At 43.7% G+C, this 72089-nt stretch overlaps 2 protein-coding genes across 2 annotated transcripts in view; both read right to left on the bottom strand.

Annotated features, from left to right (window-relative positions):
• The window catches only part of lgi3 (leucine-rich repeat LGI family, member 3), a 6949-nt gene extending 6723 nt beyond the window's left edge, over positions 1-226 (bottom strand). The window contains exon 1 of the mRNA XM_039012936.1: positions 18-226. Within this exon, the coding sequence (XP_038868864.1) occupies positions 18-226 (209 nt within the window). The remainder of the gene's footprint in view (positions 1-17) is intronic.
• Positions 227-28676: 28450 nt separating this feature from the next.
• Positions 28677-71229, bottom strand: fgfr1a (fibroblast growth factor receptor 1a). Its single transcript, XM_039013440.1, has 17 exons — positions 70662-71229; positions 52768-52948; positions 41814-42062; positions 40781-40953; positions 38776-38899; positions 37442-37632; positions 35637-35781; positions 33706-33896; positions 33123-33268; positions 32872-32993; positions 32108-32218; positions 30950-31140; positions 30710-30832; positions 30521-30591; positions 30256-30393; positions 29958-30063; positions 28677-29714 (listed from the first exon to the last, which is right to left on the bottom strand). The coding sequence occupies exons 2-17, from the start codon at positions 52853-52855 to the stop codon at positions 29538-29540; spliced, it is 2346 nt and encodes a 781-aa protein (XP_038869368.1). The 5' UTR covers positions 52856-52948; positions 70662-71229; the 3' UTR covers positions 28677-29537.
• Between the last annotated feature and the right edge of the window lie 860 nt (positions 71230-72089).

Here is a 72089-nt window from a genome sequence, read left to right as displayed (position 1 = left end):
ATCAGTGTTGTACTCACAGGGAGATGATCCCAGGGGGAAAGCTCTTGGGGATAGTCTTGGTATCCACACAGAAGGCACTGTCTTTGGTGCAGGAGCAGGTGGTAGGACAGCGGGGGATTTTGGGTACCCTCTTGGCCCCGGTCTCCCCCACCAGGCAGAGAAGCAGACATAGGCCGGCCAACAGCTTCAGCCATCCCGGGACCCTTCTCGATCCGGTATTCAGCATATTTCGTCTACGGATGGACAGAGGCAAAGGGACTGGTGACAAAGACTGCTGAGCCTCAAGAAGTTGTATTTCCCCTTCAAAAAAGAACAAGACAAAATCTCTGTTTACCTTGAAGCAGCAGCAGCCGCAGCAGTAGAAGTGATGTTGCTGAGCTATCGAAAGACTGTGAAGAGTTTGGGAGAGAGAGAGAGAGAGAGAGAGAGAGAGAGAGAGAGGGCAGTCGGATGGTATCTTCACTGAATGTGTGTGTGTGCGCTGCAGCTTCCCTGGATGTGTGTGTTCTCCCTAGAGCTGCTGTCAGAGTGCAGAATGCGGGAGCGAGGCTGCAATTCCCCGCACTAGGACATGTACGCAGCACCACTGACTCTGAATTATTTACTATCGTACACAGAAGACTTAAAAATATGACCAGGGAGGCAGCCTGACAGGGGAGAGGAGGAACAAGGCAGTGTCAGGCCTGGCAGGCTGGGAGGGAATGGAAGGGTGAGGGGGTTCTGGGGTCTTTACACTGCCTCAGACTCTCTCTCTCTCTCTCCCTCTCTCTCTCTCTCTCTCTCTCTCTCTCTCTCTCTCTCTCTCTCTCTCTCTCTGAGCCTGTTATCATCCTGTTATCGGGAGTGGAGTTATGGAGACAATGAGGGAAATACCACTTTTAACATTTAAATGAGAGGAGATAGGCAAGGAAGAAAGCCTCACAAAAAAATAAAGGAAAGAGGAGGCAAAGGAAAGGATAATAGATATTAGGATAGGAGAGAAGAGAACAATCTCTTAGATAACATCCACAAGGACAGCAGAGTACTGAGAATCACTGCAGTAGCTACCGCATATCAGAGCTAAGCTGCTGGCCTCATTTCAAACTTTACAGTATACAGACACCAATGTATCAATATGTTCTGGTACTCAACTAGTAATAGTAATACACTTTTTGAAACAATAATATACCAAGTTCTATTTTTATATTAAACATTGTATTTGTATAAGTAATTTACTACATATCCCATGAATCAGTAATTGCCAGTAACAACATATATTACCTCTTCTTTTTTATTTACATTTAGGCCAATGGTGTACACATAGGCAGATCTGGAGGATGATTCAGAGCATGAACAACCCAGATTAGAACCTATAGAATTCCATTGAATCCTATATACAGTGCCTTCATAAAGTATTCAGACCCCTTGACTCTTTCCACATTTTGTTACATTACAGCCTTATTCTAAAATATATATTTTTTTAATCCTCAGCAATATACACACAATACCCCATAATGACAAAGTGAGAACAGGTATTCAGAAAGTTTTGCTAAATTATGAAAAAAAAATATATATATATACTTATTTACATAAGTTTTCAGACCCTTTACTATGATAATCTAAATTGAGCTTAGGTGGATCCTGTTTCCATTGATCATCCTTTAGATGTTTCTACAACTTGATTGGAGTCCACCTGTGGTAAATTCAATTGAAAGTATATGATTTAGGAAGGCACAAAACCGTCTATATAAGGTCCCACAGTTGACAGTACATGTCAGAGCAAAAACCAAACCATGAGTTCGAAGGAATTGTCAGTAGAGCTCCGAGACATGATTGTGTCGAGGCACAGATCTGGGGAAAGGTACCAAAAAACTTCTGCAACATTGAAGGTCCCCAAGAACACAGTGGCTTCCATCATTCTTAAATGGAAGAAGTTTGGAACCACCAAGACTCTTCCTTTAGCTGGCCGCCCAGCAAAACTGAGCAATCGGGGTAGAAGATGGGAAAACCTTCCAGAAGGACAACCATCTCTGCAGCACTCCACCAATCAGGCCTTTATGATAGAGTGGCCAGACGGAAGCCACTCCTCAGTAAAAGGCACATGACAGCCCGCTTGGAGTTTGCCAAAAGGCACCTAAAGACTCTGAGACCATGAGAAACAATATTCTCTGTTCTGATGAAAGATTGAACTCTTTGGCCTGAATTTCAAACGTCACGTCTGGAGGAAACCTGGCACCATCCCTACGGTGAAGCATGGTGGTGGCAGCATCATGCTGTGGGATGTTTTTCAGCGGCAGGGTCTGGGAGATTAGTCAGGATCGAGGCAAAGATTAACAGAGCAAAGTACAAAGAGATTCTTGATGAAAACCTACTCCAGAGCGCTCAGGACCTCAGACTTGGGGCAAAGGTTCACCTTCCTACAGGACAAAGACCCTAAGCACACAGCCAAGACAATGCAGGAGTGGCTTCGGGACAGGTCTTTGAATGTCCTTGAGTGGCCCAGCCAGAGCCCGGACTTGAACCCGATTCGAACATCTCTGGAGAGACCTGAAAATAGCTGTGCAGCAACGCTCCCCACTCAACCTGACAGAGCTTGAGAAGATTTGAATAGAAGAATGGGAGAAACTCCCCAAAGTGTGGCAATTTAGTAGCGTCATACCCAAGAAGACTCAAGGCTGTAATTGCTGCCAAAGGTGCTTCAACGAAGTACTGAGTAAGGGTCTGAATACTTATGTAAATGGGATATTTAATTTCATATAACATTTCTATAAACCTGTTTTTGCTTTGTCATTATGGGTTACTGCGTGAGGGATGAGGGGAAAAAACTATTTGATCCATTTTAGAATAGTAAAACCTAACAAAATGTGAAAAAAGTCAAGGGGTCTGAATACTTTCCGAAGGCACTGTAATCTATAGGATATGGAAATAAAAATATGGAAAACTGATCTATAGGATATGGAAATAAAAATATGGAAAACTGAGTCGAATCCCCACAAGGAGGAGCTGTTGGCCATATAGTGGAGCTGTGTGGATCCAGAAGACAGTAGTTTGATGGCAGCCAGAGGAGGGGACATGACAAGATTAGAGCTGCAGTGTCAGGCACAGACAGCTTTCCCACACAACAACAATGTTGTCATGAGCAGAGAGCAAGCACTTTCAGTCTGCTGCCTACTGTCTACCATTATCATGTAGCCTAGGACCCAACACTGTTTTAGTAAAAACAATGGTTTACCTTAATTTAAACAAGGAGTCACCATTGACCATTGGGTCTCTTTCACAAGAGAGCCTCGCATATAAAATTCATGAGACAAAATCTAATCAAAATCATAACAATTGTAAAACGAACTAAAATACAGCACAACACAAATATTCAAGAAAAACAGTTACATTCCTCAGTACGAAGGTCCCCAATCAATATTTTAAATCACCAGAGCGGCACCAGAAAATCCAACTCAAATGTATTTTGTAGTTGGTTCCAGCAATGAGGTGCATTAAAACTAAAAGTGGATTTACCTAGTTCAGTGTAGACCCGAGGAACCTCAAGATTTAGCCAACCCTGTGAAAGGGTTTGTATCATGTTTTTATACCTGGAAGCTTGTGTAGTAAAGTTTTGTAAACAAAAAGGGAGTAATGAAGTGATCTACAGGACTTTAATGAGGACCAGCCAACCTTTTGATACAGAATGCAGTGCATTAAAACTGTAACCTGTGATAAAACGAATAGTGCTATGGTAGACGGCAACCAAAGATTTATGACTAGTGGCTGCCGCAATCTGGTCAATGGTGTCACCATAGTCAAGAACTGGTAGGAAAGTTGACTGTACAATCTGCTTCCTGCTGTTTAGGGAGAGGCAAGATCTATTTCTAAAAAAGAAGCCCACTTTAAATCTTAGCTTTCTAACTAGCTCATCCGTATATATATTTATTTACATTGAATCCAAATGCCCAGATATTTATAGGCAGGAACCCGATAGATTGGGAGAACCATCCAATGAATAAATATGTAGTCCATCTGAAACATTTTTGCGATAATTAGAGAACAACATGTATTTAGTCTTGCCTACATTAAGTACAAGTTTTAAACCAACCAGGGCTTTCTGTAAGGCAACAAGGTCAGATTGCAGCTCTAAGATAGCTTGGTCAACAGTTGGGCAAGGGCATACATAACAGTGTTGTCTGCATGCAGATTAATATTAAGTACAAATTAGACTACATTGATTGGAGTAGAGCAATGGGACATGCCATAGCCCTCCTGGGAGAAAAGTTAACAGATAGACTAATATTATTTATATAAATAGCAAAGAGAGCAGGTCCCAAAACTGACCCCTGCGGTACACCTTTTGTAATATACAGGAAACAAGGCTTAACCATGAGAAATCACACATTGTGTCCTGTCTGACAAATAATTCTCAAACTACTTGCAAGAAGCCTGATCCAGGCCTATTTCAGTCAACCTTTGAATGTGATGGCCAACAGTATCGGAGGCCTTGGAAAGGTCTATAAATAAGACAGCACAATGATGTTATGATCTAAGCAATTTAACAAATAATCTAAAACAAGTATAGCAGCTGAAACAGTCCTATGTCCAGGTCTAAAACTGGAGTGATGCACATTAAGAACAGAGTGAGCAATGTTATTTTCTGAAAGTTGGTCAGAGATTCTTAAACTTTGGAAAGGCAAGATCATTTGGAAATTGAACAGTAGTTATCTAAATCAGAGGGGTCTTCTACTTTATGTAGGGGGAAGACGTTACACTTTCCATATATTAGGGATAACACCAGAAACGATTGTCAAGTAAAACATATAGGTAAATGATTCTGCAATAAGTGGGGCAGAGAGCTGCAATAAGAAGGGTCAAATGAATCAGCCCCTATGGATTTGTTTACATTATTCTTTAGCAAAGCACTTGGTACATCATAGACATCAAATGGTTGAAATGAAAATAAAGTATGTGAGTCTGCTAGTGCATCATTCTCTACAATCTGTTCGGAGGTGACTAAAGGACTCCCTCTAGTGGAATGAGATGAATTTTCAGAGACTATCCTTCGAACAGGTGGCCCACCTGAAGCAAAATAGTTATTATTTAAAAGCACTACAAATGTTAATTTTGTCACGCCCTGATCTGTTTCACCTGTCCTTGTGATTGTCTCCACCCCCTCCAGGTGTCGCTTATTTTTCCTGGTGTATTCATCCCTCTGTTTCCTGTCTCTCTGTGCCAGTTCGTCTTGTATGTTCAAGTCAACCAGCATGTATTTCCCGTGCTCCTGCTTTTCTATTCTCTTTTACTAGTCCTCCTGGTTTTGACCTTTGCCTGTTTTTCTGGACTCCATTCCCGCCTGCCTGACCATTCTGCCTTCCCTGACCTCGAGCCTGCCTGCCATTCTGTACCTCTGGAACTCTGAACTTGTTTTGACCTTTTGCCTGTCCACGACCATTCTCTTGCCTTCCCCTTTTGGATTGTTAATAAACATCTTGGACTCTAACCATCTACCTCCTGTGTCTGCATCTGGGTCTCACCTTGTGCCCTTATCAATTTAGTCTAGTATGGAACCAGAGGCTGTGAAAACCTGCATGGGCAACCTGGGGGTGGAGTTTTGTTTCAAAGATTTGACCACTTTCCAGAAGTTGGTTGGATTACCACAGACTTCAAGAAATACAGTATGTTGATTTTGCTTTTATAACCAGGGATAAACATCTATTTCTCGAATGTCTGAAGGACTGCTAATCAGACATAGAATCAGTCAGTCTAGCCTTAGCCCAAGCTACATTTATTTCCTGTAATTTCTCAGAATTAATTCCAGGCAATAATAGAGGGAGAGACTCCATGTGGTGCTCAACAGTGCTCCATTCTATCCCCTTCCCACTCCAGGGACAATATAACTAAAGCGCATCAATATTCAGAGTACATATCAGGGAACATTTACATTGGTAGAAAGAAGACGAGAACCACTGCCATGTCAACTAGCTACAACTGCAGCTAAAACGGCAACTGATCTATATACAGTACATAAGATAGTATACTACCTTAGCTTTCAATGGTATTGTTTGTACGTGTGCTCTCAATTATAGCTTTACAAAAAATTCCCGTTTATACCTGGTGCTAACATGCATCCTTTGTCCTGATCTTGTCCACATTCTGACTGTGCACACATTTTTAGACAGGACGATTAAAAAATGCATTGTGATCTGATTGTGATCAGATCTACTGATCACCTCAGGAGGTAGTCAGGTACGCACTGTATGCGGATCTGGAAAGTGAAACTATTTAAATCATAACTATCCCACCTTCTAAAATCATTGACAGCTGGCACTATGGACTTATGGCATTGATATGTGTGTTAAAATAAATAAATAATATTATTTTGAAAGAATATCATATTTTAATACATGTTTCAGACGCATGTCTGAAAAAATGGGCACAATAAGAATGTGGACAAGATCAGGACAAAGGATCCATGTTAGAGCCAGGTATAAACGCTTAAAAGAAAGAACTCTTTGAGAACTTTCTAATAACATTTTGTTGGAGTCTTACTCTATAAGCAGTTATTACTTTTCAACCAAGGACGATGTGCTCTACTCATTTGAGTGTAAATAGTGCAATACTTTAGACAAAACAAGGGGCTGCATACAGAAGTGAGGAGAAAACTTGGAGATTAGCACAGCAGCTTCCTCTGTCCAGTCAGCACGTCTCCCACAGGTATAGCATAAACAGCTGTGCTTTTGGAATGGACTTGATTCATTTCAACATTTCGGCTTTCCTGCAAATGAGATCCAAGCCAAAAAGTAGCAACCCCCTCCACCCATTTGAAAAACTTTGGATTAGAAGCAGTTGACTATGTAAAGCCCTCTTTTCTCCTCTACCAGCCTGTGCTCCTCCCCCCACCATTCCCTCTCCTGTGTATCACATGTGTATTCTGAATTAAAGCTAAATTAGAGCCTTTTCAGTTACCTCATTGCCCCGGCCTGTTACCTGTGGCGATCCGACATGTTTGGATAACTGCTACTGTGCGTCACTGGCATGACTCTTACAGTGTTCACAACATTTACTTTTTAAATTCTGATTCTAACCCACATCCCATATCCTGAGCCAGGGTCAAGCAGCCTGAAAAGGGAGCTCTCTGTTTGGCCTATGTGTTCTCAGGGCAATTCATATTATTCTTTATGTAAATCTGTGACACTCCATTTAGTATGATATGTTACGTTATGTTAGGTTACATTATGAATGAAATAGAGGTCGTACAAATTCATACAAATTAGAGGACATATAGTATCATACATCTTACCTGGTCGTACAAGAGCATACGAATTGGATGAAGTACTTTCATGCTCGCTTCGTGGCAAGCAACACTGAAGCATGCACGAGAGCACCAGCTGTTCTGGATGACTGTGTGATAACGCTCTCAGTAGCCGATGTGAACAAAACCTTTAACCTGTTTGGGCTGCAGGGGCAGTATTGAGTAGCCAGATAAAAGGTGCCCATTTCAAACGGCCTCGTACTCAATTCTTGCTCGTACAATATGCATATTATTATTACTATTGGATAGAAAACACTCTCTAGTTTCTAAAACCGTTTGAATTATATCTGTGAGTCAAACAGAACTCATTTGGCACAAACTTCCTGACCAGGAAGTGGAAAGTCTGAAATCGATGCTCTGTTCTACTTCCTGCCTATAAATGGGCATGATACGTATGAGTATACATGCACGTCATACACCTTCCCCTGGATGTCAAGAGGCGGTGAGAGAAGAAATTTAGTGTTTATCTTGGTCTGAAGTGGAATACAAGCTCTTTGTATGACGTGTCCCCCATTTCCGGTTTTCTGGAGAGCGCGAGGTGGTTCCTGGATTTGCCTTCTGTTTAGCTGCCGTTATAGGCGACTACTATCTCCGGCTTTGATTTTATTTGATACATGTGACCATATCATCGTAAAGTATGTTTTTTCAATATAGTTTAATCAGATTATTGAAATTTTTTCGGGAGTTTTGCCGTGTTCCGTTCTCTGACTTTGTTGACGATGGAGCGATTCGTGCCACTTGGCTAGTGCGCTTGCTAAATCGAGAGGGAAAGTGGCCGTTCTAAATCCAAACAACGACTGTTCTGGACAAAGGACCCCTTGTCCAACATTCTGATGAAAGATCAGCAAAAGTAAGAAACATTTTATGATGCTATTTCATATATCTGTCGTGCATGTGAACTAGTCGTCGGCGCCCAACATTTGGGTACTCTAGCTAAGCTGGATGTCGTATTGAAGTTATTTTTTAGAATTCTAACACTGCGATTTCATTAAGAACTAATAGATCTATCATTTCCTATACAACATGTATTTTTTAGTTATGTTTATGAATAGCTATTTGGTCAGAATATGTGTGTCATAAAAAGTGTCAGAAAAATATCCGAACGTTGTGGGAAATAGTAGCTACGTTAGCAGAATGTATAACCACTGATTTCAGCTCTAAATATGCACATTTTCGAACAAAACATAAGTGTATGTATAACCTGATGTTATAGGACTGTCATCTGATGAAGAATATCAAGGTTAGTCAAAAATTATATATCTTTTGCTTGTTTGTTACGATCGCTAACCTTTTGCTACTGGGAAATGGCATGTGTTTCTGGCTATTGTGGTAAGCTAATATAACGCTATATTGTGTTTTCGCTGTAAAACACTTAATAAATCGGAAATATTGGCTGGAATCACAAGATGCCTGTCTTTCATTTGCTGTACACTATGTATTTTTCAGAAATGTTTTATGATGAGTAATTAGGTATTTGACGTTGGTGTCTGTAATTATTATGGCTGCTTTCAGTGCAATTTCTGATTGTAGCTGCAATGTAAACTATGATTTATACCTGAAATATGCACATTTTTCGAACAAAACATAGATTTATTGAATAACATGTTATAAGACTGTCATCTGATGAAGTTGTTTGTTGGTTAGTTTGGTTGGTTCTTGGTTAGTTAGGTTGGCTTTGTGCATGCTACCTGTGCTGTGAAAAATGTCTGTCCTTTTTTGTATTTGGTGGTGAGCTAACATAAATATACGTGCTGTTTTCGCTGTAAAACATTTTAAAAATCGGACATGTTGGCTGGATTCACAAGATGTGTACCTTTCATTTGCTGTATTGGACTTGTTAATGTGTGAAAGTTAAATATTTAAAAAAAATATCTTTTGAATTTCGCGCCCTGCACTTGAAGTGGCTGTTGTCATAAGTGTACCGACGCCGGGCTGCAGCCATAAGAAGTTAAACAGGTCAACATTCACAAAGCCGCTGGGCCAGACGGATTACCAGGACGTGTACACAACGCATGTGTGGACCAACTGTCAAGTGTCTTCACTGACATTTTCAACCTCTCCCTGACCGAGTCTGTAATACCTACATGTTTCAAGCAGACCACCATAGTCCCTGTGCCCAAGGAAGCAAAGGTAACCTGCCTAAATTATTACCGCCCCGTGGCACTAATGTCGGTAGCCATGAAGTACTTTGAAAGGCTGGTCATGGCTCATATCAACAGCATCCTCCCGGACACCCTAGACCCACTCCAAATTGCATACCGCCCCAACAGATCCACAGATGACGCAATCTCAATCGCACTCCACACTGCCCTTTGTCACCTGGACAAAAGCAACACCTATGTGAGAATGCTGTTCATTGACTTCAGCTCAGCATTCAACACCATAGTGCCCACGAAGCTCATCACTAAGCCAAGGACTCTGGGACTAAACACCTCCCTCTGCAACTGGATCCTGGACTTCCTGACGGGCCACCCCCAGGTGGGAAGAGTAGTCAACAACCTCTCCCTCCATGTGAGCAAGACAAAGGGACTGATCGTGGATTACAGGAAAAGTCGGGCCGAACAGGCCCCCATTAACATTGACGGGGCTGTAGTGGAGCGGGTCGAGAGCTTCAAGTTCCTTGGTGTCCACATCACCAACAAACTATCATGGTCCAAACATACCAAGACAGTCGTGAAGAGGGCACGACAAAAACTTTTCCCCCCCAGGAGACTGAAACGATTTGGCATGGGTCCCCAGATCCTCAAAAGGTTCTACAGCTGCACCATCGAGAGCATCCTGATCGGTTGTATCACCGCCTGGTATGGCAACTGCTCGGCATCTGACTGTAAGGTGCTATAGAGGGTAGTGCGAACAGCCCAATACATAACTGGGGCCAAGCTTCCTGCCATCCAGGACCTATATAATAGGCGTGTCAGAGGAAAGCCAATAAAATTGTCAGAGACTCCAGTCACCCAAGTTATAGACTGTTTTCTCTGCTACCGCACGGCAAGCGGAACCGGAGCGCCAAGTCTAGGACCAAAAGGCTCCTCAACAGCTTTTACCCCCAAGCCATAAGACTGCTGAACAATTCATAAAATCGCCACCGGACAATTTGCATTGACCCCTCCCTTTTATACACTCGCTGTTTGTTTGTTACCTATGCATAGTCACTTCATCCCTACCTACATGTACAGATTACCTCAACTAGCCTGTACCCCCGCACACTGACTCGCTACCGGTGCCCCCTGTATATAGCCTCGTTATTCTTATTGTGTTACTTTTGTTATTACTTTTTATTTTAGTCTACTTGGTAAACATTTTCTTCTTCTTAAACTGCACTGTTGGTTAAGGGCTTGTAAATAAGCATTTCATGGTAAAGTCTACACTTGTTGTATTCGGCGCATGTGACAAATAAAATTTGATTTGATTTTGATTTGATTTGAAGTAAGTTATCATATGTCTTGAGGACTTATAGCCAGGCCGGTGTTATGGGCGGGCCAATCCTACCAAACCTCCATGCTCGTCCAAATAAAATATTGATAATTTATTTGACAGAGATGCACACCGATAGAAAGATGCAACAATCTCTGATAAAGCATCCGAGCGAGCGAAATTGCGCTCCTTTGTCTCAGTATGCGTATACCATGTATCTGTTTCTGTCTAGACAAAAAGAGTATGGCATGTCATACTCTTTTTGTCCAGACAGCATCAGATACATGGGCTACATTTCGTAAGAGAGAGGGGCACTGTTTCGCTCGCTGAGATGATTTCTCCGGTAGAGTAGAAAAGATCAAACCAGAGTGTTCACTCTCACCAAAATCTGTCCAGAATGAGCCCAATGTGTTTCTATGGGCTTAATAAGCAGACCTTTGTTCTTTTTTTCCTTTTTTCCCCCCCTTCAGTTTATTTAGTAAATACTTTTTTAACACTTATTTTTCTTAAAAATGCATTGTTGGTTAAGGGCTTGTAAGTAAGCATTTCAGTGTAAGGTTGTATTCGGCGCATGTGACAAATACAATTTGACTTGATTTAAGACAACAAATCTCATTGTTAGGTTGGAGACATGAGCATCTCGTCATTATATACAGATCTCAAGTATCAGCCAATTCCGAATTGGAAAGAAAAGTTTGTGGGTGCACAGTACACTGTTCGGATGCTGGCTTCACCTAAAATGTATATACACAACCAGTCAAACGTTTTAGAACACCTACTCATTGAAGGGTTTTCTTATTTTTTAAAACTATTTTCGACATTATAGAATAATAGTGAAGACATCAAAACTATGAAATAACACATATGGAATCATGTAGCAACCAAAAAAGTGTTAAACAAATCAAAATATATTTGATATTTGATATTCTTCAAATAGCAACCCTTTGCCTTGATGACAGCTTTGCACACTCTTGGCATTCTCTCGACCAGCGTCATGAGGTAGTCACCTGGAATGCATTTCAATTAACAGGTGTGCCTTCTTAAAAGTTAATTTATGGAATTTCTTTCTTTCTTAATGCATTTGAGCCAATCAATTGTGTTGTGACAAGGTAGGGTGTGTATACAGAAGAAAGCCCTATTTGGTAAAAGACCAAATCCATATTATGGCAAGAACAGCTCAAATAAGCAAAGAGAAACGACAGTCCATCATTACTTCAAGAACTTTGAAAGTTTCTTCAAGTGCATTCGCATAAATCACCAAGCGCTATGATGAAACTGGCTCTCATGAGGACCGCCACAGGAATGGAATTTACCTCTGCTGCAGAGGATAAGTTCATTACAGTTACCAGCCTCAGAAATTGCAGCTCAAGTAAATTCGTCACAGAGTTCAAGTAACAGACACATCTTGACAACAACAGAGGAGACTGTCTGAATCAGGCCTTCATCGTCGAATTGCTGCAAAGAAACCACTGCTAAAGGACACCAATAATAATAAGAGACTTGCTTGGGCCAAGAAACATGTGCAATGGACATTAGACCAGTGGCAATGTGTCCTTTGGTCTGGAGTCCAAATTGGAGATTTTTGGTTCCAACTGCCGTGTCTTTGTGAGATGTGGTGTGGGTGAACGGATGATCTCTGCATGTGTATTTCCCACCGTAAAGCATGGAGGAGGAGGTTTTATGGTGTGGGGGTGCTTTGCTGGTGACACTGTCTGTGATTTATTAGAATTCAAGGCACACTTAACCACCATGGATACCACAGCATTCTGCAGCGATACGCCATCCCATCTGGTTTGGGTTTAGTGGGACTATCATTCGTTTTTCAACAGGACAATGACCCAACACACTTCCATGCTGTGTAAGGGCTATTTCACCAAGAAGGAGAGTGATGGAGTGCTGCATCAGATGACCTGGGCTCCACAATCCCCCGACCTCAACCAAATTGAGATGGTTTGGGAGGAGTCGGACCGCAGAGCGAAGGAAAAGCAGCCAACAAGTGCTCAGCATATGTGGGAAATCCTTCAAGACTGTTGGAAAAGCATTTCAGAGGAAGCTGGTTTAGAGAATGCCAAGGGTGTTTAAAGCTGTCATCAAGGCAAAGGGTCGCTATTTGAAGAATCTCAAATACAAAATATATTTATATATAACACTTTTTTGGTTACGACATGATTCCATATGTATTATTTCATAGTTTTGATGCCTTCACTATTATTAACCCTTGAATGAGTAGGTGGTCTAAAACTTTTGACCGGTAGTGTAATTACTTGTGTCTAAATAAAATGATTCAAAATACTTCACCAGAGAGCATAGGCCTATGCGTAGCTGATTATTGAGTTGCAGTTGTCAGTGAAAAGCAACTAAAATAGGTGTGAAGATAATGTGTCTTGAGTATGATTTAAAATGTTGAGACAAGAAGGAGGGATGTGTGGCTAAGATGGCACATCTCCCTCCAGAATGTATGTACTCTGCTCTCCAGAATGGCTCATCTGTTTCCCGCCAATTCTTGCGCAGTCGTTGTTTCATTGTGTGAATTGTTTGCCCTTTGATTGTTTATTTTTCATCAATTCCTCATTACATACAGTTGAAGTCAGAAGTTTACATACACTTTAGCCAAATACATTTAAACTCAGTTTTCACAATTCCTGACATTTTATCCTAGTAAAAATTGCCAGTCTTAGGTCAGTTAGGATCACCACATTATTTAAAGAATGTGAAATGTCAGAATAATATTAGAGAGAATGATTTATTTCACCTTTTATTTCTTTCATCGCATTCCCAGTGGGTCAGAAGTTTACATACTGTAACGGCTTTCTTCCTGGGATGAAGGAGAGGACCAAAATGCAGCGCAGTTAGTGTTCAACATGTTTAATTAAACAATAAACAATGAACATTAACAAATAACAAAATAACAAACGTGAAAGCCGAGACAGTCCTATCTGGTGCAGAACACAAACACAGAGACAGGAAACAACCACCCACAATCCCCAACACAAAACAAGCCACCTATATATGATTCTCAATCAGGGACAACGATTGACAGCTGTCTCTGATTGAGAACCATATCAGGCTGAACATAGAAACAGACGAACTAGACACACAACATAGAATACCCACCCCAACTCACGCCCTGACCAACTAAACACATACAAAACAACAGAAAACAGGTCAGGAACGTGACAGAACCCCCCCCTCAAGGTGCGAACTCCGGGCGCACCCCTAAAACTCAAGGGGAGGGTCTGGGTGGGCATCTGTCCGCGGTGGCGGCTCCGGCGGTGGACGAGGACACCACTCCACCACTGTCTTTGTCCCCCTCCTTAGCGTCCTTTGAGTGGCGACCCTCGCCCCCGACCATGGTCCAGGAACCTTCACCAAGGCCCCTCCTAAATAGAGGAGACAACTCAGGACCGAGAGGTAGCTCAGGACAGAGAGGTAGCTCAGGACAGAGAAATCGCTCCGGACAGAGAGGTAGCTTAGGACAGAGGGACAACTCTGGACTAATGGCAGCTCCGGACTGAGTGGCAGCTCCGGACTGAGTGGCAGCTCCGGACTGAGTGGCAGCTCCGGACTGGGTGGCAGCTCCGGACTGGGTGGCAGCTCCGGACTGGGTGGCAGCTCATGACTGGAGGGCAGCTCATGACTGGAGGGCAGCTCATGACTGGAGGGCAGCTCATGACTGGAGGGCAGCTCATGACTGGAGGGCAGCTCATGACTGAAGGGCAGCTCATGACTGGAGGGCAGCTCATGACTGGAGGGCAGCTCATGACTGTAGGGCAGCTCATGACTGGAAGGCAGCTCATGACTGGAAGGCAGCTCATGACTGGAGTGCAGCTCATGACTGGAGTGCAGCTCATGACTGGAGTGCAGCTCATGACTGGAGTGCAGCTCTGGCAGCTCCTGACTGGCTGGCGGCTCTGGCGGCTCCTGACTGGCTGGTGGCTCTGGCGGCTCCTGACTGGCTGGTGGCTCTGGCGGCTCCTGACTGGCTGGCGGCTCTGGCGGCTCCTGACTGGCTGGCGGCTCTGGCGGCTCCTGACTGGCTGGCGGCTCTGGCGGCTCCTGACTGGCTGGCGGCTCTGGCGGCTCCTGACTGGCTGGCGGCTCTGGCGGCTCCTGACTGGCTGGCGGCTCTGGCGGCTCCTGACTGGCTGGCGGCTCTGGCGGCTCCTGACTGGCGGACGGCTCTAGCGGCTCGTGGCAGACGGGCGGCTCTGAAGGCTCGTGGCAGACGGGCGGCTCTGAAGGCTCGTGGCAGACGGATGGCTCAGATGGCGCTGGGCAGACGGATGGCTCAGACGGCGCTGGGCAGACGGATGGCTCAGATGGCGCTGGGCAGACGGATGGCTCAGATGGCGCTGGGCAGACGGATGGCTCAGATGGCGCTGGGCAGACGGATGGCTCAGATGGCGCTGGGCAGGCAAGCATTGCAGGCGGCGTTGAGCAGACGAGCAGTGCAGGCAGTTCAGACGGCGCTGGGCAGGCAGGCAGCTCAGACGGCGCTGGACAGACGAGCAGTGCAGGCGGCGTTGAGCAGACGAGCAGTGCAGGCAGTTCAGACGGCGCTGGGCAGGCAGGCAGCTCAGACGGCGCTGGACAGACGAGCAGTGCAGGCGGCGTTGAGCAGACGAGCAGTGCAGGCGGCGTTGAGCAGACGAGCAGTGCAGGCAGTTCAGACGGCGCTGGGCAGGCAGGCAGCTCAGACGGCGCTGGACAGACGAGCAGTGCAGGCGGCGTTGGGCAGACGGCCGACTCTGACCTGCTGAGGCGCACAGTAGGCCTGGTGCGTGGTACCGGCACTGGTGGTACCGGGCTGAGGGCACGCACCTCAGGGCGAGTGCGGGGAGAAGGAACAGTGCGTACAGGGCTCTGGAGACGCACAGGAGGCTTGGTGCGTGGTGGAGGTACTGGGCTGGAGACACGCACCACAGGGAGAGTGCGTGGAGGAGGAACAGGGCTCTGGAGACGCACTGGAAGCCTGGTGCGTGGTGTAGGCACTGGTGGTACTGGGCTGGGGCGGGAAGGTAGCGCCGGATATACCGGACCGTGCAGGCGTACTGGCTCCCTTGAGCACTGAGCCTGCCCAACCTTACCTGGTTGTATGCTCCCCGTAGCCCGTCCAGTGTGGGGAGGTGGAATAACCCGCACTGGGCTGTGTTGGCGAACCGGGGACACCATGCGTAAGGCTGGTGCCATGTACACCGGCCCGAGGAGACGTACTGGAGGCCAGATATGTAGAGCCGGCTTCATGGCACTTGGCTCAATGCTCACTCTAGCCCGCCCAGTGCGGGGAGGTGGAATAACCCGCACCGGGCTATGCACCCGTACAGGAGACACCGTGCGCTCTTCCGCATAACACGGTGTCTGCCCGTACTCCTGCTCTCCACGGTAAGCATGGGAAGTGAGCGCAGATTTCCTACCTGCCCTCGCCACACTACCCTTTAGCCCCCCCCCCCAAGACATTTTTGGGGTTTCTTCACGGGCTTCCAGCCCCGCTTCCGTGCTGCCTCCTCAGACCACCGCTCCTGGGCTTTAGCTGCCTCCATCTCTTCCCGAGAGCGGCGATCTTCTCCAACCTTAGCCCAGGGTCCTTCTCCGTTAAATATTTGCTCCCATGACCATTCCTCCTGGTACCGCTGCTGCTGTCGCTGCTGCCCGTTGCCACGCTGCTTGATCCTTGTTTGGTGGGTGGTTCTGTAACGGCTTTCTTCCTGGGATGAAGGAGAGGACCAAAATGCAGCGCAGTTAGTGTTCAACATGTTTAATTAAACAATAAACAATGAACATTAACAAATAACAAAATAACAAACGTGAAAGCCGAGACAGTCCTATCTGGTGCAGAACACAAACACAGAGACAGGAAACAACCACCCACAATCCCCAACACAAAACAAGCCACCTATATATGATTCTCAATCAGGGACAACGATTGACAGCTGTCTCTGATTGAGAACCATATCAGGCTGAACATAGAAACAGACGAACTAGACACACAACATAGAATACCCACCCCAACTCACGCCCTGACCAACTAAACACATACAAAACAACAGAAAACAGGTCAGGAACGTGACACATACACTCAATTAATATTTGGTAGTATTGCCTTTAAATTGTTTAACTTGGGTCAAACGCTTCAGGTAGCCTTCCACACGCTTCCCACAATAAGTTGGGTGAATTTTGGCCCATTCCTCCTGACAGAGCTGGTGTAACTGAGTCAGGTTTGTAGGCCCCCTTGCACACACTTTTTCACAAATTTTCTATAGGATTGATGTCAGGGCTTTGTGATGGCCACCCCAATACCTTGACTTTGTTGTCCTTAAGCCATTTTACCACAACTTTGGAAGTATGCTTGGGGACATTGTCCATTTGGAAGACCCATTTGCGACCAAGCTTTAACTTCCTGACTGATGTCTTGAGATGTTGCTTCAATATATCAACATAATTTTCCTACCTCATGATGCCATCTATTTTGTGAAGTGCACCAGTCTCTCCAGCAGCAAAGCACCCCCACAGCATGATGCTGCCACCCCCATTCTTCACGGTTGGGATGGTGTTCTTCGGCTTGCAAGCCTCCCCTTTTTCCTCCAAACATAACGATGGTCATTATGGTCATCCAGCATCTTCACAAGGTCCTTTGCTGTTGTTCTGGGATTGATTTGCACTTTTCACACCTAAGTACGTTCATCTCTAGGAGACAGAACGCGCCTCCTTCCTGAGCGGTATGACAGCTGCGTGGTCCCATGGTGTTTATACTTGCTTGTTTGTACAGATGAACGTGGTACCTTCAGGCGTTTGGAAATTGCTCCCAAGAATGAACCAGACTCTAAAAAAAAAATTCTGAGGTCTTGGCTGATTTCTTTTGATTTTCCCATGATGTCAAGCAAAGAGGCTGAGTTTGAAGGTAGGCCTTGAAATACATCCACAGGTACACCTCCAATTGACTCAAATTATGTCAATTAGCCTGTCAGAAGCTTCCAAAGCCATGACATCATTTTCTGGAACTTTCCAAGCTGTTTAAAGGCACAGTCAACTTAGTGTATGTAAACTTCTGACCCCCTGGAATTGCGATACAGTGAATTATAAGTGAAATAATCTGTCTGTAAACAATTGTTGGAAAAATTCCTTGTGTCATGCACAAAGTAGATGTCCTAACCGACTTGCCAAAACTATAGTTTGTTAACAAGAAGTTTGTGGAATGGTTGAAAAACAAGTTTTAATGACTCCAACGTAAGTGTATGTAAACTTCCAACTTCAACTGTACATTGATGGTTAGGCGAACTAACGACAAAGGTTAGGATAATATTCATATTATTCTGTAGGTAAATCTGTGACACTCCATGTAGCGTATGATATGTTACGTTACATTACGGATTGGATGAATTGGATAATGTAAGTTATCATAAGTCTTGGATGAGTTATAATATTATATGAATGGAATAGCATTTGTACAAAATCATACAAATTAGAGGACGTATAGTGTTATACATCTTAACTGTTAGTACAACAGCATACGAATTGGAATATGTCTTTTTTTAAAATGTAATTATTTAACCTTTATTTAACTAGGCAAGTCAGTTAAGAACAAATTCTTATTTACAATGATGGCCTACCAAAAGGCAAAAGGCCGCTTGCGGAGGCGGGGGCTGGGATTAAAAATAAAAATAATTTAAATAAAAATATAGGACAAAACACACATCACGACAAGAGAGACAACACAACACTACATAAAGAGAGACCTAAGACAACAACATAGCATGGCAGCAACACATGACAACACAGCATGGTAGCAACACAACATGATAGTAACACAACATGGCAGCAGCACAACATGGTAACAGCACAAAACAGGGTACAAACATTATTGGGCACAGACAACAGCACAAAGGGCAAGAATGTAGAGACAACAATACATCACGCAAAGCAGCCACAACTGTCAGTAAGAGTGTCCATGATTGAGTTTTTGAATGTAAGTTATCATAAGTCTTGGAGGATTTATAGTATTATGCTTCTTTCTGAGACCAGTTTGCTTCTTGCTTCATAATAACAAAGGAGAATTCTTGGGTGAATTTATGTTGGTTTTTAGGTGAACTAATGACAAGGGTTAATTTAATATTAATATTATTCTGTAAGTAAATCTGTGACACTGAGTTAGTATGATATGTTACATTACGTTAGTTTATATTATGAATGAAATAGCGGTCATACAATATCATAGGAATTAGAGGACTATAGTATAATTTGTTTTACCTCGTCATACAATAGCATACGAATTGGAAGATGAAATTTAAAATGTATCTTGTGGACGTATTTCATTAGACCTCTTTCTCTGAGACCAGGTTGCTTGTTGCATAGTAACAACAAAGGAGAATTACGGGGAGAATTTATGTTGTTGGTTAGGTGAACTAACGACAAAGGTTGGGATAATTTATGTGAAAGGTTAGGGGAACTAAAACTACAAAGGTTAAGTGAATTTACGAAGTAGGTGAATTGGGTTAAGTTTAGAATAAGGGTAAGGGTTAGCTAAAATGCTAAAGTTAACTTACCCCCGACGCAACTCGAACACTTAGCAACCTTAGACGTCACTAAGAGCCAAAAGAGCTCAAAGGGACATGGTGACATCAGAGTCCTGGATGAGCCAACAGCATGCCCAGTGATTCAGGCTCAAACACATCCAACTACATCAATAAACCATTTGACCAAAATCCAATAAGGTAAGTGTTTGTCACAACAGGTCCCATCCAACACAATTCTGTCACGTTTGATGACTGTCTTTTACAGGCAATCCAAATGTCACAAACATACCAATAAAGATTCTGATTATTTCATATTAGTCAATAAAAAACGGAGGATAAAACCTTTTTACCTAGGCTACTTGCTGCAGAGCAGATTACATTTTAGGGGTGTAGCAGGTGGGCTGAAATGTTATCTGCTGCTCTGCAGAAAGGCGATATGATATGTTACTGTTTGTTTTGTGACCGACATCATCTAAAAAACAAACCATAAAAGCACAAGTATAATATGTTGTATGTGTTCCCCATGTTGTCATGCTGGGGCTCATAGTTACACATAGGATGGTATGTCAGTCAGGTAATCTCATCACAGACTCAATTTAATTAAAGAGAGTATGAAGAGATATGGCTCAGGGCAGGCCAAGTGATATGATTAGACATTAGAGTCCTGAGGACAATGACCCTGCTTTGATTCATTCCCTCCCCTATCTCGTCACTCACTTTGACTAGTATAGGGAACACTCAAAAGGCTCGCTGCAGCCAGCCGGGAAATAGAACCAAGTTGAGAAAAGCTCTGGGGTAGGCTAGAGTATCCTCCGGGGAACATGTGACACTAGCCACACCAATCTGTCACACCATCAATAACTGGTGTCTTCATCCTTTATACATTACTGGGAAAACATATTACTATTTTCATATACCACTGTTCTAAGCAGACAACCTTGATAAGTCTCTTGTCGGTCCAGATATCAATTCCCACCTTTTTCCAAGACAGTGGGATGTCTGTTGAGCAGCATGTTGATATTTTGAGAATTACCAGGAGAGCTCAGAAATCTACAACAACCAAGCATGTCTTTATCATAGCTCGCTATCATGCAGTACTATGCAGAGCAACCATCTCCCCGTTTGAGCGGAGCAGTCATAAAAGATAGGTGATATGCCTCTTGGGAGTGGGATGTGTTGAGGAATGCATGTGCAGGTATCCTCCTGCCCGTGGGGACAGGGGAGCAATGGCTTGGCACACCAGTTGATCCTGTTTGATAAAGGCCCTAGCAAGACCAGGCTATATGTCTCAGCCTGGAGGAAGTGTCTGACTCTCATTCCAACGCAGAAGAAAGTTGATCCGGTGGGAAAGAGGAGGGGCCATGCCTGCAGGCAACACTTTTGTGAGGAGGAGGGCAACACACCTTGTCAACCAGACACATCCATCCACTGTTAGCTTTACACCTACCTACACAAAACCACTGTCCTCCATCTCCTCTTCCCCAACCACACCCACACTACCAGACAGACTCCATCAATGCTTGAATCAAGTAGCTTCTTGCCACAGTGTCCAGTCCTCCTCTTTCACAGTCATAATCACTCATTTATGGAAAGAATTAGTCACCAAATGTTTTTACACAATATAAACGTGTAGTGGAGACTAGGGGCAATTGTAACAATGTTTGTCTTTTACTCTACTGCTCAGAGATCACTTGAACTAAGCTAGTTATTTTTTATATAAGAAAATCGCATTGCGCTTTATTACGGGCGATAGGTTCAGTACACATCATTGCATTTTGTATCAGAATGTAGGCTGGCCCTCATTGAAGTCTCGTAGATCAATGCATTGCACTCTTTGTCAATAAAGCTCTCTTGTATAAACTTACGCCATACCTTACCTCATTGTTAACCTTCAGACGTATAGGTTACCAGACCCGGACTCAGGGATGGCTAACCCTGGAAATCCCTTCAATCTCTACTGAGTTAGGTAAATCTGCTTTTTGTTTTTTTGCGCCTCATGTGGAATGATCTCAAAGTGAGCAGGGTTGGTGGAGTTGGTGCCTCTAGGGCAATTCTAGGAATGTTAGAGGGCCTTTTAACTGAATAATGTGTTTGTTTCATATAATTGTGTTTCTTTAATGTGTTTTGTGTTTTCTTTTCATGTAATTTGTAAATTATGTGTATGTAGATATGTATAGTGTAATAGTTGTTTATTGATGTGTTCAATCAGGGCTCATCTGTGAAAGAGGCTGTGGTCTCAGCATGATTCCCTGCTTAAATACAGTTTAAATATAATAAGAAATAAATGAAACATCTGTTTCCTAATCAATGAATACCATTTAGGGCTGTACATAAGACGGTCGGATAACAATATAGATTTTAATCCGAAAAGTCCGGACGTTACATTTGCCCTCGTGCCAGGGGCAATTGTAACACCTCAAAAAATAAACCAAATAAACTCAACAATTATTATTTTTTACATTCAAAAACATTTATCATATTATCATAGACATATGTAATGATTTTGCTAAAAAAAATACACTAACCGGACAGTTTATTAGGTACACCACCCCGTTCATGAAAAAGGATTGTTCCTACAGACAGTGAGTCACGCGGCCGTGGCTTGCTATATTAAGCAAGCAGACAGGCATCGAGGCATTCAGTTACTGTTTGATTAAACGTTAGAATGGGCCAAATGAGTGACCTAAGCAACTTTGAGCATGGTATGATCGTCTGTGCCAGGCGCACCGGATCCAGTATCTCAGAAACGGCCACCCTCCTGGTGTTTTCTCGCACGACAGTGTCTAGGGTCTACCGAGAATGGTATGACAAACAAAAAACATCCAGTCAGCGGCAGTCCTGTGGGCGAAAACAGCTCGTTGATGAGAGAGATTGAAGGAGAATGGCAAGAATCGTGCAAGCTAACAGGCGGTACACAAACAGACAAAAACAGCGCACTATAACAGTGGTGTGCAGAACGGCATCTTGGAACGCACAACTCGTCAATCCTTGTCACGGATGGGCTATTGCAGCAGACGACCATACCGGATTCTACTCTAATCAGCTAAAAACAAGACGAAGTGGCTCCAGTGGGAACGCGATCACCGACACTGGACAATTGGACAATTGAGGAGTGGAAAAACATTGCCTGGTCCAACGAATCCCAGTTGCTGTTGTGTCATGCTGATGGCAGAGTCAGGATAGAGTCCATGGACCCATCCTGCCTGGTGTAAACAGTACAGGCTTGTGGCAGTGGTGTACTGGTGTGGGGAATGTTTCCCTGGCACACATTAGGTACCCTGATACCAAGTGAGCAATGATTGAACGCTACAGCGTATCTGAACATTGTTGCTGACCAAACCTAATAGAGCATCTTTGGGGTGAGATGGAATGGGCTGTTCACAGCATGATTGTACTGCGTAATGCCATCGCGTCAGCATGGACCGACATCCCTGTGGAACGTTTCCGACACCTTGTAAAATCCATGCCCTGAAGAATTCAGGATATTCTGGAGGCAAAGGGGTGTCCGACCCGGTACTAGATGGGTGTACCTAATAAACTGGCCAGTGAATGTAAGTATTTTTATGTATGTAAGCATTTTTATGTATGTAAGCAATATTTACAGTAACAACCCCTGTTTGTGCATGGCCATTCAGTTCCGCTCAAAACATCTTGAATAGTCTGATGGTGCCCAGATCATATCTGTTTACAACTTCTTTGGCACCCTACAGGACCCCAAGGCTGGTATTATTTGGTTAGTTAGTATTTGTATAATTCACGTATAATTCATACCATCTTAAAGTTAAAATCACTTCCCACTGGGCAAAAACTGATTAAATCAACTTTGTTTCCACGACATTTCAACAAAAAATAGCAAACGTGATGACGTTGAATCAATGTGAAAAACTGATTTGGTTTCGCAAAAAGTCATCAACGTCAGGGAATTTCTTCTTTTTTTCACCCAACTTTTAACCTAAATCCAATGACATGGTGAATTTTTATTTTATTTTCCATTAGTTGACAACTCAACCAAATGTAAATCAAAACTACACGTTGAAATGACGTCTGTGCCCAGTGGGTTGTTTTCATCATTTGGCTGTTTGGATTAAGCAGCCATAAGAAAACATCATGTGCCTAGCAAGAGACAATATTTAGCCAGCATATAGTGATGAAAATTATGCCAGTTTGAATTCTTGGACATTAATGCTCAGGACAGTATAAAAAGTCAGATATTTGGCTCAAAATTTCAAGCAGGGAAAGAACCTAAATGGGCATGTACTGAGTGAGTTTCATCACAAGTAACTTGTTTCTGTTTGGAGAAATTCAAAATGTTACAATTGCCCCCTGTTGGAATTGCCCCTGGTCTCCCCCACAAACATTTTAATGTCTCAAAGAGGCTATGTTTTCAGAGTGGCTATTAGTAGTTCAGAGAGGATATGAATGTGGCTGGACGTCACTGCATGCATTAGTTTTCCCTTTCTCTGTGACGTGTGAATGCCAAGTTTATTCTTTCCCTTTGAGTACAAGACCGCTCCCATGATGGGCATGGAGGGAGGAGCAGGGCAGAAACTGAGACAATACTGTGATGGCCAGTGAGTGACAAGCCTCGCCCTACGATAACCCCCGACTGTCAGTTCTGTCCCAGTGAGCAGAGGGCACTGGGGACCTGTCACAGACACAGACATCCCATAGACAGGGGCCCAGCCCTCAACAGAGACCCCTGCATCAACAGCCAAAGTGCATGTATACTCCCTGCCAACAGCTGTCATATTTACCTCAGTGTGCTGTTAGAAATTCTTTGCTATACTGCTGAGACTGCTGCTTTCTTTATCCTTTTCTTTTGAAAACATTTACATCATCATAAAAAGATTACGTATTTTGTTCCACTGCAAACTGTGTCAAGAACTGAACTACACCCCAAAAACCACAATGGCCACAGTAGGATGAAAACACAGATGATCATCAACTCCTAACCCTCAATAAAGAGGCTGGCGAAACAACCCACTAGAGAAAGTAAAATATATTGTTTCTGACGTTATTACTGAGTAATTCACAGACCACATTTTCCTTCCTTGTCTGCATTTGTGCTTCAAAATATTTATTTTGGGTTGTAAGTCTTGGTTACAGCTCATTATAGGTGACATGGTTTTAGGGCTCGATTCCATCCGCATCACGGAAGTTCCGAGTTATAGTCTGATTGAAATTTAAAAGCAATGTTCCCGCGTTAGCAGAGACCACATTCACGGTAAATGCCGCATATGTCGTCTGAAACTGAAATGGCCTTTACATTTCTATCACGCAATCTGTAGCGCTTCACAGATACAGACTGAATAGAACCCTTAGTGGCTATTAAAGAGACCAGTATGTTCATCGGCTCTAACAGCACAGTGCCCCCTCACTCTGGGAATGTGCCCACCCTTCACTTTGGGCACTGCCCCCCTCACACTCTGGGCTCAGCATGTGGAGACACTCTGCCTCTAGGACAGGAGACGGGCCTCGGTCTCCTCCACAACTCATAGCAGATGGAAGCTGGCCGAATTGATATTCATGAGCACCTGCATTGTACCGCTCCCTTTTGTCCCCTTCTACCCCTCATGTGCATTGACAGCCCCCTGCACTTTCTCCTCCCTTGTTCCCATAAATAATCGGGCTCAATTGCGATGTGACAGCCAAAGGCGCACAACAACAGGCTGATGTCACCACTCCTCTCTCTGGTGGAGGCTTTAATAAGCAAGTACCCCCCGCCATCCTCACAAGCTCCACTTGCTATTGAAGGTGAATAATGATGTCTGATTGACAATGCATCACCTCTGTGGGGAGTCTGCAAGGTGAAGGGCAGGTCATCTGTCAGTCCTGACAGGGCACAAAGTGTGGACAATAATGGAGGATTTGTGTTGCTTGAAAAACAGACTTGGAGCCCAGGGTTGAATAAATCAGGACAACTTAAGAAAGAAAATAAAGCAATTCATCTGAGTCCTTACAGCCATGGACAGGGTCAGTGTTAAAACACCAATAACTAATCCAGCACTCTGTGGAAACATTATGCATTTTAAATCAGGCATTTTCTTGAGGCTGAAGCATTCTGTTTTAAAATATCATTCCCAGACTTCAAATGAGGACTTTTTATTGACTGTTATTTCTTCACACTATGCTTGTTTTTCTCAGTCTCAAAGACTCAATAGCACATCCTAATGACAACGATGAACAAAAAGTGATGCTTGAAGACATCACCTAGCGTTGCCCGCTTCTAAAATAAACAGATATTGAACACTACGAGACGTTATTTAACACATTTATGTGCTCATAAATCAAAGCTGCACCCCAAGCAGGTACGGAGCTATTAGTAGCCCTGATCATCTCACTTTTGCTATACTGAACACTCACTAATTAACTTTGCCCCACCCAACTCTTCCTAGACCATCTGTCAGAAGTGATAATACCATCCATTTAATTGCACCTGCCGTCTTAGCAATGCATTAGCTGCCCATAAACCCACGTTACTGGGGTCCATTCTATTCCTATATGGAGCCCTTGATGGTCACCTCAGCCACAGCACACAGATGTACCTTTTATTAGTACGCGTTTCCAGGGATTAATACAATTCCTCCCAAAAACAACATTCAGGTGACATCATTGGCCTCTCAGATTCCAGGAAGGGAACAGAGGCGGTTTCTCATTTCCTGGTAAAGGACAGATGAGGCACTGTGTCCCTGGAAAGGCCTTTTCTCAAAACAGTGCCATTTGAAGCGTTCACTTCATCCCTCCTGCAGCAATTAGTCATTAGTTGACGTTACATATTTCAGTTCAAATACACAGGTCTGAAGGATAAAACAGCTCACACATGAATCAAAAACCTAACTCGTTCTTGCATCCTTACATATTTACCTTCAGCAATGATATACCGTAGGCACTAAAGGCTACTTCCATTGAACCCAGCAGTCAAAGCTAGCTCTTAACAGGGACCAGGAGCTGTCCCACTGTGCGGCGTTAGTTTAAGCCTGTTGCATGGAGACAGCAATCCAGGTGATGCATCAGGCCATAGCAGGAAGCCAGAAGCAGACATGGGTATCAGCGTCTGTGGGGGTTGATGGATGGCACTGGAGAGCCAGCCAAACCAAGCCATTTACACTGCAATAAATTAAATGTTTACGCCTGCCCACGGCTCTCTGTACTAGCGGACATTTCTTCTGGTGTCAGCAGCACATTATCATATTTAATCGCCCCCAGTAACCTGCACTAAATGGGTAGGAGATTGAAGTGGCCATCAGTCCATCTTTGTAAGTATGATTTACATCATAAACAACAAAATCAAGATATTTATGCACCTGTTTATTAAGTCCTTTCAAACTCTGAAAGCTTTATTGATTTGTTTTTTCGATAGCATTTTATTTAATGTAATTCTTTTACGATGACATAAGTGCTCTGCAACCCTTTAACAGAAGATCCCTGAAAACAAATGGACCTCCTGTTAAAACATGAAGAGGATAAGTTCATTACATGGCAGGCATGCACAATGAAAGTGCATGGTGTTATCTAAAGCATAGAATTCTGGTTCTTTTTAATAAGCATGGTTAACAACTAGAAATCTTTACAGTTGTGATCATACTTAAAATAAACGACAGATCATGAATGAGAAGAGGTACATAAAAGACTAAACCCTCACAAGCACACTCCCACAACGTACAAGTACACAAGCATACACTTCAGACATTAAACATATGTATGCACGCACAACTACAGCATGGATTTTACTAAAAGGAACATTGCTGGTGTCTCTGATCGACACCAACTGCAGACATTGAGCTAAGAATAACGCTGTATTGCAGGTTGTCATGAAAAAATATTTGGACCTGAAAAGATTGATAGAAAATACATGTTTCCACTAGTGGTTAAGCAGCCAATTGATTAATGGTATAAAAAAAGCAAAGCTGACACATTTAGAAACAGCAAAAACTGGCCAAGTAATATTTAATACAATTTATAGTTATTTTCATGTAGCAACTCCCCTTATGGACTATACTCAAAAATGGATCAAACATAAGCTTCCTTGTACAAAAAGAAAATAAAAAATATGGTAATAAAAATAAAGAGTGCTGTGTAAATATATATTCATATTTATAAATTTAACTGTATTTACAAGGAGATTGTAATATGAATGAAATAACTGACCACTGCACCAACATAAACAAGGTATAGTGCCTTCAGAAAGTATTCACACCCCTTGACTTTTTCCACATTTAGTTGTGTTACAGTCTGAATTTAAAATAGATTAAATTGAGATTTTGTGTCACTGGCCTAAACACAATACCCCATAATGTCAAAGTTTAATTAAGTTTTTTGAAATTACAAAAAAAAATGAAAAGCTGACATGTTTTGAATCAATAAGTATTCAACCCCTTTGTTATGGCAAGCCTACAGTCTAGGAGTAAAAATTTGCTTAATAAGTCATATAATAAGTTGCAATGTTAATAAGTTGCAAGTGTTTAACATGATTTTTAAAAATGTCTACCTCATCTCTGTACCCCACATACAGATCATTGTAAGGTCCCTCAGTCGAGCAGTGAATTGCAAACATAGATTCAACCACAAAGACCAGGGAGGTTTTCCAATGCCTTACAAAGGGCAACTATTGGTAGATGGCTAAAAATAAAAAAGCAGACATTGAATATCCCTTTGAGCATGGTGAACTTATTAATTACACTTTGGATGGTGTATCAATACACACAGTCACTACAAAGATACAGACGTCCTTCCTTACTCAGTTGCCGGAGAGGAAGGAAACCGCTCAGGGATTTCACCATGAGGCCAAAAGAGACTTTAAAACAGTTACAGAGTTTAATGGCTGTGATAGGAGAAACTGAGGATCAATAACATTGCAGTTACTCCACAATACTAACCTAAATGACAGAGTGAAAAGAAGGAAGCCTGTACCTGGGGCGGCAGGTAGCCTAGTGGTTAGAGCGTTGGGCCAGTAACCGAAAGGTTGTTAGATCAAATCCCGGAGCTGATAAAGGTAAAAATCTGTTGTTCTGCCCCTGAACAAGGCAGTTAACCCACTGTTCCTAGGCCATCGTTGTAAATAAGAATGTTCTTAATTGACTTGCCTAGTTAAATAAAGGTTAAAAAAATATTCCATAACATGCAAGTAAAACCACAAAAAAATTGTCAAAGAATTTAACTTTATGTCCTGAATACAAAGTGTTATGTTTATGACAAATCCAACACATCATGGAGTACCACTCTTCATATTTTCAAGCACGGTGGTGGCTGCATCATGTTATGGGTATGCTTGTCATCGGCAAGGACTAGTTTTTTTGGGGGGGATAAAAATAAACAGATAGAGCTAAGCACAGACAAAATCCTAGAGGCAAATCTGGTTCAGTCTGCTTTCCAACAGACACTGGGAGACAAATTCACCTTTCAGCAGGACAATAATATAAAACACAAGGCCAAAAATACACTGGAGTTGCTTACCAAGATGACATGGAATGTTCCTGAGTGGCCTAGTTACAGTTTTGACTTAAATTGGCTTGAAAATCTATGACAAGACTTGAAAATGGCTGTCTAGGAATGGTCACAAAGAACTTCAGAGTTTGAAGAACTTAAAAAAAAAAATAATGGGCAGATATTTTACAATCCAGGAAAGACTAACAGTTGGAATTGCTGCCAAGGGTGATTATAACATGTATTGACTCAGGAATATAAATACTTATCTAAATCAAGGTATGAGTGTTTTATTTTTCCATAAAATTTTTCTTCCACTTAGATATAAATATTTTGTATAGATCGTTGACAAAACATGATAATTCAATCCATTTTAATCCCACTTTGTAACAACAACATTTTGAAAAGGTCAAGAGGTGTGAAAACTTTCTGAAGGCACTGTATGAATGTCCCTTGTTAATATATTCTCTGGATTTGGTCTTAAAAGCAAAAAAAAAAATCATTTATTATTGATGAACATTGGAAAAATACAACAGACATAATCCTAACTCAGATCCATCCAATTCATAATTCTTTCAGTTTAGTACGTTCTGTTATTCTTGTTCCATGGAATGCCCAAAGTGGAGAAATTAGTCTTTCCTTCTCCTGCACCGTTTGACACAAAAAGAAAGACAATCCCAGCAATACAAAGTGCTCCGAAAACATATCCACCTCAATCACGAGCCAAGAAACTGCTGCAGCCTTGAGTCCTTGATGCCCAACCGGTACATTTAAAAGTTTCAGAATTAAGCTTGTTCCACTCTCCACCAGTGTTTTGCCTAGTCTCTGGGAGGGTTGGGAGAGTTCATACCAGGCCAGCGGTGCAGAGAAGGAACGACAGTAAGAGGAATGTCAGGGTGTTTGAGGGGAGTGAGGTATCAGCGCTTCTTGAGGGCCACCCCGTTGGAATGGGGAGGGAACTTTGGCAGGCAGGGCTCCTCAGCCCCAGCATCGTGGGAGAAGACAGAGTCCTCGCCAGAGGAACAGGTGGAGCTGCGAGTGTCAGGGTAGCTGGGGGAATACTGGTCCAGAGGCACAGACAGCTCCAAGTACTCCTGCAAACACACACAGATGGGATTTATGAGAGAGGATTGGACACACTGGCCAGAACACAGTCATATATCCGTCTTTGGATATCATCCATTTCACACCCACATACAGACAAGTGGCTTAAATATCAAGTAAACACAACATTTTAACATTTAGCATTTGGTCCTGACAGTGATACAAGGATGTGAGTTTATCACCTTTGTTGACTGTGTGTGAACTGCTGAGGCGTGCTCAATGTAGAGACTCACCTGGTTGGACGTCATGGCCAGGGTGCGGTCCAGGTCTTCCACCAGCTGTTTGAACGTGGGCCGGTGAGAGGGAACGGCATGCCAGCAGTCCCTCATCATCATGTATCTGGGAGGGAGGAGAAATGGAGAGAATAGAGTGGGAGAGTAAGAGAGCGAGAAAGAGTCCTAATTCTGCTGCTGGCTTGCCTGTCTTTTTTATTATCAGAGATCAATGTCTTTGCAGCAGCTGCATCCCTGTGCTCTGGGATAAACCCATAGCATCCATTCTAATGATAGAACGCTGAGGAAGGAGGCTTACAGTTCGTGAGTGCAGGTGGAGGGCTTGTCCATACGGTGGCCCTCCTTCAGCAGCTTGAACAGCTCTTCTACAGGGACCCCCGGGTACGGCGAGCCCCCCAGGGTGAAGATCTCCCACAGCAGCACCCCGAAAGACCATCTGCAGATACAGAGGGACAGGACAAGCCCCATCAGTCAACACACAGGTCATATCATACAAGCCACGGGTATCTGGCCAACGTCTGCCCATTCCAAATATGGTAAATGTGTATTTCTTCCATACTCACACATCACTTTGGTGCGTGTATATCCGGTCAAATAGAGCTTCTGGGGCCATCCACTTGACTGGTAAACGACCCTATGGGTTAAATGCTAGTGTAAATTGGCAAATTGACACAGGAGATGGAATAAGGTCAGGGGAAGCAATTTTCACATTGATTGGCATGGCTGAGGTAGGTAATTAGTAGCATACTGACATTGGTGGTCTTCTTATAGTAATCAATATGGTGGATATCTCTGGCCAGGCCAAAATCTGCGATCTTCATCACGTTGTCCTCTGTCACCAGCACGTTGCGGGCAGCAAGGTCTCGGTGGATACACTGTACACAAACACACATAAGAACAAGGTCCAGGTGGCCTGGTACATTCACTGCATCTTTACTGTGTACTCTATACTCAACTGTGCTGATGTAGGTAGAGTCGGATCCTGATGTTACCTTCTTAGAGGACAGGTACTCCATGCCGCGGGCCACTTGGTAGGCACAGGACACCAGGTCTTTGATAGACATGTTCTCTATGGGCACCTGGTCAGGGTTGTAGCAGTACTCCATGCCTGGTGGACGCCGAGCTCTCAGGTACTCCCGGAGGTTTCCCTTGGAGGCATACTCCACAATAACATAGAGAGGGCCTGGGGAGGGAGACAAGGGTCACTCCTCAACACCACTGGAGGACGTGACATTTGATATACCTTTTATGTGACACCTAACGCAACAAGACAGACTGATAGGAGCACACCACCTTTACTGTCAGAGAACAGCATTTCCAGCGGTGAGGAGGGATGTCACTGAGCGGTGGAGGGGTCATGGTGAGAGAGTTAAGCTCTGAATTATAACCAACAGCTGTATCTTTCTCCTAACATGCCAATGAGTGCGAAGAGTAATGGTGTATTCTGGACAGCTATTTTGTGGTCAGGGAAAAACACCATTACAAATCAAGGCATTAAGAATTTACAAGCTGTAACTAAAGAACAAGAAAAAGAAACCAAATGTCTGTTAACACTTGTATGCCATGTGAAGAAGAAAAAAATAATTCTCCATCACCATCTATAGTAAGTAAATTCAAAGACTTGAAAACATTTAGCCAAAGATGAAAGTTTGTATGTCAAACAGGTCTGGGTAATAAGGTGTGAAATGCTAACAGATTCCTACAATAACCTACTGGAACTTCTCAAGGGACCAGGTGGAACAAAGAGCAGCCTCCTATGTTCTGCTACGTGATATTTAGAACAGAGAGCTCTCCAATGTTCACAGCAGGGTCAGAGAAGGCTAATGTTCCTCCCCAGCAGAACACAGCTCATGGTGCCAGGGCTTGTCAGTCAAGATTTGAAAGATATGGCAACCCTGGCAGCAGCTGTGGTCATCTCAAACTGAGAGCTCGGAAGTTGGTGTCAGAATCCCCTTACTCATACCATTACACACATTTCTGCATGCTGATATGATCATGCTGTGCTTTTTGTGGTCTTGTTAAACAACTGAACAATGCAAGGGTCTAAAAACACATTCCCAAAACACTCACTTTCCCCTCTCCAAAATGAAACATGTTTTCAGTCTTTCTGAATGAAGGATTTGAAGGGAGTGTGCCAGTGTGAGACCTACCATCCTGGGTACAGGCTCCCAGCAGGTTAATGATGTTCTTGTGCTTCCCAATGATCTTCATCATCTCCATCTCGGAGATCAGATCTGACAGGTCTTTCTCTGTAGCATCAGCTGAGGGGAGGGAAAAAATGAGAAAGAAATTAGACTCATTACAACAAATCACCCAACCCTGAATTGTATGATTGGCAAATCAAAAAGAGTTCTCATGTAAAACATCCCAGTTGTGTACAGTGCAAAGGACACTGCTATGCAAAATGATTTCAAAGTAAATTTACATACCCTATTTAAAAATGTTTCAAAAGGCACCAACTGTAGGGAAAAGTCTACAGACACCACTAAGGTAACCAAGAGGAGAGTCTACTTTCAGAGGGACATGCAGGTAGGGGGAGGGGGAGATGAAGGCAGCACTCTGGGGGGAGGCACTTAAAAAGTACCAAGCAATAAATGGTTATTTTCCTACATCCCCACTCTTCACAGTTTTATGAACCCTGTCATATATCCAAACTCAGGGGTTCTCATAAATGTTTACTCTGGTCTCCCATTTGCACAGTGGCCAGGAGCCAGTGGCAGATGCCTCTTATGTCTGTGCATCACAGCACTAAGTAGAACTCTCCTCCCATCCTGTAATAGCAGTTGTGGTTTTCTGCTCAATTCTGTACTCCTTGCATTTGAAATAACTTCCCAACATGCAGTATCGGCAACCCAGCCATGTGCCTAAATCACAGGTTTGATATGGTTTATGAGAGAAAAAAAACTTGACTTACATTTGAGCATCTTGACGGCCACTTTGGTGATCCTGTTCGGCTTCTCTTTGTCCATCCCTAAAGCCTCTCCCATCACCACCTGGCCAAAGCAGCCTTCTCCCAGGGGCTTCCCAAGCACCAGTCTAAGTGGGACACAGGGATAGGAAAAAACAACAAATGTGAGATGATTGAAACAGACAGGCAATGTTCCCATTCAAAGGAGTGTGATGTTATGTCTGTATTTAATAGGTGTGTTCCAGTCATCTGTGTACCTGTCTCTGGGCAGCTCCCAGCGTGGGTCCTGGGGCAGCTCGTACTCAGACACCCCAGACAGCATAGGAGAGCCGCTGGACGAGAGGCGGGAGGGGCGCACCAACATCACCCCGGAGTGGAGGGAGGAGCTAGAGTCCACTGACACCTGTAATACAGAAGCCTGCCGTTACTCTCTCATAGTGGAGCCAGGGAAGAAACAACAGAGACAGGCAGACAGAAGTATATCCAGTGTGTGGACAGAAAATTATGTTAAACCTTCAAAATGTTACTTAAATAAGTCTGTAGACACAAAATGTAACAACTAAAACTACTTGAATCCCAGTGGAAGCAGATAGCAGGATGAGATTAACACCTGCCCTCTACTCATACCAACCTGACTCACCTCATGGGCTCTTTGAGGAACCAGAAGCTCGAGGAATTAAGGGTTTTTATTTTCACAAGATAATGAACACTTCCATTTGATAAGAATAAGTGATAGGAATACGTTAAAAAAAAATTAAGATACGATAAAGATTAAACTAAATGGGATGAGAAAGCAGAAAAGGTATAAAGATGTCAAACCCCCTATCTACTTTCTGTTACCTGTCTGCGCAGGGGGATGCTTTTAGCCAGCTTGTGGACAGCCAGCTGACTGTTGAAGTCACTTTTCTTGGACGAGGTGCGCATCTTGATGATGATGGCCACGGCCACCATGACAGCAATGAGGAAGAAGCCCACGCAGTAGATCAGCACTTCCAGGTAGGTTTGGTTGGGTGGTGGGGAGCGTGGGACTGCTGGATGAGGGCAACGCGATGGGGGACAATAGGATACGGGGCAATAGGTCAGCCACACAGGGTCAAATCACACAACAGAGGTCCATGCATTCTCAAATAACAATCTCACTTTCACAACAGGCATGTAACAAAAACACTGAACACAAACACCACAATGATACATTCACTAACACCACTCAGCTGACATGTACAGAAAAACAGAGCCCTTAACACCACTGGCATAGAGAGCGGAGCACAAACTCCTATTGTGGCACCATAATCACTTCTTTCAGGCATAGGGTTTCACTCCACATTCTTTGCCAGTTTGACCAGCAGCCATATTCTTTAGTGGCAGAGAACGGCCAAGTCCTCTTGAGCTGGGACAAACCCAAATAATACAGAGCCTTGTGCAAACTGATGAGCATTAACACGGATGTACATTAAGTTCAATCTTAGCTTCCTAAAACCATATTTAAAAAAAAAAAAAATGTATTTATTTGTGTGTGCAAAGGCTCGGTTATTCAGGACAACGCGTGTTAACATCACAGACAAAAACCATGCCACTCCACACTAATACACATTTTTCAAACATACTACTCATTCATAAATGTTGTAATATATATGTTATAAATAGAATGTGTTCAGTAGTTTAACTTAAGCTAATTATTTATTTAAAGTAAATGTCCCATTCTGACTTCCTTAGAGCACATAAAATGGTGGTTCTGCATAAAAGCCCAGTTTGGTTTTAAAATGGCGGCTTGTGTGGCGATTGTTGGTACAAACAATTGTCATTATGATTCCCTTGTAATTTAGACATTACAAAATTTGACATTGTCTCTCGCTATGAGGATCAAAACTACCTACTGAAGACACAAAAGATAAAATGTTTAATCTAATTATCTCCAAAATTTTACAATATGGTTTAAAATTAACATTTTGGATGTTTCTTTTTTACCTCGCTTTCCGAAAAACACCAGAATGACACAAACACCAGCAACACAAGTGAGGTGTTCTTGTGTCTTGAGGCTGAATGACAAGCAGCTTGATAATTGGACAACTGCCTATTCCAACCCAGAGGAATGAGCCGTCCACTACAGTGAGCCAATTATCAAAGCTAGCCTTAAGAGCAGGCTTCGTCCTCACAGCAGGAAATGACATCAGGGATATATGTCATTTGTAGTGCTTGTCAGAAAACATCAGCCTCACAAAGAATCAAATGTAAACACCAAATTGAAACCAGAATGGGAGAGACAAGTTGGAGTGAAACACCAACAGTACTGCCAAACAACCCCTTCTGAATGGAAAACTTCATCTTAAGGCAGTCAAGTGGAAGTGCATTGCAAAGTTACCCGTTAACCATTTGAAAAAAGCTGACAAATGATTTTTTATGAAATTGGCAGAGGAAATGGTCATTTAGTTATTTTTATTTTGAGGGTATGAAACACCTAAACTTTCTGATTCAGGGGTTGTCAGTTGAGGTATGGGTCAGATGGGTTGTTTGGCATTCTGTGATTTCTGGGAATCATTTCTCAACATGGACCATACCGTCCCATCCAGAAAGGTTGGATGGGCATGGAACCATGCTGACAGGGGAAGGGAGAAGGTTAGTATCACAACTTGGCCTGGCTTCCACACACATCCACATTGCTCACTGAAGTAGGGTCTACAGAGACCATATTCAGATAAATGTGGGCAGTGGATGCCCAAGCCATAGTGGAGAGGAGGGAGGGGAAGGAGATCAGAGGAGAGAACCATTGATACCTTTAAAAACGATCAACCATGCAGAGTGATGAGAGAACCCGATAGAATTGCCCGCCAAGCAGGTATACTCCCCAGCATCATCAAAAGACACATTCCTCAGTTGGAGGATTTCCATTTCCTTGTCCGTGGTGTTAAGGCCAGCAGTCTAGAAAAGAACAATGGAAGCAGACCCGACAAGAGGCCCAGAGGAAAAATGGAGGCATGAGTAAAAGATTCTGAAAGGGAAAGACTTCTGGTAGAGGGGACAGGACAGAGGGTGGGTGGGGTGTTCATACTCCCCTCTCAGTCCAACACCATCCCCCCAAGAGTAAAAACCCCTTATCGGCCCTCCAGTCAGTTAGTGGAGGAGCTAGTTAGGTAGAGACCGCACCGCAGCACTGAACCCTTCACTGGACCATCACCATTTGAGAAGGAGCAGGGACGGACATCCCATACCCTAAAGACTCATCTCTGCATGCAAGAAATGGGCTACATGAAAAACCCCTCAGCAGAGCACACACACTCACTCTCAAGGCCACACACACACACTTCACCATACAACAAATCCATGAGACAAACAGCAGGAGCTCAGTGAAAGACGGAAAGGCTGAGTAAGACAGCTGAAAAGTAGGGGGGGACAAGGCAGTAATAAGAGAGAGGCAGTCAGAGATCTGAGCAGAAGACTTTGAAGGGCGAGGGAGTGAAAGTAACAGCAGTGGATGGCAGGAGAGGCCCTTATTAGGAGGGCACGGGAGAGGCATGGGGCAGGAAAGAGAAAGCAGTCCAACATAAAGCAAGACTAAACACATTCAACCGCTCTGCTGGGAATTTTCCATAGTGTAATTTACAGTCAGGAGCACTGAGGCGGGATAGAAGGAGGGAGGGAGCGAGGGAGGAGAGAAACAGCTGAGGTCATCCCTAAACAAGTCCCTAGGTCTCCAGGTGGCCCTAGCAGCCCCTGGCTGAGGATCTCTCTATGTGCTGCTGCTGCGTGGGGCGGTTACCTTGGGCCTCATGCCTGACGATGGTCAGCCAGGCCGACTGATTGGCCTCTCCTATATAATTGGACACTTTACATATATACTCCCCGCTCTCCTCCTCAGTGACATTGTAGAGGGTCAACACCTGAGTGTCCGAGCTATTGACCCCAGAGTGCTGGAAACAAAAACATGTCATGTGCAACAACAAATCAAGATGAGGTTGTAACAAATGTCTCTGTTGAATGAGATCACAATCATTTGTTAGCATTGACTTTCCCCTCTCAAGCATAGACTTTTACAAGGCACAGAAAACTACTTATATAGAGGAATAAAATGTACATTTTAGTCATTTAGCAGACACTCTTATCAAGAGTGACTTACAGAAGCAATTAAGGTTAAGTGCCTTGCTTAAGGGCACGCCGACAGATTTTTCACTAAGTCGGCTTGGGGATTGGAACCATCGACCTTTTGGTTACTGGTCCAACGCTCTTAACTGCTAGGCTACCTACCTGCCATATCCTCGAAGAGGGATACTATTTGCCATCCTTTGCCAGACAGTCTTGAAGGGTTATAATAGACATGATGCAACAGGAAATGAAAATGATACAAACTACTCAACAAAGACATGCGCTTAAGACTGTACTACACAATTTCATTGAAATCTAATACGGTTTGGCTGTATTACTACACAGTTGTATGTCTGCATTCCCCCAAGCATAACATGGGGTGTCATCTTTTACTTAATGGAGGTTCACATTTAGTTCCTGACTGAACAGAACAAACGCAGCTATGTTGTATCCTGTGTAGACTGGTGGTGGACCCAGTCAGTGCGCTGCGAGCCCCTACCTTGAGGACACGGACGTAGGGTAAGCCATCAGGGCCTACGCGACTCCCATTGACCTCGATGTGCTTCAGCCACTGGATGTGAGGCTGGGGGTCGCTGAACACCTTACACTCAAACGCTACATCACTGCCCACCACCGCAGTGAGATTGGCTGGCAGTCCGGCCTGCAGGATGGGTCTGTGTGGGGAACGCTCTGCAACGGATACACACAGACGCATGACAATCACATTAAAATACGAACATTAATAACAAAAAAGACACACAGCGATCACTTACAAAGACACCTTAAATCACATACGAAGACACGTCAAAGACATAGTCGTGGAGAATCCTAGTGGTCAGCGCAACAGAAATACCTTGGTAAAAACCACCATGGATTATCATTGGAAAACAACAGCAAATGATTAGGCTATGTTTCTAGTTCATTTCAGTAATGAATAAGCATTGAGGCATGGCTGATCTGGGAAAGTAAAATACAACAGGAGGAGGACAGCTCTGTCAGTCTGGCCTTGGTAGAGGTTGATCTCAGGCCAGGTTACAAGGTTACCCAGATCTCATGTCCTTTCACTACTTACAGACGGTAATTTCACAGCCAGGGAAATAGCAGTTCCCCCCAACTACTCTGCCGCCTGTATAATTGCTGCCATTTTTCCCAAATTACTGGAAACACAAGCTTGCAGACAAGTTTCGAGCCATTGCCCTGAGAGAGAAATGTTCTCCGGGTGCCATTTTGATGACTGATAACTTGCCAAACCATACTAATGAGCCCAGCATCTGGCAGGGAAACAAAATGTTCAGGCTTCATTTGCTTTCCTGATACAGAGATGAGTGTGGCGCTTTGCACACATTTTGTAGAATTACTCTGTCTGCAAAATGATCTCACAGTTGACCGAGGTTGGGGAGTGAAGTCACGCCAACACAGGCCCTGGCCGCAAATATCCCAGGAGACACCACTGTCTGTGGAGGTGGAGCTTTGATTTATAGAACCAATGGAGCATGAGTAAGTCACAGGGCAGGTCCAGGATGAAATAATAATTTCACCTTTTCAGACAGCTTCATTGGCAGGGCCACAACGTAAACAAGGTTAATAAAAATTAAAAAATGCTAATTTGACAACAGTTCATATGACCATATGACTCTCTCCTTGGAAAAAGGGCACACCATTACTTTGATTACTAGGGCCTAGTGTTGTAAACCATTAGCGATATTGAACCAACAACACACTTAAGCTACATAAATATCCAATTGATGATTAAACCAGGTGAATGGATTAGCAAATGAATGGATTAGCAAGGAATTTCCCCGATAAAATGCCCCGGTGAGGAAAGAGACTAACCAACAACATCCAGCTGGTAAGTGTGGTTGATGCTTCCATGTTTGTTTTCCACTACACAGGTGTAGTTCCCCTTGTCAGATGGCACCACAGACTCCATGATGATGGTCCACATGTGTTCTCGAACCTACAAATTGGAGAAGAGAAAGGTAAAATATTTAGTCAGAGGAGGAAGTATGGAATGCACTTCCAGATGACAGCTGGTCCAACCAAAGCACTAAGACTTAAATAGATCCCCAAAGCCCCATACTTTCACAAAACTTCCTATAACACCTACTATAAAACACTTTAGTGAGACACTTGTGTCTAGATTATAAAAAAGATGGTCAAGCCAGCCTGATACAACACTATTCATTCATAAGTTCATTTCTGGAATTATTATTTTCTTTGACATTGGGGTGTACATAACCTCTCAAGAGCACATTTAATTTGTCATGATGCTAGTTAGTTATTTGTACAAAAATGGGGAAATATTTACGAGTTCAATGATGTGTAATGAAATGCAGATCAAACCATTTTATTTTAACATCCATGGGAAGGAGGAACTTGCTATCAGGAGACTATTTCCCATGTCATATAAAACTATATTGTGCTCCATTGCTTGAGACACAGTACATTAATGCACTCTTGGAAACATATTGGAGCGGGGAAAGGGTTTTCTTAGTGGTTACATGACTTGTCACAACCTGCTCCGGGAAAAACTGTAGTTGACATTGACCAGGTTACATCCTATGCACATCTAAGGCTAAATCCTGTTCTCTATATTCCAAGTTATTATTTTTCTTCCATATATCTGACCAAGACCGGCAGTGTGTGATTAAACTAACAAACCTCTCAGGCAATGGCAACATCAAACATTCGTACACAGAGCCTGCGTTAAGGTTTCCCTCATTTAGCTTAAATGCGCTGGGGTTCCACAGCTGCTTTTGGCCAGATGTGTTGTGCTTGGGTTAATACATGTGGTCTGTGTTATTCCCCCTGCCTGCCTGCCCTCTCCATACATTAAGACTATATAAACAATGGAGCTGTGGTTATAAAACCAAAGCGCGCGCGCGGGGGGGGGGGGGGGGGGGGGGGGGGGGGGGGGGGGGGGGGGGGAGGGTTGGCGAGCCTCGTTCATAGACGTCCCCAGCTGCCCATCTAGACCTTTGCACCTTGACTGAAAAAACAGCAGCCAGATGGTAAAGTGTGCTGCGTGGCCCGGTAGGGCCGATCTGGGCTGGGGGAGAGAAGGCAGCTGAAAGGAAACTCTTTAATGTGTCCCAGCGGGGGGGGGGGGGGGGGGGGGGCTGCCGAGGACAAGGCTGGACAACACCTAATGGGAAGAGCAGATGCACAGGACCCTAGACTCCTACAACATCCCAGCACATCCTACATGAGCCTGTCGCAAGCCAACACACAATCGTCCACACCACGGCACGGATATGGTCAACTTTAAAAGCCAAGCGCACAGTATACACATGCTATCTGCACCAGGGAAAAGAAAAGGAAACAGACTCATCACCACCACACCCATTATTGTGAAATGTTTACCCCGTCTCACTTCCTCTGTGACAGTGAGCTGTCCTGCTCCCCAGCATTGAGATGGGGGAGATCTGCAGGATTTATTCCGTCTCCTCATTATAAACAAATTTCCTTTGAGAAGTTGGTTTTGCTATACGCAGAGAAATCTGGACTGAAAACAAATGCTGTAAACATCAGATACCCAGATATGTTAAATGAGGACAGCCAGGCGTATTCTGCCTCCCGGGCTAAAATTGCCATCCTCGAGGCATGCTTTTTTGTGGCACAATCATCCCGTTGTTGCATTGGATTTCACTTTGCATTGTTCCCTAGTCAGGTGCGTCATGGCTCTAATGCTGGGGGTGGGGGTTGGTGATTTAACAGTGACGGGTTCACCATCACACCTGCACTCATGTTCAGGGAGTTTGGGGATATTCAATTAGGATAATACAGTATGGTCTCTAGCCATCCAGTACCAAGGGGTGAATACAGGGAGGGGGTTTACCTTGAAGCCCCCGATGCGCTGATCCCTCTTGAATTCCTTGCTGTTCTTGAACCACTTGAGTGTTGGGGTGGGGTTTCCACTGGCCTGGCAGCGGAACTTGACCGTCTTACTGGCTGGGACAGCATGCAGCTTTTTCTCCATCTTCTCGGGCTGAGCCCACTGAGGGGCCATTGCTGAGGAACAATGGGGAGAAAGAGAGAACACTTAAACACCTATTCTGACAGAAGAATTGACAACAATTGTGTGTGCAGGTAGTTTCCATCTGGCTTAGGAGAGTTCTATACAACGATCCACAAAAACAGTACAAGTCAAGTGACAATTTCCAGTTTTGCTTAAAAACATACAAAACTCCAGTATAGGATTGCCTAGTCTCTTGGGGCCCAAGGTCGTCGTCAGGGGTGCCCGCCACGCTAGCTGCTTACTTCCCTGTGGGCACATGGCGTTCACCAGACGGCAGTAGCCAGCTGACCACGCCTGACTGGCTTTATAACGCTGCGTAGACAAACAGTAATCAGGGGACGTCTGGAATGTACTGAGTTTAGTCACTAGTGTGACATTCCTTACTCAAGTGTAAACAGCAGTGTGGGGTGCTACTGGCCCTCTGAATCACAACTGTGAACAAGTCACTCTTATATGACCAGCAAATGCCTAATAGGTGAATCACATATGAAATGTAACAGGAAATAACCTAATTAGTCAGGGCTGTCATGTTAAGTTCAGGGCATTAACCTCAACAGGAGCAGAATCGGGTCCAAGCCCAGTCCTGGTCTACCATTCCAGTGACAGGTGGTAGGACTAGGAGGATCAGACACTTACGTAAAAGCTTTTGACTGCTAGACATCTTTGCCTCCTCTGAGGAAGACTCATCCTCCTCGTCTTCATCTTCAGAGGATGCCAAGATATCAACTGGTGAATAGGCAGATAGGACAATACATGTCATTTGACCTGGGCTTAGCTGCATTACCACGTACCTTGAATTGTTTCTCTCTACAGGACCAGTGATTTGAGCCCTCAGTGGTAGCTTTGACCTTACCTGTGACATTGACAGAGAAGTAAGAGCTGTGGTTGCCAAAGGTGACGCAGGTGTACAGGCCCGAGTCAGCCGGCTCCACCCCCTCAATCTCCAGCTGACCGTCTCGTAAGCGTGTGTGCTCCCCGTCCACCACCACTGCATGGTTCTTGGTCCAATTGACTGACTCGGTTTTACAGCTCAGCTCTAGTCGGTCCCCAGGGTAAAGGGTGTAGCGCTCTGCTTGGATTTCCACAGATGGCACAGGGTTGACTAGGGTACAAACAGGGAAAGGTGTGAGGGCCTGATCACCGACAACGATAAGACTATAGGGAGGAGGTCAGAGACCTGGCAGTGTGGTGCCTGGACAACAACCTCTCCCTCAATCTTGTTAAGACAAGACAAAGGAGCGGATTGTGGACTACAGAAAACCGAGGGCAGAGCACACCCCCATTCACATTAACGGGGCTGTAGCTGAATGGGTTGAGAGCTTCCAGTTCCTCGGTGTCCACATCACTAAGGACCTATCATCGTACAAACACACCAACACAGTCGTGAAGAGGGTACGTCAACGCCTCTTCTCCCTCAGGAGGCTGAAAAGATTTGGAATGGGCCCTCAGATCATCAAAATGTTCTACAGCTGCACCGTCGAGAGCATCTTGACTGGCTGCATCACCGCTTGGTATGGCAAGCTACAGAGGGTAGTGCGTACAGCCCAGTACATCACTGGGGCAGAGCTCCCTGCCATACAGGATCTCTATACCAGGCAGTATCAGAGGAAGGCCCAAACATTTTTCAAAGACTCCAGCCACCCAAGCCATACTGTTCTCTCTGCTACCGCATGGCAAGCGGTACCAGTGCACCAAATCTGGACCCAACAGGACCCTGAACAGTTTCTAATCGCAAGCCATAAAACTGCTAAACAAGACTGCTAAATATCTAATAAACTGCTACCCGGACTACCTGCATTGACCTTTTTTTTCACCGACTATGCACACACACACTGCTGCTACTACTGTCTTATCTATCCTGTTGCCTAGTCACTTTACCCCTACCTACATGTACAGTACATAGCTACCTCAACAACCTTGTACCTCTGCACATCAACTCAGTACTGGTACTCCTTGTGTATATAGCCATGTTGTTATTTTCTACTCCTTGTACATAGCCATGTTGTTATTTTCTACTTCCTGTATATAGCCATGTTGTTATTTTCTACTCCTTGTACATAGCCATGTTGTTATCTTCTACTTCCTGTATATAGCCATGTTGTTATTTTCTACTTCCTGTATATAGCCATGTTGTTATTTTCTACTTCCTGTATATAGCCATGCTATTGTTATTCAGTATGTATTTATTCCTCGTGTCACTATTTTTATCTTATCTTTAACCCTACATTGTTGGAAAAGGACCAGTAAGTAAGCATTTCACTGTTAGTCTACACCGATTGTTGTCCTACACCTACAAAGCATGTGACAAATAAAATTAGATTTTGAGGGCTGAGTACCTTCCAGTACAATAGTATACATAAAAAAATGCAGGCAAGGTCCAACTAACACAATAGCTTAATCACTGGGCAAATAGTAAAACCACAGACAGACTCAATTGTTCATATGATACTGGGAGATGCATATCAACATTTATGTAATAATATACAGCAGGAGACAGCATATAGTATCCACAACAACCAGTCTTGAGGAAATGTATTGAAGAAAAAAAGTGCATAAATCAAAAGTGCATATAACTCAACCTAAAATCTGCAACATGTCTGACATTCGGTAAATGTCCAAAAAGCTCATATACTGTGATGCAACCATTAGTCTAAATGTTGTACCCAGCTACATGAGAAAGGAATGACAAAGACAAGGGAGCAGCTCTTTCCTCGATGTCCCTGAAAGAACCATCGTCCACATTTACAGGCAGCTTATTGAATCTAGGCTCTTGTTTGCGTTTGCAGAGCTGAAAATTGAGCTACAGCCTCTTACCTTCTTCACCCAATCCCTGCCTATCCTCTGCCTTAAATTAAATCGCACCCTGAATTAGTCAAGGGCCAAATTGTGAGGCTGGCAAGGAGCTCCTCGGGAGAGGAAGGTGGAATTAGATTTGAGGAATGGGGAGGGTGACGGCGACACAGAGCTAGACACCTGAGCCCCTGTTTTCTACGACTACATAGTAGACCAGGGGGAGGGGGTAACCCAATTATGTTGACACATTGTCCATCACAACGGTGTTGTCTGTCTGGTTACAAAAGCACACAGCGTCACAAGCTAAACTTGCCTGGGAGTCTTGCTCTTTATGGGGAAATTTGTTGAGTAGACACTGGAAAAGCATTAGAGGACAATGTGGTCTGAATCTTAGCTATAGGCTGTGGACTGGGCTATACAGTGAAAAAGCCATCTTTGCCATTTCCAGATGGTAATGTCTGTCACAAACACTGTGGCCCAAATACATGTTCTGCATCCTTTGCCATTTTCATTGCTCCTCTGTCACAACTATCTGTGCATCTCACGTACTTATATCCCCCTATATCCTTGATGGATTAAAATCCATACATTCCAACAATTATGATTCCAAGAACGTGGAATCCCAAATGCTTCTAGACATAATCTAAAGATCGCTTAGTTATGAACAGAATCTTCTCTCTTCCTGGGTCCAAAGAAGACAGATTCTTGGTGCGTTCATAATGAAGTGAAGACTGAACATACAGCACACTGCTACATGTAACATATACTAGGCTCTTCCTCCAATACAGGGAGCACACCCATATACCATACCCTCAGGACAACGTTAGCAAACCTGATCACAGTAATCCCTCCATCTCAACAAAGGCCTCTCAACAATAAAGGGGGAGAGAGAAAGAGCGTGTGCACAAGAGAATGAGGGAGAGAGAGAGAGAGAGCGAGTTAGGGCCTGCAGTGGCAAGTTCTAGTGCCAGTTGCCATGGTGACCCTCAGTTGGGCCTAGTAAAGGTATTTCCTGGATCACATATGTCTGACAGGCCCTTAATCCCAGCAGGAAAAGGGGCCAGGGGGTAGGATCAACTTTCTCCTCAAAAACAAAACCAAAGGGAAGGGGGGGACGGGAAGCCCAGAACTATCCAATTGAGACTTGGGCTAAAACGTTAAGGGCTCCACCATGCTCTGTGTGGGGCCATGATCTTGCTTGTTTTTCTCCTCCTCGTCCTAAACCTGATAAGGCTATGTCAACATTAGTTATTAATCTAGCTGCAGACGCCCCATAAATATCCCATGAAAGATGTACAAAATGTACTTGTCACTGTTGTGGAGCAAAGTCAATCCGGTTTCATGATTACAGCTGGGAACAGCAACCAAGTACAACATTGTCATCACTATTGAGGAGCAGACATACCTTGCATACATAATAACCAGATTATTTCTTTCTTCCAAATGGGAGAATCAAGTGGGAAGCGCACATGCTGTAAGGACATTGAGTCAATGTCTAATTGAGGCCTGTCTAGTTTATGTATTTAGAAAGAAAGAGTCATATTAACTAATACTGTGAGTCACAGTATTTTCACAAACAGTCATTCCATCATTATTTCCATTCAGTAAGCGGTATCTGTGTGGAACTCAGAATATAAAAGGTGAACAGACAGCTAGCCCATTAGGAAATTGTGGCTCAGTTAATCCTTCTGCATCAATGATTGGATTAGAGACCATATTTTCAGAAAGCACCCCAGCTGGAATACTCCTGCTTGCATACTTTCTTCCAACTATTTGGAAAAATTGATTGACATTCCTGAAAATCAACTTAATTACACAAAATCATGAAAGGTATTTTGACCGAGAAGTAAGCATGCAAGACAGGGCTTGAACAAAAAAAAAGTAAATGAGTCTATGAGCGCAGGACTGAATCCAAAAACGGAACATATAGGCGGCAGTCTATAGAACCTGTGCTGGCTTCCAGATAGGAAGCAATATGCCATGTGAATGACTGTTGGGATTTCCTGCCGGAGTGTAATAGCAGACAGGAATAGCAGGAAGTGAGAACAACACAGGGTCTATTAGCAAACCCAAAAGTTTACATTAATGGGATAACCTTTGCTTAAAGTTTTTCAATGGCCAACATTTCCATCTGAACCCCTGATGTCTACTTCATTAGCACCATAACATCCCTGATGTTCAGCAGGTATAGTGCCGTTAGCCCCGCTCTCTGTATACAGTGCCGTTAGCCCCGCTCTCTGTATACAGTGCCGTTAGCCCCGCTCTCTGTATACAGTGCCGTTAGCCCCGCTCTCTGTATACAGTGCCGTTAGCCCCGCTCTCTGTATACAGTGCCGTTAGCCCCGCTCTCTGTATACAGTGCCGTTAGCCCCGCTCTCTGTATACAGTGCCGTTAGCCCCGCTCTCTGTATACAGTGCCTTTAACCCCGCTCTCTGCATACAGTGCCTTTAACCCCGCTCTCTGTATACAGTGCCTTTAACCCCGCTCTCTGTATACAGTGCCTTTAACCCCGCTGTCTGTATACAGTGCCTTTAACCCCGCTCTCTGTATACAGTGCCTTTAACCCCGCTCTCTGCATACAGTGCCTTTAACCCCGCTCTCTGTATACAGTGCCTTTAACCTCTCTCTCTGTATACAGTGCCTTTAACCCCGCTGTCTGTATACAGTGCCTTTAACCCCGCTCTCTGTATACAGTGCCTTTAACCCCGCTGTCTGTATACAGTGCCTTTAACCCCGCTGTCTGTATACAGTGCCTTTAACCCCGCTGTCTGTATACAGTGCCTTTAACCTCTCTCTCTGTATACAGTGCCTTTAACCTCTCTCTGTATACAGTGCCTTTAACCTCTCTCTCTGTATACAGTGCCTTTAACCTCTCTCTCTGTATACAGTGCCTTTAACCTCTCTCTCTGTATACAGTGCCTTTAACCTCTCTCTCTGTATACAGTGCCTTTAACCCTGCTCTCTGTATACAGTGCCTTTAACCCCGCTCTCTGTATACAGTGCCTTTAACCTCTCTCTCTGTATACAGTGCCTTTAACCTCTCTCTCTGTATACAGTGCCTTTAACCCTGCTCTCTGTATACAGTGCCTTTAACCCCGCTGTCTGTATACAGTGCCTTTAACCTCTCTCTCTGTATACAGTGCCTTTAACCTCTCTCTCTGTATACAGTGCCTTTAACCTCTCTCTCTGTATACAGTGCCTTTAACCTCTCTCTCTGTATACAGTGCCTTTAACCTCTCTCTCTGTATACAGTGCCTTTAACCTCTCTCTCTGTATACAGTGCCTTTAACCTCTCTCTCTGTATACAGTGCCTTTAACCCCGCTGTCTGTATACAGTGCCTTTAACCCCGCTGTCTGTATACAGTGCCTTTAACCCCGCTGTCTGTATACAGTGCCTTTAACCCCGCTGTCTGTATACAGTGCCTTTAACCCCGCTGTCTGTATACAGTGCCTTTAACCCCGCTGTCTGTATACAGTGCCTTCAGAAAGTATTCACACCACTTTACTTTTTCCACATTTTGTTGTGTTAAAGCCTGAATTTAAAAAGGAGCTAATTGAGGTGTACCCCACACATACAGATAATTGTAAGGTCCTTCAGTCGAGCAGTGAATTTCAAACAGATTCAACCACAAAGACCTGGGAAGTTTTCCAATGTCGCGCAAAGAAGGGCACCTATTGGTAGATGTGTAAAAACAACAAAATGGTGTATCAATACACCCAGGCGCTAAAAGATATATAGGCGTCCTTCCTAACGCAGTTGCCGGAGAGGAAGGAAACTGCTCAGGGATTTCACCATGAGGCCAATGGTGACTTTAAAACAGTTAGAGTTTAATGGCTGCGATAAGAGAAAACTGAGGATGGATCAACAACATCGTAGTTACTCCATAATACTAACCTAAATGACAGAGTGAAAACAAGGAAGCCTGCACAGGATAAAAATATTCCAAAAACATGTATCCTGTTTGCAATAAGTAACTTAAGTAAAACTGCAAAAATAGGAAATTAACTTTATGTCATGAATACAAAGCGTCATACACTACATTGCCAAAAGTATGTGGACACATGCTCGTCAAACATCTCATTCCAAAGTCATGGGCATTAATATGGAGTTGGTCCGCCCTTTGCTGCTATAACAGCCTCCACTCTTCTGGGAAGGCTTCCACTAGATGTTGGAACATTGCTGCGGGGACTTGCTGTAGCATTACATTTTCCCTTCACTGAAACTAAGAGGCATAGCCTAAAACTATGAAAAACAGCCCCAGACCAAACTTTACAGTTGGCACTATGCATTTGGGCAGGTAGCATTCTCCTGGCATCTGCCAATCCCAGATTCGTCAGTCGGACTGCCAGATGGTGAAACGTGATTCATCTCTCCAGAGAAAGCGTTTCTACTGCTTCAGAGTCCAACGGCGGCGAGCTTCACACCACTCCAGCCAACTCTTGGATCTTAGGCTTGTGTGCAGCTGCTTGTCCATGGAAACCCATTTCATGAAGCTCCTGACGAACAGTTCTTGTGCTGACGTTGCTTTCAGAGGCAGTTTGGAACTCGGTAGTGAGTGTTGCAACCAAGGACAGACGATTTTTACACTTAGCAGTGCTGTTCTGTGAGCTTGTGTAGCCTACCACTTCACGGCTGAGCCGTTGTTGCTTCTAGACATTTCCACTTCACAATAACATAACTTACAGTTGACCGGGGCAGCTCTAGCAGAGCAGAGGTTTCACGAACTGACTTGTTGGAAAGGTGGCATCCTATTTTGGTGCCATATTGAAAGTCACTGAGCTCGTCAGTACCAGACAGTCTACTGCTTAATGTTTGTCTATGGAGATTGCATGGCCTTGTGCTCGATTTTATATACAAGTCAGCAACGTGTTTGGCTGAAATAGCCAAATTCACTAATTTGAAGGGGTGTCCATACACGTTTGGCCATGTAGTGTATTTGGGGCAAATCCAACAGAACACATCACTGAGTACCACTCTTCATATTTTCAAGCATGGTGGTGGCTGCATCATGTTATGGGTATGCTTGGTTTTTATTGGGGGGGGGGGGGGTAAACGTAATAGAGCTAAGCACAGGCAAAAGAGTATTTCTCTTTGTATTTTCAAGTAAGTTATCTTAGCGCACTCACTATCTTGAGTGTTATGAACATGTGGAGGCTTGAGTATTTGTTTGTGGCTTGTTTGTCTGTGAGAAGGATTGGGATTAAAAGGCCCTCCCTAGAATTATATATTGTTTCCCAGTGGAATCTTTTGACTGTGCTGTCCTCCTGTCCTGAGGCCTAAAAACATGACAATTTCCACATAAGCTATTTTGTTTCCCACCCATGTGCAAAAAGAACGTGACCAAATGCTTCTACCGTGATGGTTTGTGGACAGCTGAAGCGATCAGTCCCCCAGCGGGAGAGCACAGGGAAAGGACTGGAGGAAATGCAGAAGGGGCCCTAGATAGTACCTGACCATTTGGGTATGAAAACTGTTTGGAGAAAGACAATGCATCATGCTCCCCACCCCACTGGCAATATGTGACTTGTTTCAGGAAACTAGGCGTATGTCAAGCGTCACTACTTCACACGAGAGGCATTTGAACGTAAACTTAACTTTCTTTTAATCAAAACACGTTTTTTGGCAGAAATGCCTTCTGGAACATGTGAACTTAATAACCAACTTGTATGCCATCTGTAAATATGAATACAATTGTTACGTGACGAGCCTAGTTGGTTTAGCCACGGGAAAAGACTGGAACCTTCCAGCTAGCAATGATTGGCTGAGATAATGATGGGCTGGACATGCCGAGAGAGGAGTTGCGATTGGTCTGCCACGTAGAACGCTTCAGTGTGTAACTGAAGGGCTGCTCAGTCCTTTCTAACATAGCTTTTTTGAAAGATATCACAAATATCTGCAAAAGTGTTCCTCTACACTTTCTGGAGGACAGTTTTGAAATCAGTGGAATGCCTGGTCGAAGCAGAGTAGGATAGCTAAGGAGGTGGAGAAAATTCTGGCATTTGATATGCGGGTGGAGTCGAAAAGAGAACACACAGAAGGCTGTTGTATAAAACACCCATCTCTGGATTACATTGTAATGGCTCCCGAGTGGTGCAGCGGTCTAAAGCCCTGCATCTAAGTGCTAGAGGCGTTATAACAGACCCTGGTTCGATCCCAGGCTGTATCATAACTGGCCGTGTTCGGGAGTCCCATAGGGCGTCCGGGTTAGGGGAGGGTTTGGCCGGGGTAGGCCATCATTGTAAATAAGAATTTGTTCTTAACTGACTTGCCTAGTTAAATAAATACAAAAATAAGGGCATCCGTGACAGAGAAGGAGAAGCGTGCATCCATGTGTACGGGTAAGAGCATCTATCTAGCTACATTTTCAGATTTTAAACATTTAAGTTAAAGCGCATTTGATTTGGATAGAAAACACTCTGAAGTTTCTAAAACTGTTTGAATGGTGTCTGTGAGTATAACAGAACTCATATGGCAGGCAAAAACCTGAGAAGAAATCCAACCAGGAAGTGGGAAATCAGAGGTTGGTCGATTTTCAACTTAGCTCCTATTGAAGATACAGTGGGATATTGGTAATGTTGCACTTCCTAAGGCTTCCACTAGATGTCAACAGTCGTTAGAACCTTGTCTGATGCCTCTACTGTTTAGTGGGGCCGAATGAAAGGGGATTGAGTAAGGTCTACCATGACCTGAACATGCGCTGACCATGCGCGTTCATGTGAGAGCGAGCTCTGTTCCATCGCACTTCTGAAGACAAAGGAATTCTCCGGTTGGAACATTGAAGAATTATGTTAAAAACATCCTAAAGATTGATTCAATACTTCGTTTGTCATGTTTTTACAGACTGTAATATAACTTTTTAAATTTTCGTCCGTACTTTCCGCTGGACTTGAACGCGCGTCGTGAGTTTGGAAAGTGTACTGAACGCTAGAACAACAAGGAGGAACTTGGACATAAATGATGGACATTATCGAACAAAACAAACATTTCTTGTGGAACTTGGATTCCTGGGAGTGCATTCTGATGAAGATCATCAAAGGTAAGTGAATGTTTATAATGTTATTTCTGACTTCTGTTGACTGCACAATATGGCGGATATATTTTTGTCTTGATTGGGCTCTGAGCGCCGACCTCAGATTATGCATAACATGCATAACAGTTGTATCTTTAAGCAATGTTTATTATGAGTATTCCTGTAAATTGATGTGGCTCTCTGCAAAATCACCGGATGTTTTGGAACTTCTGAACGTAACGCGCCAATGTAAACTCAGATTTTTGGATATAAATATGAACTTTACCGAACAAAACATACATGTATTGTGTAACAAGAAGTCCTATGAGTGTCATCTGATGAAGATCATCAAAGGTTAGTGATTAATTTTATATATATTTCTGCTTTTTGTGAATCCTCTCTTTGGCTGGAAAAATGGCTGTGTTATTCTGTGAATAGGCACTCACCTAACATAATCGTTTGGTTTGCTTTCGTCGTGAAGCCTTTTTGAAAATTGGACACTGTGGCTGGATTTACAACAAGCGTATCTTTAAAATGGTGTAAAATACATGTATGTTTGAGGAATTCTAATTATGGGATTTCTGTTGTTTTGAATTTGGCGCCCTGCAGTTTCACTGGCTGTTGAAGAGGTGAGACGCTACCGTCCCACGTACCCTAGAGAGGTTAATTAAAAGAGATGGGTGGGGCTAAAGCTTAAGAGGGTGTTAACTATGCTGAATGGGTGTAGACAAAGAAGAGCTCTACAGTACGTGTACCAAAACATTCAAGGGCCATTTTCTCAAAAGTTGATCAACTTTCACAGCAGAATTACTTTCACATTGTTCCTCAACTGTAGTGTATGATATACAATTTTCTAGCTCTTAGTCTCTACTTTTATCCAATGTAAAAAACACAATTTCAAATGTTGCTACCTAAGACCGAATCGAGCGGTCACATATATCCTCCAGTCTCTCTCATTCTAGCTGTAAGAAAATACACTGTTTTCTTAAAAACCATCTCTTTGGCTTAGAAAGGGCTCCAAGGGTTCCAACCTTAAATAAAGGTTTTTGTTAAAAGTTGTACAGCTCATTTATAGTTTCTCTGGCAGTTAACTCTTCCCTCTGTGACAAAAAAAACATTTTCATAACAAAGGAGGAGAGGAAAGGAGCAGGAATTGCTAGCTATGTAGTGTAGCTGCCTGGGCCTGAGGCTACAGATGGGAGCTATTTACTCCCTCCCTGTCTCAGTGTTGGGATAAACACAGCTCTGCCTAGTTTTATTTTAAGGCTTACTGCCCCAAAAAAAGACCCTCTTTCATAATTACTCTAATTATAATGCTGGGCTTTATTATATTCCATTTGCAGCACTCTACTTCCGATTCCAGAGTGTAAACACCCAAAACTATCCACCCACAAGTCCAGGCAGCCATTACACCATTGGAATTCAGCCCAAATAAACATTTTTCAGGATTCTATTTCAGTGACTCTATTCCATTTTTTTCAGCTGAAAAGGCAACTTAGAAGTTAGCTATCTGAGCTTTACAAGAATATAAAAGAGTAGATACTGAGAGCATACAGCGAAATGTCTCCAGGGTTACAAATGCAGCCCTGTCGAGTTAGATCCAGTTGGGCTCCCTACATTACATCAAATACAGGGAAATGGGAGGGGGCTACACAGACTACAAAGAGAAAAACTTCAAACACTGGAAAAGTCTCCAGATTCTTGCACAGCTACAGAGACCAGAGGAATTAAAGAATTACTGGTAAAATGGAGTGCTTGTAAAATAAAATAACTACATCATCTCATCTCTAAATCCATCTACGGATGTAAATTAATAATAAAAAAGACCAGCATATGACCCATTTCAAAAGGGTCTGGGATAAGAGCCAGTAAAATATATTGTGGTTCATTTTGACTAGAAAACATGATGAAGAGAAATGTGACACACAAGAAGACATACATTTCGGTGATCGACTGGCGCCATATATGTGTATATTTTAAAAGAGGCCAGGCAGGAGCCTTACCTTCATCGGGGATGGCAGGCCGGGCCTGGGATGGTAAAATGTGGGGAAGCAAGGCCAGAACCACCAGCGTACTCCGCACCGCCAACATCCTGTGAGGGCCGCTACAGCTGTTGATTGCTCTGTGAACGGAATGCCATCGGGACCTCTGGGGAATCAGCACTGAGCCATTCACTGTGCCAACCTGGAGGAACAAAAACACCACAAGGTGAAACTGTGCTCACAAATGAGGCATGTCAAACACAAATGCGAAGTTATGAGCCTTTGTTGAGTGCCTTGCATAAAACGAGAGCTTTGAGAGTTAGCGTGCGGAGGAAGAGTAGATGCTGAGCTGTGCTGAAACACTCAGACGGATTTATCACAAGGGATCTATTGCATTTCATGTCAAACTCACTCATTATTTATGTAAAGACTAACACTGCACAATTGAGAATTAAGTACAGCAGATTTAAAAATTGTGTTAGAACTTTTTGGAACGGCATTGTTGGTTAAGGTCTTGTAAGTAAGCATTTCCTGGTAAGGTATAATACACCTGTTGTATGTGACAAATAAAGTTTGATTTGATTAAAAAAATCTATTTTTGGACAGTATGATTTTGAATTTCAAATGAGCTTGGTGGTTTGCATTTTCTGTAAATGCAGATAATCCCAGTGTGATAAGAAAATACAAACAAAGAATGCATCAGATTGTTCAGGTATTACAAAACAAACAAGTGAAATTGTATTACGTAGTTCTAAACAAGTAAGAACAAAAGAAACAAAGAGGCATGATACATTTTCATGGTCTGTACGTAATAGTATTACTACATACAAACCCTGGGAGGCGAGATTCAAATGTTTCACTGTCAAACCCATACAGCTAGTCTCTAATTACACAGAGGAAAAAGGTTATTTTAACAAAAGGTATTTCTATGCAACAGTATCTAAAAAAAACTTTCTTCACAACCAGTAACTTTAAATAAGCGTGTTCTAAAAAAAAAAGGCAACAATGAGTGTTAGTCATCTTCTTGCCAAGATACAACAAGGACGATACAATTAAGAATGAAGAGAGGAAACAAAAGGTGAATTCCTATAGGGATTCATGAAAGGCGATAGATAACTGGGCAGGCAGAGCTAATGTCACGGGACAGGGGGGGATGGGTAATCCAAGAGCATTGAGAGTATTGCTCCCCCATGGCTGTCGATGGCATAATGAAGCTGAGGACGTGTTGTAAATAGGCACGCTGCTGTGGGTGACCCTCACATGCACATCTGCTCGCCCCATCACCCTGCAGCATCTGGCCAGGGAGATTAACACTTGCCCCTAATTCCCAAAATCCCCCTTTAGGAATTTGTTAAAGGACCCCAAAACTCAGGGTTGTTATGTGATACCCCTGTAGAGAGGCAGCCAAGACGTAGTTTCCACACTTACAGATCTATCACCTAACAGTTGGTTTTGGCCCCAACCCCCATTTGTTCTCATGCCTGTCAAGTGGTGTGAAACAAATGTTTGTTGTAGGGTACAGGCTTCTGAGAACTAGCCTAACTGTTGCATTAAAACATTCATGAAGTAGGCTATACACAATAAACTTAGTTTGTCCAAAGTATCAAGCATTTAAAGACATATGGAAATATGAATAATCTCTAGAATGAATCAGCAATAAACGTGAGGAGATATAGGATGTGTCAGTGCATGTGGTGACAGTCTACATAGTTCACTTATGGAAAAGCAGGTTGGTGTGATACAGATTCTACAGATCCAAGCAAATCAGAAAAGTATCTATGGGAAACATCCAGTGGAGGTCAGGTCATCCCCATGACTCGACAGAGGAATAATGTTCAGTCAATTCTGAGGGTCTTCATAAGTGTTCTCCACTTAAACATGTTCCTTGTACTGTCATCTAAAGAAATTCTATTTCACTTTCCAAGAATGGCCCAGTGTTCCGGCAGCTGAGTTGGATCAGAGGGTCCCGTGGGATAAAGGAGTTTGGTCATCACAGGCCCGTAAGCAGTGAGTCAGTGCCTGGTCAGGCTCCAAGTATCCACTTCAGCTGCCAGACAGAAGTCCACACAGCCAACCACGTTCCCCGAGCGCGACCACTACACAACGTTTCATGATGAAGGAACAAATGGGGTCTTCGGGGAGTGAAATATGATGCAACGGCCCACTTCCAAGTTTGTCAAGTGCAACCTGTGTTTTTACTGTAGGCCTATGCTAAAAACATACCGCACAAGACACACACTAATGGTGAGTGGTGAATGTTTTCTGAATATTACGTAAATCAGAAAAACCCATCACCTTTGACGGTTATTTTTAAGTTCACATAAAAAGGGATAATTGACATGGACAAAGTGTTCAGGCATAGGTTGTGGTCAGCTAGTCTTTTCTGGGACCTGACAGGACATTTTGAGAAAAGCACACAAAATAGGAACAAGACATGAAATTAATTTATTCTCAGCATTTCCTACAACTAAGGAGAATAACAGTCATTGACATATTATGCATTGTGAGTCTGCAGCAAAGCTTGACCTGTGTAAAAATATCCTCATCTCATGGATGTTACAAAAGATGAAGCCTCTGACAGTTGACACCAACATTGTTTTTATGGGTCCTTGAAATGGGACCCTAAGGCTGCAATTACACTGAAAGTAAGCAGACATTCATCCAAGTAAACAAAAACATTTTCTCCCAAACAATAGCTGTGGTGGGTCACTGCTCATCGTGTCACATTTCCTCCACTGAATTTACGATCACACTGAATCCACTGCGCCAAACTAGTTGAGACAGAGATGAGCTGGTGGATCAATGAGCAATGAAGTTTACACAAGAGTGGTGAGTTCTGCAAAAACAACACTTTTATAGAGAGACAGAAATCTGAGAAGATAAAACGTGAAGTTATTAAGAAATCAGAATGCTCTGCCTTCACATTGACAATGAAAAGTTATGGTGCATTTATTTTCCTTCCCACCCAAACATGCAGAGACAGGGTATAAGCCCAAGCATGGCCCCGTAATTACTGTTCACTGTATCCATCCATCCATGCATGAAATTCCTTAGCTCTCCGTTTGATTCTGTAGTCCAACCCCACTAATTTCTCCACTCCCAGCGCCAGTCTACTGTGCAGATTCACCAAGCTTCTCTACATGGGGGTTCAAGTTTAACTTTTATTAGCCGTATGTACATGAAGAACAAAATAAACAATAGGAGAGCACTTAATAAACTTAACTAAACATATTTGTATTGCCGCACAAATGTTTTGGGTATGAGCCCGTCTTCAGCATGCATAGGAGGCAATGTTACGACAACAATACAGGCCACACACAGGTGGGCATAATTATAGATTCACAATGTCAGTATTACCCCAATCAAGAGATCCCAGCAGAGGGAGTTGTGGGGGAAACATGAATAAATATATATACACACATATAGTACATTATGATGTTAAAGCCTATAGGAGGGTATATTTGGCCTACAAATTTATAGCCTTCCACAAAAACAAGAAAAGGAACATAACTCATTGAGACCTGCTGGGGCAAGATTGCCCAAGTGGTCCAACCAATATGTCTCTCTTTGGAGAAGTAATTTATCCCAATCTCCTCCCCTACATGGCATCTTTGAAATTTCAATGCCCATAGAACGCAAGGCACTTAGTTCAAGATTATGGCTATTGAAATGCCAGGTTGCAAATGGAGCTCTTATGCTCAAAAAATCCTTGTCTTCAGTTCCCGTTTGGTCTTACCCACATAATAAAAATAGAAGATCAAATCAAATGTATTTGTCACATGCCACGAATACAACAGGTATCAACTTTAGTGAAATGCTTACTTACGAGCCATTGCCCAACAATAGATTTTTTTTAAAGGAAATAGTAACACAATAAAATAACAACGCTATATACAAGGATTACCGGTACTGAGTCAATGTGCAGAGGTACGAGGCAGTTGAGGTAATATGCACATGTAGGTAGGGGTAAAAGTGACTGCACAATCAGGATAGACAGAGTAGCAGTAGCGTATGTGAAAAGTGTGTAAGTGTGTCGACATGGACAGTACCAGTCAAAAGTTTGGACACACCTACTGATTCAAGGGTTTTCTTTATTTTTTACTATTTTCTAAATTGTAGAATAATCGCACTTGTTGGCTTCGCTCTGCGGTCCAACTCATCCAAAACCATCTCAACTGGGTTGAGGTCAGGTGATTGTGGAGGCCAGGTCATCTGATGCAGCACCCCAACACTCTCCTTCTTGGTCTAATAGCCCTTACACAACCTGGAGGTGTGTTGGGTCATTGTCATGTTGAAAAACAAATGATAGTCCCACTACGCTTAAACCAGATGGGATTGTGTATCGCTGCAGAATGCTGTGGTAGCCATGCTGATTAAATTTTTCTAGAATTCTAAATAAATCACAGACAGTGTCACCAGCAAAGCACCCCAACACCATCACACCACCATGCTTCAGGGTGGGAACCACACATGCAGAGATCATCCGTTCATCTAATCTGTGTCTCATAAACACACGGCGGTTGGAACCAAAATCTCAAATTTGGACTCATCAGAACAAAAAGGACAGATTTCCACCGGTCTAATGTCAATTGCTCGTGTTTCTTGGCCCAAGCAAGTCTCTTCTTCATATTGGTGTCCTTTAGTAGTGGTTTCTTTGCAGCAATTTGACCATGAAGGCCTGATTCACGCAGTCTCCTCTGAACAGTTGATGTTGAGATGTGTCTTGAACTCTGAAGCATTTATTTGGGTGCAGTTAACTCTAATGGAGTTATTAACTCTGGGTCTTCCTTTCCTGTGGCGGTCCTCATGAAAGCCAGTTTCATCATAGCCGTTGATGGTTTTTGCGGGTGCACTCAAAGTTCTTGAAATATTCCGTATTGACTGACCTTCATGTCTTAAAAGTAAAGATGGACTGTCATTTCTCTTTGCTTATTTGAGCTGTTCTTGCCATAATACAGATTTGGTATTTTACCAAATAGGGCTATCTTCTGTATACCACCCCTATGTCACGACTTCTACCGAAGATAACCCCTCTCCCTGTTCGGGCGGCGCTCGGCGTCGCCGGTTTACTAGCCGCTACCGATCCCTTTTTCCTTTTCTGGTTGTTTTGTCTGTGTTCATTTTCACACCTGGTTTCAATTGCGTTTATTTCTGTGTGTATATAGGGCACCTGTTACCTGCCTTATTTCGTGCGGGATTAAGCTTGTGTGTATTTGCGCTCGTTTATTCCTTGATGTTTCTTGTTTTCGTTATTACGCACGTGTAGTTAAGTTTCGGAACTGAGTTTGATCCTCCTGTGCGTTTGGCACGAGTTTCTGTTTTTTGTTTTCACATTTTTCTTGGCACTTGTATGTAGTGTCGGAACTGTGGTTGTTCCTCCGTGTGTTGGCACGAGTTTCTGGGTCCGTGGGAGAACGTAGTTTTGGATTTTCTTCTGTGGCAATTTTGTATTGATGGACTATATATATAGTGTTCACTTCCGCATTCAACAACCCGGTCGCATTCCGCTTCGCTCTACAGGTAGTATCACATTTCATTTCATTTCATTACAGTACAACGGTTTGATTTGTTTGATCTTAGCTAGCTACATAGCCGTCTTTGTATCAAAGATAATTGTGTAGTTTAGAGCGATTTTCTAGGTTAGCTAGCCAGCTATTTTCGTCCTTTTAACGTAACGTAACGTAATCAACACTGCTAGCTAGCCAGCTAGCCACCGAATAGCAGCACTGTAGAAACTATTACATTCAACGGAACTACGGAACGACTTGATTAGTGTAGTGTTAGCTAGCTACATAGTTGTCTTTGCTGTCCTTGTATCTAAGATAACTGTGGAGTCTAGAGTAATTTTCGGTTAGCTAGCCAGCTAGTTTCGTCCGCCGCGCTGCCGTTCTCCTACCTAGTCAATACTGCTAGTCAACACTGCTAACACTGCTAGCTAGCCAACTTCTACCGAATAGAAGCACTGTAGAAACTATTACATTACAACGGAACGATTTGATTAGTGTAGTGTTAGCTAGCTAGTGTTAGCTAGCTACATAGTTGTCTTTGCTGTCCTTGTATCTAAGACATTTGTGTAGTTTAGACTAATTATCTGGCCAGTTACCGAGGTTACCTAGCCAGCTATCGAGGTTACCTAGCCAGCTACACTTTCAAACAAAGTCAACAACGCAGCCACTGCTAGCCAGCCTACTTCAGCAGTACTGTATCATTTTAATCATTTTAGTCAATAAGATTTTTGCAACGTAAGCTTAACTCTCTGAACATTCGAGACGTGTAGTCCACTTGTCATTCCAATCTCCTTTGCATTAGCGTAGCCTCTTCTGTAGCCTGTCAACTATGTGTCTGTCTATCCCTGTTCTCTCCTCTCTGCACAGACCATACAAACGCTTCACACCGCGTGGCCGCGGCCACCCTAACCTGGTGGTCCCAGCGCGCACGACCCACGTGGAGTTCCAGGTCTCCGGTAGCCTCTGGAACTGCCGATCTGCGGCCAACAAGGCAGAGTTCATCTCAGCCTATGCTTCCCTCCAGTCCCTCGACTTCTTGGCACTGACGGAAACATGGATCACCACAGATAACACTGCTACTCCTACTGCTCTCTCTTCGTCTGCCCACGTGTTCTCGCACACCCCGAGAGCTTCTGGTCAGCGGGGTGGTGGCACCGGGATCCTCATCTCTCCCAAGTGGTCATTCTCTCTTTCTCCCCTTACCCATCTGTCTATCGCCTCCTTTGAATTCCATGCTGTCACAGTTACCAGCCCTTTTCAAGCTTAACATCCTTATCATTTATCGCCCTCCAGGTTCCCTCGGAGAGTTCATCAATGAGCTTGATGCCTTGATAAGCTCCTTTCCTGAGGACGGCTCACCTCACAGTTCTGGGTGACTTTAACCTCCCCACGTCTACCTTTGACTCATTCCTCTCTGCCTCCTTCTTTCCACTCCTCTCCTCTTTTGACCTCACCCTCTCACCTTCCCCCCCTACTCACAAGGCAGGCAATACACTTGACCTCATCTTTACTAGATGCTGTTCTTCCACTAACCTCATTGCAACTCCCCTCCAAGTCTCCGACCACTACCTTGTATCCTTTTCCCTCTCGCTCTCATCCAACACTTCCCACACTGCCCCTACTCGGATGGTATCGCGCCGTCCCAACCTCCGCTCTCTCTCCCCCGCTACTCTCTCCTCTTCCATCCTATCATCTCTTCCCTCTGCTCAAACCTTCTCCAACCTATCTCCTGATTCTGCCTCCTCAACCCTCCTCTCCTCCCTTTCTGCATCCTTTGACTCTCTATGTCCCCTATCCTCCAGGCCGGCTCGGTCCTCCCCTCCCGCTCCGTGGCTCGACGACTCATTGCGAGCTCACAGAACAGGGCTCCGGGCAGCCGAGCGGAAATGGAGGAAAACTCGCCTCCCTGCGGACCTGGCATCCTTTCACTCCCTCCTCTCTACATTTTCCTCTTCTGTCTCTGCTGCTAAAGCCACTTTCTACCACTCTAAATTCCAAGCATCTGCCTCTAACCCTAGGAAGCTCTTTGCCACCTTCTCCTCCCTCCTGAATCCTCCTCCCCCTCCCCCCCCCCTCCTCCCTCTCTGCAGATGACTTCGTCAACCATTTTGAAAAGAAGGTCGACGACATCCGATCCTCGTTTGCTAAGTCAAATGACACCGCTGGTTCTGCTCACACTGCCCTACCCTGTGCTCTGACCTCTTTCTCCCCTCTCTCTCCAGATGAAATCTCGCGTCTTGTGACGGCCGGCCGCCCAACAACCTGCCCGCTTGACCCTATCCCCTCCTCTCTTCTCCAGACCATTTCCGGAGACCTTCTCCCTTACCTCACCTCGCTCATCAACTCATCCTTGACCGCTGGCTACGTCCCTTCCGTCTTCAAGAGAGCGAGAGTTGCACCCCTTCTGAAAAAACCTACACTCGATCCCTCCGATGTCAACAACTACAGACCAGTATCCCTTCTTTCTTTTCTCTCCAAAACTCTTGAACGTGCCGTCCTTGGCCAGCTCTCCTGCTATCTCTCTCAGAATGACCTTCTTGATCCAAATCAGTCAGGTTTCAAGACTAGTCATTCAACTGAGACTGCTCTTCTCTGTATCACGGAGGCGCTCCGCACTGCTAAAGCTAACTCTCTCTCCTCTGCTCTCATCCTTCTAGACCTATCGGCTGCCTTCGATACTGTGAACCATCAGATCCTCCTCTCCACCCTCTCCGAGTTGGGCATCTCCGGCGCGGCCCACGCTTGGATTGCGTCCTACCTGACAGGTCGCTCCTACCAGGTGGCGTGGCGAGAATCTGTCTCCTCACCACGTGCTCTCACCACTGGTGTCCCCCAGGGCTCTGTTCTAGGCCCTCTCCTATTCTCGCTATACACCAAGTCACTTGGCTCTGTCATAACCTCACATGGTCTCTCCTATCATTGCTATGCAGACGACACACAATTAATCTTCTCCTTTCCCCCTTCTGATGACCAGGTGGCGAATCGCATCTCTGCATGTCTGGCAGACATATCAGTGTGGATGACGGATCACCACCTCAAGCTGAACCTCGGCAAGACGGAGCTGCTCTTCCTCCCGGGGAAGGACTGCCCGTTCCATGATCTCGCCATCACGGTTGACAACTCCATTGTGTCCTCCTCCCAGAGCGCTAAGAACCTTGGCGTGATCCTGGACAACACCCTGTCGTTCTCAACTAACATCAAGGCGGTGGCCCGTTCCTGTAGGTTCATGCTCTACAACATCCGCAGAGTACGACCCTGCCTCACACAGGAAGCGGCGCAGGTCCTAATCCAGGCACTTGTCATCTCCCGTCTGGATTACTGCAACTCGCTGTTGGCTGGGCTCCCTGCCTGTGCCATTAAACCCCTACAACTCATCCAGAACGCCGCAGCCCGTCTGGTGTTCAACCTTCCCAAGTTCTCTCACGTCACCCCGCTCCTCCGCTCTCTCCACTGGCTTCCAGTTGAAGCTCGCATCCGCTACAAGACCATGGTGCTTGCCTACGGAGCTGTGAGGGGAACGGCACCTCAGTACCTTCAGGCTCTGATCAGGCCCTACACCCAAACAAGGGCACTGCGTTCATCCACCTCTGGCCTGCTCGCCTCCCTACCACTGAGGAAGTACAGTTCCCGCTCAGCCCAGTCAAAACTGTTCGCTGCTCTGGCACCCCAATGGTGGAACAAACTCCCTCACGACGCCAGGACAGCGGAGTCAATCACCACCTTCCGGAGACACCTGAAACCCCACCTCTTTAAGGAATACCTAGGATAGGATAAAGCAATCCTTCTGACCCCCCCCCCCCCCCCCCTTAAAAGATTTAGATGCACTATTGTAAAGTGGCTGTTCCACTGGATGTCATAAGGTGAATGCACCAATTTGTAAGTCGCTCTGGATAAGAGCGTCTGCTAAATGACTTAAATGTAAATGTATATATATATATATATATATATATATATATATATAATATTATATATTAAACACGCTTCTCAGAAATCCCTGCTCTCCTGCGCCTGACTCCTACACCTCTCACCGAGACGCACCTTATCACACCCTACCTTGTCACAACACAACTGATTGGCTCAAACGTATTAAGGAAAGAAATTCCACAAATGAACTTTTAACAAGGCACTCCTGTTAATTGAAATGCATTCCAGGTGACTACCTCATGAAGCTGTTTGAGAGAATGCCAATAGCGTGCAAAGCTGTCATTAAGGCAGAGGATGGCTACTTTGAAGAATGTCAAATATATTTTGATTTGTTTAACACTTTTTTGGTTACTACATGATTCCATGTCTAATTTCACATATAGTAAAAAATAAACAAAAACCCTGGAATGAGTAGCTGTGTCCAAACTTCTGACTGGTACTGTATGTGAGAGTGTGTGTGGCGTCGATATGCATGTGTGTGTTTTGTGTTTGAGCATATGTGTGTGTGAGCGTGTGTATGTTGGTTTAGGATATGTGAGTGTGTGGGTAGAGTCTGGAGAATGTGCATAGAGCCAGTTCAAAAAAAGAGTCAATGCAAAAAAAGGAGTTCAACGCAAATAGTCCGGGTAACCATTTGATTAACTGTTCAGCAGTCTAATGGCTTGGGGGTAGAAGCTGTTCAGGAGCCTTTTGGATGCCAGACTAAACCCTCCAGTACCACTTGCCGTGAAGTAGCAGAGAGAACAGCCCATGAATTGGGTGGCTGGAGTCTGAACAGTTTTAGGGCCTTCCTCTGACACCGCCTGGTATAGAGGTCCTGGATGGCAGGGAGCGCCTTGCAGTTAGATGTCAACCAGTTGCCATACCAAACGGTGATGTAGCAGAACTTTGAGGATCTGAGGGCCCATGACAAATATTTTCAGCCTCCTGAGGGGGAAGAGGCATAGTCTTGCCGTCTTCATGACTGTGTTGGTGTGTTTGGACCATGATAGGTCCTTAGTGATGTAGACACAGAGGAACTTGAAGCTCTCGACCCGCTCCACTACAGCACTGTCGATGTGAACGGGGGCGTGCTCGGGCCCTCCATTTTTTGTAGTCCACAATCAGCTCCTTTGTCTTGCTGACATTGAGGGAGAGGTTGTTGTCCTGGCACCACTCCTGCCAGGTTTCTGACCTCCTTCCTGTAGGCCATCTCATCGTCGATCAGGCCGACCACCGTTGTGTCGTCTGCAAACTTAATGATGGTATTGGAGTCATGCACGGCCACGTAGTCGTGGGTGAACAAGGAGTACAAGAGGGGACTAAGTATGCCCATCTGAGAGGCCCCCGTGTTGAGGGTTAGCATGGCGTATGTGTTGTTGCCTACCCTTACCACCTGGGGATGGGCCGTGAAGAAGTCTTGGATTCAGTTGCAGAGGGAGGTGTTTAATCCCAGGGTCCTTAGCTTAGTGATGAGCTTGGAGGGCACTACGGTGTTGAACACTGAGCTGTAGTCAATGAACAGCATGCTCAAGTAGGTGTTCCTTTTGTTCAGGTGGGAAAGGGCAGTGTGGAGTACAATAGAGATTGCGTCATCTCTGGATCTGTTGGGGCGATATGCAAATTGGAGTGGATCCAGGCTGTCTGGGATGATGGTGTTGATATGAGCCATGATCAGCCTTTGAAAGCATTTCATGGCTACAGATGTGAGCTCTAAGGGGTGATAGTCATTTAGACATGTTACCTTGGCATTCTTGGGCAGAGACAAACTTCCGGTTTGAGTTTTTAAGCAGGAATCAGGGGGATAGAGTTATGGTCAGATTTACCAAATGGAGGGCGAGGGAGAGATTCGTATGCATCTCTATGCGTGGAGTAGTGATCTACAGTTTTTCGCCTCTAGTTGCACAGGTGACATGCTGGTAGAAAATAGGTCAAACGGATTTCAGTTTTCCTACATTAGAATTACCGGCCACTAGGAGCGCCGCCTCTGGGTGAGCATTTTCTTGTTTACTTATGGCGCTATACAGCTTGTTGAGGGCAGTCTTAGTCCCATCATCAGTTTATGGTGGTAAATAGACCACTAAGTAAATAGTACTGTCTACAGCTACCATATCAAGAGGTATTCTCCTGATTGGAGCAGAAACTCGAAACTTCATTAATATTAACAATGAGACACCCCCCCCCCCCCCCCCCAACCTTACCTGAATCTGCCGTTCTGTCCTGCCGATGTATAGAAAAACAGCTGTGTATATGTTTTCCATGTTCAGCCATGACTCTGAATAACACCGGATATTACAGTTCTTCAGATCACGTTGATAGGATAGTCTCAAACGGCGCTCGTCTAGTTTATTCTCCAGTGACTGCACGTTCGTCAATGGAACGGAGGCTAGAGGCGGTTTATCCACTTGCCAACGTAGTCTCGTCAGGTATCCCGCACGCCGGACTCTATAACACCTTTTTAATTGAGTGTCAGGGATTTGGGCCTGGTCCTGGATGAGCAGTTTGTTCTTCGCTTCCGACTCACTGAAGTAGAAATCTTCATCCAAATCGAGGATAGTGATCACTGTTGATGTCCAGAAGCTCTTTACAGTCATAGGAAACGATGGCGGGAACTTTTTATGTACATAAAAAGGTAAGATCAGCAACAAAAAAAAAAAACACAAAATAGCACAATTGGTCAGGAGCCTGTAAAAAGACTGCTGTGCTATTCAGTTAGAGGAACACTTAAGGAGATATACAACATATTTCATGTTACAGGTTATTCAACCTCAAACCTTTATCCTGTCACCCGAATGGAATGGATAAGAGAGCTCCCTCTGATCATGGCATAACAGTGAACGTAGTTGTGACAAGGGAAATTGCCACCTAGAATGATAGACATGAAATGCTATGCTTTTTTTGGGGGGGCAAATCTGACCTTAAGCAATTCCTTAAATTTGAGGGTCTTTTATAGGAAAAACCTCAGGACGGATTCAAACGCTTTACCAAAACTGGGGTCGCTGTGAAATAATGCGCCAATTTCTATTAACCACTTCCTTGATCAACCAGGAAATGGGACCATAGGTGGACAACAAAGTTGCAGAGGGAGGAGAGGAATTCCTTTCAAGTGGTTGCAATAATGCATTGTAATGTGTGTGTAGCATGTATGAGTGCCTTCAGAAAGTATGCATACTCCTTGACTTATTCCACATTATCTTGTTACAGCCTGAATTCAAAATTGATTAAATATATTTTCTCACCCATCTACACACAACACCCCATAATGACAAAATGAAAACATGCTAGAAACCTTTACGCATTTATTGACAATTTAAGACAGAAATATCCCATTTACATAAGTATTCAAACCCCTGAGTCAAACACCTGAATCACCTTGGCAGCGCTTTACAGCTGTGAGTCTTTCTGGGTAAATTTCTAAGAGCTTTTCACACCTGGATTGTACAATAGTTGCACATTATTCTTTCGAAATTTCTTTAAGCTCTGTCAAGTTGGTTGTCGATCACTGCTAGACAGCCATTTTTAAGTCTTTCCATAGATTTTCATATCGATTTAAGTCAAAACTAACTAGGCCACTCAGGAACATTCAATATACTCATTGGTAAGTTTGTCTACCAGTGTCTTTTGGAAAGCAGACAGAACCAAGTTTTCCTCTAGGATTTTGCCTGTGCTTAGCTCTATTCTGTTTAATCCCAAATCCCTCCCTAGTCCTTGCCGATTACTTTTATACCCTTATTTTTCCAGGTGAGTTGAATGAGAACACATTCTCATTTACAGCAACAACCTGGGGAATACTTACAGGGGAGAGAAGGGGGGATGAATAAGCCAAATGGAAGCTGGGGATGATTAGGTGGCCATGATGGTATGAGGGCCAGATTGGGAATTTAGCCAGGACACGGGAGTTAACAACCCTACTTTTACAATAAGTGCCATGCGATCTTTAGCTACCACAGATAGTCAGGACACCAGTTTAACGTCCCATCTGAAAGAAGGCACCTTATATAGAGCAATGCCCCCAATCACTGCCCTGGGGAATTGGGATAATTATTTATTTTTTAGACCAGAGGAAAGAGTGCCTCCTAATGGCCCTCCAACACCACTTCCAGCAGCATCTGGTCTCCCATCCAGGGACCAACCCTGCTTAGCTTCAGAGGGAAGCCATCAGTGGGATGTAGGGTGTTATGTTGCTGGCTAAAGCATACCCATAACATGATGCAGCCACCACCATGCTTGAAAATATGAATGTGGTACTCAGTGATGTGTTGCTGAATTTGGATTTCCAAACATAATGCCTTGTATTCAGGACAAAGATAATTTATTTGCCCATTTATATTGCAGTTTTACTTTAGTGCCTTAATGCAAACAGGATGCATGTTTTGGAATATTTGTATTCCTTACAGGCTTCCTTTTTTCACTTTGTATTTACTCCACAATACTAACCTAAATGACAATGTTGTAGATCCATCCTCAGTTCTCTTACTACATCCATTAAACTCCGTAACTGTTTTAAAGTCACCATTGGCCTCATGGTGAAATCCCTGAGCGGTTTCCTTCCTCTGTCAACTGAGTTAGGAAAGACGCCTGTATCTTTGTAGTGACTGGGTGTATTGATACACCATCCAAAGTGTAATTAATAATTCACCTTGCTCAAAGGGATATTCAATGTCTGCATTTTCTTTGTTTGTTTTACCTATCTACCAATAGGTGCTCTTCTTTGCGAGGAAAACCTCCCTGGTCTTTGTGGTTGAATCTGTGTTTGAAATTCACTGCTCAACTGAGGGGCTAACAGATAAATGTATGCTTGGGGTACAAAGAGGTGGTAGTGATTAAAAAAGTCATGTTAAACACTATTGCATACAGATTGAGTCCATGCAACTTATTGGGACATAAGCTCATTTTTACTCTTGAACTTATTTAGGCTTGCCATAACAAAAGGTGTTGAATATTTATTGACTCAAGAAATTTCAGCTTTTCATTTTGTATTAATTTGTCAAATCAGAATTCCATTTTGACATTATGGGGTATTGTGTGTAGGCCAGTGACACAAAATCTATATTTAACCCATTTCAAATGCAGGCTGTAACACAACAAAATGTGGAAAAAGTCAAGGGGTGTGAATACTTTCTGAAGGCACTGTATACAGACAGCGGGGTTAAAGGCACTGTATGTCTAGGTGCGTGTGTGTGCTAAGGTGCAGGGAGTCAGTCCAGGTGCTCAGTTCAACCCGACAGTAAGGGAGTGAACAGCTTGTGGATGGGGTGTGTGGGGTCCTTGATGATGCTATTGGGCTTCCTCAGGCACCATTTTGTGTAGATGTCCTGGATGGGTGGGAACACGACCACAGTGATATACTGAACCTTCTTCACCACCTGCTGGAGCGCCTTGCGGTCATGGACAGAGCAATTCCCATACCAGGCTGTGATGCAACTGGTCAGGACACTCTCGATGGTGAGTAGTAGTATTTGGAGAGGACGTGGCTGGCATGCCAAATTTCTTCAGCCACTTTAGGAAGTAAAGGCACTGTTGCGCCCTCACGACAAGAGTGGTGGTGTTGTTGGTCCATGTCAAATCCTCGGTGATGTGGACTTTCTCAACTGCAGTCCCGTTGATATGGACCAGGGCGTATTCCCTCCTCTGCTTCCTGTAGTCAACAATCAACTCCTTTGTTTTGCTGATGTTGAGGGAGAGGTTGTTGTCCTGGAACCACAATGCCAGTTCACTTACCTTCTTAAATTTGTCAATTCCACCCAGTTATGATGCTTTCACATGACGGCAACAGTCAGATTTGTTAGGTCCTTCGAATTCTCCCAAGTGTACAACTATTTTTAGTTATTATGCACACTCATTATTGTATTGTAGCTGATCTCCATTTCAAAAGATGTGTAACTTCAGTCTATTTTTTCACATACACGGAGTAAACCAAACATTAGAAACACTACCATACCCCATTCAAAAGGCACTTAAATATTTTGTCTTGCCCATTCACCCTCTGAGTGGCACACATACATAATCCATGTCTCAATCAATGTCTCAATAGAAAAATAAATAGCAAACCCACAATGCCCTTCACAAATTGGTCACCACTGCCTTGTGGAGGAATTTAGGAAATTGTTGAAGGGAATGCTGGGAGATTTGGCGTCACCGTTGACCTTTTTAAACGTGTTGGCTGGAGTTTTACTGTTCTCTATTGCCAGGGAAGGAGAGTTGACAGGTCGAGTGTGACTCTGGCAAATAGTATTAAAAATCCTTATTTAACCTGTCTCCTCCCCTTGATCTACACTGATTGAAGTGGATTTAACAAGTGACATCAATAAGGGATCATAGCTTTCACCTGTATTCACCTAGTCAGTGTTCTTAATGTTTTGTAAACTCAGTGTAAATTATACATCATCTACATTCGAGAACATCTTGATAAGTTATTTAACGCCACAACTTTCCACATCAACAGCAAGCAACAATAATGATGTGCCAACCCAGCAACTCAGTAAATTAGAGGGCAGGAAAACTCTTAACTTCCTTTCCTACAGCTCAACAGAACAACTGTTTTCATGGTGAACTCCTTAAGGGAATGCCTCTTAGCTCAACCATCCATCCTCTCCCTCTCATTTCAAACCAACTTGGAAGTAACATTTTAGGGTGCATTGACGCTATCCATTCTTAACCTGCTTCCAAAGAAAGGCAGCATCCGCAACACTAAAATTGGCAAAGCGGGCTTTAGGGGCGGACAGATGATTTCACGTATTGAATTTCACTGAGGTGTACCTGTACTACAGAAAGTGATGGGAGAATACAAGGATGATACCCAGATGAAGCGTCATGGACATTATCCTTTACCTTAGTTCACATAGCAAGAGATGGTAGATCTCAGTCAGTTGTTTTCAAGAAGAGTCACAAGTAAGGATTAATCGGCAAACAGCACGGTCACCTGTTCGCATTGTATATGCTATTCTCCCAGTAAGTATGCACCCCTACCTGGGATTGACAACTGAGGGGCCGAAATCAAAACCTGTAACTGAAACCTCTAAGCAGTGTTCTTGTACAGCAAGAAAGCCTAATTCAATCAATATGCATTTGAGAGCATGTTTGTAAGTGGCTCTGGATAAGAGCGTATGCTAAATGTAAATGTTTGTTTCGCACTAAACACTTTTGTTGTGTACATTCAACATGTGCATTCTTGCTACTGCATGTCATTTTTGACTGAGCTCATTCTCGAAAACCCGTTTATAGTTTTCTTGTTTTTGTTTAACAGAACACCTCTGGAGTACTGAAGCACCTTTCCCTAAAAACTATCCAAAGATGCTGAATCTGAGGGAGATGGACTATGATGGTGTAGTGATTTGGCTGGAGTAAATCAGGATTCTTCCCTCTTGAAAAGATTGGGGATGTTAGGATGGGTGATGACTTCATGACTCCACTGGAAATGTTGCAGAGAAAATAAGTGATGTGCTATATATAGAGAGAGTAGGGGCGTGGTGATCCCCCTAGTCTTATCTCTTCTAAAGCAAAAGGTGACCCATCTACCTTTAAAGTATGACACCCTCATTTTTTAAAGGTAAGGGCACCTACTTCCAATCTCGCTGGTGTAAATGAACCATGCTAAGGAAACTAAAACTGTTCTTCAGATATTCATTTCAGATGATTGGCTATTTTGAAGATGCACTCAAGCAAATTCTTGCGCAAAAGTGTTTTATGTCAAAACAAGTACCGACTTGTAATTGTAATTTGTCAGTAACACAGGTGAGGGAGGAAAAGGCTATAGAATATCTCTGGTAAAGCTTGGGAATGACAAACAATGATCAAATCAAACATTGTAAAGAAAACAGAGTAAAATACATTGCATAGCCACCATGCCCTAACATTTCTTGATTTAAAATGCAAACCGATGCACAACCCTATGCCAAATGTATTTACATTTTGCATGTCACACTGACCTAGGGTAATATGTATCTTAATGTAAGCTTATGCGTGGGCTAATTGAAGAGATCAAGCAAGAAAGTCACAATAAATTCCAACAAATACTGACAACTTTAATGTTATCTCTCTAAGTGTTAGCAGTGGTGACTGAGCGTCCACAGATGGCAACTTAATTGCCCCCCACTCTTCCCAACCAATTAAGCACATGAAAAACAAATTAAAATACAAAACTACCACCAAATGTTAATAAATTGTCAACCAACTTCACAGGAGGGAAAACAAAATTCTTAAATCTGTGAAAAAGGAGAAAAGAAAAGCTCTAGTCACGTCATTAGTGTCAGGGTTTGTTTCCAAACTAGAAACACATGCCCTCTAAAGCCTCCATATAGGAGGGGGGACTAGTGCTACTACAGACTATAAAAAACACTAACAAAATGTCCTTGCTGAGACCTGTGTGTATCTGTCAAAATGTGGATACCTGATACTGATCTAAATCATAATAGATACCTCCCTAAAAGTTATTCTAACCGCACGCTCTGTGCCGAACATGTAGCCTTAAGTAATGATCCCAATTCCCACCTTGAAAAAACCTACCTTCTTGAGGGTCGACGAAACAGCCAGCGTAGAAAAATGTCGTACTCAGAGTGCGAGATTTGATGTTAGAACTTTACAAAAGCTTTTATATCCAACGTCGTTAACTTTAGCCCGTAAAGACGCTCCAATATTAAAAGGAAACTTTTAGAAGATATTTGCCTTTACCCACGTTTACCCTACTTGCCCAAAATAAAAGAAAATCCGCAAGGCATCAAAAGAAAAATCGCTCCTGAGAAAAGCGTGCCCCAATCCCAGATCATAGAACTCAAAATGTCAGTAGCTACGTAGAAAGAGGAAAACATTTAGCATAGGCCTACATCGGCTACAATAAAATATGATTACATCTAGTTGTACTTTTGTCACAAATCTCCCCTACTCCAGTTCTAATAGATTTTAGAATCGATAGAAGATCCGTTCGTCGTTTTTCATAAATCCATTTACTCACTTAGAAAAAGTCAAACAGGCTCAAATATTCCTTTACTATGATTTTACTGTCCGAAAGACCAGAGGGTAAATGTATTAAAAATAATAATAATTGTGCGCTCATGCCTATCTAACTTCTCTCGACTCAGGCTTCTCCTCACCACCCCGGGTCAAATGACTGCATAGACAACGAGATTCCGGACTCGTGGAAGCCTTCCCCCCTAGCATCGCATAGCAAATGCCTTTTCGCATCACTCGGATTGAAGAAACCTGGCTCCCCCTGCCATCCCATCCGCAACACCGCTGTAGCGTACCCATAGAGGACTATAGTGCCCAAAAAACCTATTTTAGCACGGACAGCGCCATTGATACTACTATGTGCCAGATGTTAATTACATTTTTTTTTAAAACCTTTATTTAACTAGGCAAGTCAGTTAAGAACAAATTCTTATTTACAATGACGGCCTACCGGGTTAACTGCCTTGTTCAGGGGGATGAAAGATTTTGTATCTTGTCAGCTCGGGGATTCGATCCAGAAACCTTCCGGTTATTGACCCAACACTCTAACCACTAGGCTACCTGCCGCCCCAAAACACAACACACCCTTACAAATGACCTATTTGTGAAATTGACTTGTCATTTCAATAAGCCTGAATAAAATCTGGGTTTATGATTGTAATTCAACTTTGCCATGGGTTACTGAGCTAGATGCAGGTAGTTTATAGCCCCCGATAGGCCTACATCTAATTTCAGGGTCCACAATAATACTGACAATAAATATGGAGAATGATACATTTGCGATGGAGCTGTGACCATGATCACAATTCATAACTTCCAATTAATTAACTAAACATGGCCATGAATAATTGCATAATAACACAAGGCTACAACAACAATAAACTTAAATTATAGGCTATTTATTAAATTCGTTTGCCAGCTCCAGGTAGGCTACACAAGTGGCACAAATTGATTTGCAATGACTCCAGCGATATCATAATTTCAACA

The sequence above is a fragment of the Salvelinus namaycush genome, chromosome 18 (assembly GCF_016432855.1).
Source record: "Salvelinus namaycush isolate Seneca chromosome 18, SaNama_1.0, whole genome shotgun sequence".
Taxonomy (NCBI): domain Eukaryota; kingdom Metazoa; phylum Chordata; class Actinopteri; order Salmoniformes; family Salmonidae; genus Salvelinus; species Salvelinus namaycush.
This window is presented reverse-complemented; position numbering and strand designations above follow the sequence as displayed.

Excerpts from the sequence above, each read along its gene's own strand:
- fgfr1a (XM_039013440.1), bottom strand. The coding sequence starts at position 52,855 with ATGTTGGCGGTGCGGAGTACGCTGGTGGTTCTGGCCTTGCTTCCCCAC. Across the intron at positions 42,063-52,767 it reads GCCTGCCATCCCCGATGAAG|TCAACCCTGTGCCATCTGTG; the intron begins GTAAGGCTCCTG and ends TTTGTACCCTAG. Across the intron at positions 29,715-29,957 it reads TGGCCATGACGTCCAACCAG|GAGTACTTGGAGCTGTCTGT; the intron begins GTGAGTCTCTAC and ends GTGTGTTTGCAG.